Source organism: Tamandua tetradactyla, chromosome 12, assembly GCF_023851605.1.
Source record: "Tamandua tetradactyla isolate mTamTet1 chromosome 12, mTamTet1.pri, whole genome shotgun sequence".
NCBI lineage: Eukaryota > Metazoa > Chordata > Mammalia > Pilosa > Myrmecophagidae > Tamandua > Tamandua tetradactyla.
The window spans coordinates 24,996,865-25,068,713 of record NC_135338.1 but is presented as its reverse complement, the minus strand read 5'-3'; the positions used below and the strand labels follow the sequence as shown (position 1 = coordinate 25,068,713).

Here is a 71,849-nt window from a genome sequence, read left to right as displayed (position 1 = left end):
AATAGTGGCAACTTTACCAGATACATCTGAGAGAAGGCCAGTCGTTACTTCAGTCATTACTTGAGGGATAGGCATCAAGTAATGGCCGAGCCAAGCCTCAAACCCTGATCTGCCCTGACTCCAAATACCATCATTTTAACTACTGCATTATTGGAGCTTGCCTCTGCTTTAGGTATTCCTGCATTTCCCGGCAGGGTGTCTTCCAATCCAAGTGGTGGTGGTAAGAATGAGCAGACAAGTACCTCAGAATTCACAGGGAAGGGGAAGAAGTGAGAAAAATGAAGAGAACAGGAGGGCATAGCTGGGCAGCTCCCCCGGGGGTTTAGTGTGAAACCAATAGGTCTGTTAGCTCCTTCACTGTCTGGTGCTTCCCAGTCATCCTGCTGGGGGATGGCAGGGCTTACCCCCGATTGGAAGCTCTCTTTGCTGGCTCGTATTCGTGTCACAACGGAACCGCCCTCTGAGAGTCCCGGGGCTGACCCTGCCATAGGTGGGAGGTTGTAGCTGAGCGCCATCTAGTGCTTGTTTGTTTTCTTGAACTTCCCTGAGTTCAGGGTTCCCACTCCCAGCCACACCACAGGCCAAGTTCCTTCCCTCTGAGCCTTCAGCTGCAGGCTTCGGTCACCTTGATAATGTGGTGGTTAATGGAACTTCAAACTCTGCATAAAGTGAAAACTTTTAGGTTCTGCATACTTTGTTCCTGTTCAGTTTTGCATCGTTTCAGGCAAGGTAACTGGAAAACTTAGTGGTAGTAAAAGACTGGTTTGAGCCCACAACTATTAAATAGAAGAGCTGGGTTCAAAATCTCATCTGTAGGATTTCAATATTCGTTCTCTTGGTCATGGCTTTGTGTTGACTCCATCCCCTCATTTCACAGATAGGAAGACAGAGGTCTCACAAGGGGAACCAATTCAGTGGATTGGACCCAACAGCCATGAAACAGGTATCCTGACCCCAAACCCAGTTTCTATGCTGTCTTCCAACAGGGACGAATGCTGAGAAAAGTGTGAAAGCCAAGGTCATAAGGCTTCTACATACCCCAGTCAGAATGGCAAAGTGGGAAGCTTCAGGACTCTCTCTCCCCACACAAACTTTGAACAACCAGCAAGAACTGGCAGAAGCATCTTTCTCAAAACCCCAGAAAATAGGTAGAGGATTACAGTAAAGGGGCAAGTGCCTAATTAAGAAAAAGGGATCTTAAAGGCAGTGGGATCATGAGAAGCCCTGGCTGTCCCTTCCCCCATGTCCTCACCAGCCATGAGAAGCCCTGGCTGTCCCTTCCCCCATGTCCTCACCAGCCATGAGAAGCCCTGGCTGTCCCTTCCCCCATGTATACAAATGGGCTCCCACCAGCCCATTGCAGAACTGGTTGATGTTCCCAGTGCAGGTCCTTGGTCCTGATTCCAGACGGAGCGTGGGTGTCTGGCTCAGTCTTTCTGGTGGTGGCTTAAGGTCTAAAACAGGATACTCATGACAGGCTTGTCATCCCAGAACTTGCCTTGCATGTAGAAGGCAGATGAGAGAGGGGACATTTCTATACATGAAAATGGGGGAATTCCTAGCATCATATGCACCTACCCAAGAAAAGATGCATGTATAGAAAGGATCAGGGAGGCCCCTATGTTTTGGCCTGGACCTATTCTCTAAACTCAGCATATGGATAAGCCCTAAAGGAGAGCATTTGCATAAATCAATACTCAAAGACTGGGATGAGTGTTTTCATTTTTTCCTTCTCTCTCTCTCTCTCTCTCTCTCCCTTTTTTTTCCCCTTGATATTCAAGGAAAGCTGTCACAACACTAGCTGGGTACAAGCTTAAGGGACAGATCTTCAAAGTCTACATTACAACAATACGTTAAAATATCAAAATGTCCAGGTTTGGTCAAAAGATTACAAAACATACAGAAAAACAGGAAGCAGTGGACCAGGTGAAGGAGAAGATTCAAGCATTAGAAACTATCTATGAGGTGGACTGGACCTGTAAAACAACAGACAAAGACTTTTAAAAGTGATCCTAAATATGCTCAAAGAGCTAAAGGAAAACATGGACAAAGAACCAAAGGAAATAAGGGAAACAATAGATGAACACAAAGAGAATATCAGTAGAGAGATGAAAATTATGAAAAATAACCACACAGAGCTGAAGACCATAGTAACCGAAATGAAAATTCCCTAGATGGGTTCAGTAGTAGATTGGAGGTGACAGAAAAAAGAATCAGTGAACTTGAAGATAAGACAATTGAAACCATCCAGGAACAATTCAACAAGAAGACATAACAATCATAAATATTTATGCACCAAACCAGAATGCTCCAAAATACATGAGGCAAACACTGAAAACACTGAAAAGAGAAATAGACAGTCTACCATAATAGTTGGAGACTTCAATTCCCCATTCTCATCAATGGACAGAACATGTAGACAGAAGATCAATAAAGAAACAGAGAATCTAAATAATACAATGAATGAGCTAGACTTAACAGACATTTATAGAACATTACACCCCACAACAGCAGGATATACCTTTTTCTCAAGTGCTCATGGATCATTCTCAAGGATAGACCATATGCTGGGTCACAAAGCAAGTCTCAATAAATTTTAAAAGGTTCAAATCATATATATATACAGAGAGAGACTAAAGTGAAGTAGGAAAAGATGGAGAGAATGTTCTTTGCCTTATACCTGGCTCCAGGCAATGTGGACCTCCTCCTTGGCGTAGGATGTCAGGCAGCTGGGCCACAGCATCACCTTGGTGCTCATTCTGGGCATCTTACCTAGCTGTATTACCTGGAGAGAGGACAGAAACAGACTTCTCTACACAAAGTTCAAGTTGCGGAGCAAGGAGCATCTTTGCTTTCCACAGATGAAATGATGGGACATGGAGCCAGAACCAGACTGCTTGGCTTGCAGCACGAAAAGAATCCATGTATTGGGAGCTTTGCTCATGTCTAAGTGAGTTTTGGAGTTATCACAGAGGTGATATGAGCAAGGAAACTTTCCAAAAAGCAATTTGTGCATATCCTGATTCTGCACTTCTTGGTCTAAGCCCAGAATAACAGTCTGTTTTCCTTTACAACATAGGCTCAAAAGTTTGAAGACTTGAATTGGTCCCATCCAAAGGAAAAAATGATAGATAGGACTCAGACTTAAGAAGGGAGGTCAGCAAAGGGGCAAAGCAGGTAGATCCTGGGATTAGAAATCAACAGGCATTGCTCTGGGGGTGAGGCATGACCGCTGCTCCTTCCAAACACTGCATGCTGTCCCATTGACCATTGGGGAAACTTTCATATGGCTTTTGGAGTAGCCTGATCCTGAGAGCAGGAATTTCTTGGGAATAGGCAATTGTGTTTGTACAAGAACAAAAGATATTCTTGGGAAGAACATGGTTCTTTTGGGAAACAAAATTTTCGCATTAAAAATAAATCCATTAGAATATTAAGGATAAGAAGTTTCCCTTAATAGTGTACATTATGTTGGAAGTTATTACATATGTGGTGATCACTAAAAACTTTCTCACAACACCTCTTAGGAAAAGGACTGCATTGTGACATCCAGGGATAAAAGTGTTCCTGGTAGCATGAGAGATGACTCCCAGGGATGAGTCTGGCCCTGGCACCGTGGGATCAACAATGCCATCCTGGCCAAAAGGGGAAATAGAAGCGTAAGAAAAATAAGGCATCAGTGGCTAAGTGAGTTCAAATAGAGTTGAGAAGCTACTCTGGAGGTCACTTTTACTCAAGCTTCAGTTAGACATTGCTACCTATCATAACTTGCCAAACCCCAACCAAACTATTCCCGCCAATCCTAAAGAATACCTAAGGTATTACATAAGATGCTACAGAAGTTCCATGCACTAGAGTTACTTTCCAGAAGCCTACAACCTCCAGATGGGTTATTATTGACAGCCCTTTTCAACATGAAAAAGCTAGAATCTGTTCTACAACTAATTATTGCAATGTAATTTGAAATTTATTGCTTTCTTGTATGTATATTATTTTTTACAAAAAAGAGGAGGAGTATAACAGAGAAGATAGGATTTAACAAATGAGTATGGCTGCTGAATTATTATTTTGATATTTCTTTTGGTCTCCAGTGTCTTGAAGCAGCTAGAAGAAAAAAATGAAAAAATCGTGGAACTGCAACCCGTAACAAACTTAAAAGCTGTTCTATAACTACTTGTTAAAATGTACTTGGAAGTTTATTTTTGTATATATGTTATATTTCACAATTTTAAAAAGTTTAAAAAAGAGAGAGAGGGAAAAAAATGATGCAGGTGGAGATTTACACTATTATAGATATTTTTTTATTTTGCAGGGGGGAAGTGCATGTACCAGGAATTGAACCCAGGTCTCCCACATGGCAGGTGAGAATTCTACCACTGAACTACCCTTGCACCCCTATAGATGTACTTTTATGTGTGTTGGTTCTACTTCAATAAAAACTTTCCTAAAATATTAAGAAATAAAAAATTATGTGGCAAAAAAGAACCGTATTGCTCAATTATGTTATATTGAGCAATAGTTATATTAGCAATAATATAATAGTTATATTAGCAATAATATAATAGTTATATTAGCAATAATACCAAAATAAAGGGTAAAGAAGGATACAATCTAAATGTCCATCATTTGGGAATCAGTAAATAAATCATGATTATAATTTTGATTCCTCTAGAAAATAAAACACTAGGAAGTTATTAAAATGTATGATGAAGAATTATATTTATTAACAGGGAGAAATGTTCATTACTTAATATTGAGTGAAACAACCTCCAGAACAGTATATATAATATGATATATTTTATATAAAACCGTATATATATAACTGTATGGATATATCTCTATATAAAGATATGTAGAATATTTTCCCCAAACATTGACAGTGATTATATTTGGGTGTAGAAATTTGGTGTAATGTTTTTAGTTTCTGCTGTGTTGTTTTCTACAGTATGTGAACATTTTACAATGAGTATGAATCATTTTTCTAATAAAGCTATTTAAATGTTTTAAAGTATTGATCTCATCAATACAGTAGAAAGCTAAAATTCAGGGAAGTGACAACTAAATAAAACCACAACCTGCCAATCAAAGGGCCAGGGTTTGCTCTCATAACCTCCCATCCCGCATAACGTCCCTCAAGGTGAATGTCAATGCCTTTGAGTCACTGCCTTCAACTGGCCAATACTGGGGCGAGATACACTGACAAGTAGGGGTCTTGAGGGGGCAGAGTTGGGGATCAATGCTCAAATCAGAGGAGACTTACATGCTTTTGATAGTTCCTGGATCCCTGTTACCTCTTCAAAGCAATTGAGCTATGACCACAACAGCACTACTGGATTTCTATTATGCAGCTTGTTCTTTCCTGTGGTCTGGCAGCTGTCCAGGTCTTGAGGGAGCAACATAAGTCTGGGGGTAGAGTTAAGTTGTGCCTACTTCTAATCCAAGTCTGTTGTGGGTTGAATTGTGTTCCCCCAAAAGATATGTTGAAATCCTAATCCCCATTACCTGTAAATGTGACCTTATTTGGAAAGAAGGTCTTTGCAGATGGAATCAAATTAATATATGATCATCTTGGATTCGGGTGGACCCTAAATCCAATGACTAGTGTCTTTATAAGAGAAGGAGAGGGAGATTTGGTCACGGAGACACACAGGGAATAAGGCCATGTAACAACGGAGCAGGGAGTAGAGTGATGCAGCTCTAAAACAAGGAACATCAAAGACTGCCAAGAACCACCAGAAGCTAAGAAGAGGCAGGGAAGGGTTGCTCTCTAGAGCCTTCATAGGGATCATGGCCCTGTGGACTTCTACCCTTCAGAATTGTGACAGAATAAATTTATGTGGTTTTAAGCCACTACATTTGTGATATTTTATTACAGCAGCCCTAGGAAACTAATGCAAAGCCCATTTCATATCTTGCAAGGAAAATGATGTATTCAGCCATTTTCCACACTTGAGGAAAGAAGGAATTTGAAGCTAGTTGGATGCAGTCCAGAGGCCTCACTCCATGAGTTTCCAGGGAGGAGCAGTACAGCAAATGATTTCGAGGATGAAGTTCTGAGTCTCTTCCTTCCCTCTACCCCTCCGCGCTACTCTACACGCACCCATGTTGGTCTGTACCCCTTGACTTCAGAAGCAGAGCCCCACAAACCTGTACATTCTTAGATCTCCAGGGCATCATTCAACTCTATTCAGCCAGGTGAAAAAATAGCAGTCAGGACAGGTTCCATTGTCTTCCTAGAAGAAGACTTTGGATTTAAATGACAAAAGCTCACGGATATGATATAGGAGTAATCTCCCATCACACAATTACAGGGCACTTAGAGGGTGTACTGGTTTGAATCTGTTATGTACCCCAGAAAAGCCATGTTCTTTTAATTCAATCTTGTGGGTGCAGACATAGTGTTGGGACCTTTTGATTAGATTATTTTCACGGAGATGTGAACCACCCAATTCAAAATGGGTCTTACTTATTTCCTGAGCCCTTTATGAGAGAGAGCCAGAAACTTTAAAAGAGAGGGAAACAACTGAGGAGAAGCCAGAAAGAACCACAGGAGCTGAGAGAGCCATTTTGAAACCAATCCAGAAGAGAAGGACCAGCAGATGTTGCCATGTGCCTTCCCATGTGACAGAGAAACCCCAAACATGACTGGCCTTCCTTGAGTGAAGTCTTAGTTTGGACATTTTCATGGCCTTGGAAGTGTAAATTTGTAACCTAATAAGTCCCCTTTGTAAAAGCCAATCGATTTCTGGTGTATTGCATTCTGGCACCATTAGCAAATGGAACAGGGTCAAGAAGAGGCCTCTTCTGGCATATGTGAAAAACTCATAGCCAGCATCATATTCAATGGTGAGAGACTGAAAGTTTTCTCCTTAAGACTGGAAACGAGACAAGGATGCCCTCTATCACCACTGTTATTCAACGCTATTGAATATAGAAGCTCTATAGCTAGAGCTCTAGTACAGGCAGGAAGAAGAAATAAAATGCATCTGAATTGGAAAGGAAGAATTAAAACTTTCATTATTTGCAGTTGACCTGGCACTACATTTGGAAAATCCTGAGAAATCTCCAACAAAGCTACTTGAGCTAATAAACAAATTCAGCAAGGTGGTGGGATATAAAATTAATGAACAAAAAATCAGTAATGTTTTTATACACAAGCAATGACCTAACTGAGGAGTCAACTAAGGAAAAAATATCATTCAAAATAACATCTAAAAAAATCAAGTATCTAAGAATGAACTTAACCAGGGATGTAAAGGACCTGCACGTAGAAAATTACATAACATTGCTAAAAGAAATCAAAGAAGATATAAATAGGTGGAAAAACATTCCCTGCTTATGGATAGGAAGGTTAAATGTAGTTAAGATGTCAGGTCTACCCAAACTAATCTACAGATTCAATGCAGTATCAACCAAAAGTCCAACAACCTACTTTGAAGACTTGGAAATACCAAATTCATCTGGTCAGAACACAGGGGTAAGGAAGATATTGTCTATATTTTAGAACCACACCTACTCTTTTAGAACAAAGGAAGAAAGGTTTATTTTGTCTAGAACCTAAATTTTATGTAGCACATAATCTAACTCAACCTCTCTGGATAGCTCATTTGAACAATTGAAACACAGGGAGCCCAGAATAAGAATGAGGGCCTTTAATCCTGTATAGCTTAATGTATTGCCTGGGTACATCCTAGAATATATTAAGCAGATAATCAGAAAATATTGGCAAAGTCCCTTGAGGGATCGGAGAAAAAATATGGACCTATTAACTTTACCATCAGGGAAATCCTTAAAATTGTCAAACATTAGGAACACCCAAATTAATAGGCAAAGCCCTTTTTTGAGCCTTACTCTTGTGAAGCTTATCTACGCAGCAGAGAAGCTTAGCCTACCTGTAGGTATGCCTAAAAGTGACTTCCAGAGGACCTCTTTTGTTGCTCAAATGTGGCCTCACTCTCTCTAAGCCCAAGTCTGCAAGTGAAACCATTACCCTCCCCATTACGTGGGACATGACCTCCAGGGTTGAAAGTCTCCCAGGAGGCATGGGAGATGACTCCTAGGAATGAGTACGGCCCTAGCATTGTGGGATCAACCAGGCCATCCTGACCAAAAGGGGGAAAAGAAATGTAACTAATACAGCATCAGTGGCTGAGAGAGTTCAAATAGAGTCGAGAGGCTACTCTGGAGGTCACTCTTATGCCAGCTGTAGTTAGACATTGCTACCTATCATAACTTGCCAAACCCCAACCAAAACCATTCCAGCCAATCCTAAGAACATCTAGGGCAATATATAAGATTCTACAAAGGTTCCATGCACTAGGGTAACTTTCCAGAAAACTGCAACCTCCACATGGGTCCCTGGACCAGATAAGTCCTAAAATGCAGAGGGCCCAGCCTCTCCAGAACATAAGCTAGTTCCTTCTCCCTATCCCATATTATTGACAGTCCCTTCCGACATGAAAAAATTAGAATGGCCAGAGCCCAAATACCCCTAAAGAGTAGGATAGAAAGATCAAAGGTGATGGTGGAGTTATACAGAGAAGGTAGGGTTTAATAAATGAATATGATTGCTGAATCATTAAATTGTGTTTCTTTTAGTCTCCAGTATCTTGGAGCAGCTAGAAGTAAAAACCTAAATTGTGGAATTGCAATCCATACTAAGCTCTGAAATCTGCTCTACAACTAATTGTTTTACTGTGCTTTGAAATTCATTGCTTTTTTGTTTATATGTTATTTTTCACAAAAAAGAAAAAATGTCTTTTGTGATGATAAATGCACAGCTATATGATGCTATTGTGAATCATTGATTGTATAGTTTGGATGATTACAGGCTATGTGAATATATAATATATATCAATAAAAAATATTTTTAAATTAAAAAAGAAAAAAAAGAAGAAGCCCCTTCTGAGCCACTCTGAACACAGACATATTACTTCCAGAGCTAAGACCTCATCTCCTCTCTGTTCTTCATTGAAAAGCCCACTCTTCTTTCCTGCCTGACCCTAGATCCCTCCACTGTATTTCCTGAGGACATCACAGTGCAATAGGCCTGACCTTGCTGTCCATGCTAGGGAAAAATTCCACTGAATATGGCATTCCCAAATCTGAATCTTTGCTAAAGGATGTAAGAGAAAGCAGACCTGGACCTAAGCCGTTGTTAAGGAAAAGGGGCAAAGAACTTTGACAGAAAGAAATCTGTAAAATTGCAAATGCTGGTCAATTTGGAGGCAAAGCCACAGTTTACTTGACAAATTAAAGAGTGGTAGAGATAAAACCTGCCCTTGGAAACAGCCTGTTCTAGTTTGCTAGCTGCCAGAATGCAATATACCAGAAATGGAATGGCTTTTAAAAAAAGGGAATTTAACAAGTTGCTAGTTTACAGTTCTAAGGCCGAGAAAATGTCCCAATTACAAGTCTATAGAAATGTCCAATCAAAGGCCTCCAGGGAAAGACACCTTATTTCAAGAAAGCTGATGAAGTTCAGGGTTTCTCTCTCAAGTGAGAAGGCACATGGCTAACACGGTCAGGGTTTCTCTCTCGTCTGGAAGGGCACATGGCTAACATGGCGTCATCTGCTAGCTTTCTCTCCTGGCTTCCTGTTTCATGAACCTCCCCAGGATTCTTTCCTTCTTCATCTCCAAAGGTCACTGGCCTGTGTGCCCTCTGCTCCTCATGGCTATGTCGTTCTTCTCTGCTCTCTCTGAATCTCTCTCATTCTCCAAAATGTTTCCTGTTTTATAGGATTCCAGGAAACTAATCAAGACCTACCCAAATGGATGGAGACATATCTCCCCTAATCCAGTTTAACAACCACTCTTGATTGAGTTACATCTCCAGGGAAATGACCTAATTACATACAGTATTGAATAGGGATTATTCTGCCTCTACAAAATGGGATTTTGATGAAAACATGACTTTTCTAGGGTCCATACATCCTTTCAAACCAGCACACACTCCTATGGTAGAACACAAATAATCACAGCCCTTATATCATGCAGGAGGTGGAAATATAAAGCAGTCACCTGGAGCACAGGGTAATGCTTTGCCTTGGACCATCTTCTATCGTTTGCATATCTTATGAGATATGCATAGTCTCAACTCATTGTCACCTCTATGACCCTAATCTTTAGCATGGTATAGTAATAGTTGCTGAATTGAATAACAGGTTCCTTGAAGTCAGGACCCTAGTCCCCAAAACAGCACAGTGGCAGACAAGAGAGACACTGAACATATATTTATTAATTAATTAGCATCTGAGACTAGGAGGTCCTCCTTAATTGAACTAATTCCCCAGACAAGATAAGGGTCCCTGGAATCAGCAATTCCTCTGCCTTAAGCAGTCTTTCCTGAAGGTGGCAGAGTTCTCCTCCAAGGTCAAGACTAAGGAGGGTAAAGAGTAGAGAGAGATTTTATCCTGCCTCCTGTGATGCAATCCTGGACCTAAGCTATAGGCAAGGAAAAGGGTCTTCTCTACCCTGTCCCCAAACTGGCTGCCTCTCACCCAGTTGCCATGGGAGAAACTTTTTGACTCTGAGACTGTATCTACAGAAAGCTTTCCCCACTCCAACTCATCCTACAACCTAGTAAGGCCAAGCGATAGGATTTGGATGAGATGTTGAGATACAAATTCTTAACTTATTGGTGTTGTCAAGTCCCAGGATATAGTTTCTGCAGTCACCGCATCTGGTGGAAACTTCTCTTTGAACTGACATGGTGAGATGGGGACAGGCACATTGCATCCCCCAGGGTGGAATGGCTTAGATAGCAGCATAAAAGCTTTTAGTTGCAAAGCCTTCTTAGAACCAGCCTTGCATTAACAATACCCTTTTGTCTGTCTTCAGACCAAACTCCTTGCATACTGACGAAGGGGAGGTGGCCAGATTGGAGTTTAGTTTCTAATCTCCAGGACAGAAATTCTTTTAAATTTGCCAAGAACCTGGGCTGATGGCTGAGCCGGAAATTAGAGCAGACAGGGCAGGGAGAGGGGGGTGGGAGTGTCGCCTCTAGACTCCCAAGTTTTATAATCATCTCTGACCCTCAAAAGATTCACAGATAACCCCATCCTAAGAAGTATGAAATGAGTACTTTCAATTTGTGCTGATATTTTCACTTTGATTTCTTTTAGCATTGGCTCCCCGCCCCCCACCTTAATTTACTGCTAGTCTTATGAACCAGCACTAATTTTCAGAGCTGTCTTAATGTACACACGTAAATGTCTTAATGCCTTATGGATGAAGCCACATTATCATAGAATCTTGACTTTTTCATTTTCAGGCTCAAGGTGTTCATAAGTACTGCATAGCCCTTATCCATTACATTTTCTTTTTGGTGGTTGCAAAAAAAAGAGAGAGGACATGATTTTTAAATATCCCAAAAGCGGGAAGACACGCATTATTCTGAGAGCTCTGTGAAAATACATATCCCTTTCCCACATGGACATAGGATAACAAGCCTGACAAACTTGTAGTCAACTTGACAGTTTCCTGGAGCCAAGCGCCTCTCCCTCATTTAATACCCCTTTCCACCCAGCTGCGGCATATTATAAACACCCAGGGACATCTTTAATAATTTTTGCATTTGTTTCCCCATCACAATTCACCCCTTCCTAAGTATAGCTCATAGCCCAGCAAAGTCCACAAAAAGTCCTGCAGTCTCCAGCTGTGTACCTTCCTTATTCAGAGAAATGATATTATTTAGCAATCTATATCTCCTTGACCCAGTACCTCCTGCTGCTTTCTGAAGGCTTACCTCTTTCTCTCTTCACCTTTTCTCATAGGCTAAAAATTTATAGGGACACTGAGTCAAATATAAATTCCCTGTGCTGTTTGCTTACTCAATGCAATAGACATTTGCTGTTTGGGGCCTGCTTAGCAGCCTTCCCCTTCCTTTTGGTACCAGCACCTTGGTCTCCCTCTGCCTGTTCCCCCCTCACCTGTGATCAGTGGTACTGGTATGGCTGTGCATCAGGGAGTCCTGCCAGACCCTTTCCTGGTCAAAGGGTGGGTGCATGGCTCAACTCGGCAAATCTGACTTTTATACTTGAGCAGAAGTGATAGAAAGATTGAAGTTATGTTGTTCTGGGAGCAGAGTCCCAAGGAAACTTTCAATTACTTCCCATTACCTGGCTTCCCACCGTGCTGCTTCTAGCTTCTTCAAGCCTGTTTTGCCAGCATTCTCTTAAAATATGTAAGCCACCTGATCATATACCCGCCCAATGATTCCTTTTAGATTTAAGATAGCTAAAGTCAGTTTCTGTTGCTTGCAACCAAAGAATCCTAATGATACAGATTTATACCCCTTTCCTTGACCTCTTTATGCTCCTTTCCTTCTTATTTAAAAAGAGAGTCATTAGAAGGACTCCCCCGTTTTCAAACTCCAGCATATTACCTCGACCTTCTCTCTGACTGCCAAGACCACACACATGCACCCCTACCCCTTTCGCCCAGTTCTTTCCACCCAGCTTGTTTTCCTGTAAAGTAGGTCCAAATAATTCCAAACTCAATATTGCATTTGATTTCAATGTCTCCTCTGTTTCCACCTCACTTCTTTCTTTCTTATCACAGTGTCCGAGACAGACTGCACTATCCGTGGCCTCCAATGCCCATGCTGCGTCTCCCTCCTGGAGCCTTCCTGATCTGGCTAAGGGCCAAGTCCCCCCACTGAAATCACCCTCTTCTGCCACATCTTTCCCGACTTGTGGTCAGAGGGCAATCCCCAGTGCAGCAATCCTCTCTAACAAGCATAAAGAAATCTTTCTGATTCCTTTTAAAAGTCATCAAGAAAATTATTTATGGTGGTCAAAAGCAATCCTTTCATGGATGGTTTGTCTCGGAGGAAGGGCAGAAAAGTTCTTCCTTATCTTTCAAAAAAATATATACAGGATTTTAACATGTGCGATGCACTTCAGATACTAAAAAGATATTTGAAAGCGTCTCCTTTTCATTGCCTGGTGGTAGAAGGGAGATGTAAAGAGAACTAACATTAACTTTCGACTGTGTCAGGGACTTGACGTGACAGTGCTGAACTGCTGCCAGTTGTTCACTATTTCCTACATACCTGGCATTATGCTAAGCACTTTACATGCAGCATCTCATTTATTCTTTTTTTTTTTAACATGGGCAGGCACCAGGAAACGAACCCAGGTCGTCTGGCATGGCAGGCAAGCATTCTTGCCTGCTGAGCCACCGTGGACCGCCCTCATTTATTCTTATATCAACCTTGGGGGGTAGGTATTATTGCCCTTTCCATTTTGCAGATGAGGAAATAGGCTCAGAAAGCTTAAGCAAACGGCTTGAAGAAATCAGGTAAGATGTGGAGATTGAACTCAAACCTAGGTCTGCTTGTGGGTTGCTCTATCTGCTTTGATAAGACAAGAAGGCAAGGCAAGAGCTGGAATCCTTTGGTGTGCATCGGAGCAGTGTTTTATCCCACAGCGTCTCCAACTGGAATCTGTACTTGAAACACTAGAACCACTGTTACCGTGGCTACCTTCATGCAGGGTCACCCTCCTCACCCATTCTCACAGCATCACGAGCATGTCTCGGTGTTCTTTGGAGGAAAAGCCTGGGGACCCACTCATTGCTGCAGATGCTATTTTTAGGTCTGCATCTGCAGCAGACTGCTTTGCCCTGTGTACACCTGATCTTTTTGACATCTTGTTGATGCAGATGGAAAGGCCCCTGGATGGAATGCCAGAAGACCTGAATTTGAACTTCATTTTGCCTTTACTAGCAAAATAATCATGACTAAACAATACAATGTCTCTGAGCTTTGATTTCCTCATTTACAAAAAGGGGTAAAAATAGCTGCCTTGCCCAGAGAGAAAAGGTATGCTAACTGTAAGGCACTACATAAATCCTAAAAATATTTTTATTAGAGCAGTTGTAGATTTATGAAACATCATGCAGGAAGTACAAAGACTATATACATTTTTGTTAGGACAAATTTAATTTAAGAATGAATAAAACCAGGCTCCCAGACCATGAAGTTAAAGTCTATAGGAGAGCTGGATAAAATAGGACCTGTTGATGTCAACCTTGTGTCTTAATTCCTAATTCTTCCTTCTTTCTAGGTCTGCTCCTGGCAACTTGGCTTCAATATTACAGCTCACAGCTTCCCTTCTTCCCTAGTAGGATTTTGATTTATGACCATATAGGCCAGAATCCTCAAATTGGGTTTGAGGATTGTGTACCCAGAGATCTTTGTTCTTGATCTATGACTATTGCCTTGATTCATCCTTAAGGGGCAAAGTTTCCATAGTAGGGCTGCTGCCCTGCTGCTGGCCTGGGGACCATGAAACTCTCAAGGGCACAGTTCTGTCACCACAGAACTAGCAGCTGCAAATGATGCAGGCCACCTTACTCAGTGTACAGTTGAGGAAAATGAGATGGGGGTGGGGGTGGCAGAGCTGGGTTGAGAATTTAGCCAGGGTTGCATTATAATTTTCCACTTATGCCTTGGTGGATCCCTTCCTCCATTAAAAACAAACAAACAAATATGATACTTTACTACTCTGTTGGTATAAGGACAGATATATTAATAGTATACATGGAAACATTTTCCCAAAGTTTATTTTTTCCTCTCTGACTTTAAGAGAAATTAAAACATTTTTGGCGGGCCCATAATAGTATCGTGGGTCCGAAGTGGAAAAGTCGGCCCTGAGTTCAGCTCTCCTGCTTTCTGAGTCGTTATGCTCTCCTCTGCGCAATGCTGCCTCCTACAGCCAAGTCAACTGCCAGCCACAGATGGAGAAAGAAAGCAGAACTGAGCCCCTGTAGCAAGGGGAGCAGGGAACGTCCGTCTTCCTCAGGTGGGCTTTGCTGCAGGCTAGCTGAAGCCACTTCTCACCAAAGTGTCCCTGAGAGGGGTTTGTCGGCTGGCTCTCTGACAGCATCCTAGGGACAGCCCATTGCCTGCTGCTTGCAGCCTTTTCCTCCTCCCTTCCCCAGCTCTCCCTGCCACCTACCCCTACCCCACCCACTTCGGCTTAGCAGAAAAGTTTCCTGTTATTGAAAGCCTACTGTGTACTGGGTACGTTAGATGCATTATGTCGTTGGGTCTTCACATTATACGTGTAAGTAGGTGATATTATCTCCATTTCACAGGGGAGGAAATGGAAACTCAAGGAAGGCCAAGGGCTCCTGCTCCTGACACCACATGGCTGTGTACTTCCTCTATCTCAGAGGAACCCAGCGTCACTCCCTCTGCTCCGGTCTGAACCCCAGAACTCTTCTTCTGAGAAGAATGGCTTGACCATGCAGATGGGCTGAGGAACTCCTTGTTTTCATTTTTCACCCCCAGTTTGGGATGCATCTTTGCTGATCTTTGAATATTCTTTCCAGGGACACAGGAGGTTGGTGGGAAGACCTGTGCCCCCATCAGGCAATTAGAGGAAGATGGAGTGTTCAGATTGAATTCAGGCAGTAGGAGAGCAACCCTGCTTATCTCTGAGTGGGGTGAGGTCAGCTGGATGAACCTCAGGTTCCTTTTCTTAGGAGGCCCCATGCTGCTTTGGACCTCTGAAAACTTAGTCATGTGATGTGTTATAAAATGGGGAGAGGGCTGCAGTCTTTCTTGTTGTCTCTCATCCTACCTTTCCCTCTCTCTTCAGGTTGGAAACAGCGATCTGATCCCTCAGACCAGGACCAGGCACACCTAGAGTCTGTGGCTGTTAGAAAAGGGTGTCCCCTCCAGATAGATTATTTACAAAAGGACTCACTCAGGGGGCCTATAAATTAAAAAGATGTCCTTTCCTCTTGACTGAGGCACTGGGTATGGAGGCTGGATTTCACTCCCACTCGGTGCTCAGCCTTTGCACTGGGCCTGGAGGAACAGCCGTCTCAAGCGAGGGGCTCTCTGCCAACAGCTCACCATATTCCATATCCCAGAATCTTCAGGCTTTCTGGATGACACCCATTATTTAACACCGCCCGATAGAAAGATCTAGATTGACCTCGAAAAGAAGGTCTTTTGTTTAATCTTTGCGTTCTAAACCGAGATGGTGGGGCTTGGAAGGTCAGGCCTTGCCTCAGGCAAATTTCCTAACTCCCCTAGGCCTCAGTTTCTCTAAGATCTCTAGGATATGGGGACAATTAGAAACGCCTTTGCGTGCCCGCTTCAATAAATGGACTGTACAGCCGCAATGCTGGCACATAGTGGGTCTTCAACACCATGCGGCCCCTGGCTCTGAGGAAGCCCATGCCTCTAGGATCACCACAGCGGGTGTTGTACACGCGGTTCCCACAACGCCTACAAACTAGAGAGGTGGCTGTCGGGGCTAGTCCTCTCCGCCTGGCTCTTGCGGACACTTCAAACGCAGGCGGGAAGCGGGCGGGGGCAGGCGGAGAGGGCCGAGGGGTCCAGCACCTGCGTCGCGGCCGCAGCCGGAGGCGCGCTTCCAGGAGCCGCAGGCGCGCTTCCAGGAGCCGGGGGCGGGGCCGACCCCCGGGCTGCGGGAGGCGGCGGGACAGCGGGCCGGATGAGCTAGCGGGCGAGCAAGGAGTTAAGCCGGGCCAGGGCCAGAGCGCCTGTCAGACGCGAGCATGTGCAGTTTGCACCGCATCCGTACTATGGGTGAGTGCCGCCGCCGCCGCCGCGGGGGGCTCGGTTCCGCCCGGGCAGCGGCGGCTGCAGCCCCCAGGCCGCCCGGCCGCCGCCACTCAATGCGGGACTAGGCGCGGCGCGGGAAGGCCAGGCGGCGCGGGGGAGGCCCGGCCGGCAACTCCGGGCGGGGGGAGCCCGAGCGCCGGGGCGTGGGGGCGGGGAGCAGGCGGCGCAGGAGAGCGCCCGGAGTCCCCGCGCAGGAGGAGGAGCGGGAGCGAGCCGAGGAGGCTCCTGGCGGCACCTGCGCCGGGCTGGTGGCCGGCCCTGCCCTTGCCCCTGCCCGCGGCTCCGGCCCCGCACGGGTAGGTGCCTCAGATGCCGGTAGAAAGGCCTTTCCGCCATCTGGAGAGGTGGCCGTGCGGGGCGGGCAGGACCAAGCGCGGGGGAGCGGGCGATGGAGGAGGGGATGGGGGACGGAGAGACCGGGCTGTGGGCTCTGCCTGATCCCGCTCCCTCTTTGCTTTCGGTTTCGAAGCGGCGCCCCGGCTCTCCGGCGAGCCGCAGATAAGGTTGTGCTCCCTGACTCGGATTCCCTACGGGGGATGGGCGCACAGGGGGGCGTGTTGGGGAAGGGGTGCACGTTGGCAACTTTCCCCGCCTGAAACAAAGGGGCGTCGGGAGAGGCGAGGGAAGGGACCCGCCGGAGGTTTCGGGCAGCGGAAGGTTGACACCCCCTTCTTCCTTCCTCCGGGCGGAGAGCACCCAGGAGGCCGCCCCAAGAGGGCAGAAGGGGGCGTTAGTCCGGGAGTCAGGGCTTGGCCGTGAGAACCACGGCCCCTCCTGAGTTTGAGGTTGAGGACTTTCCTGCAGGGGAGGGAACGGTGCCAAAACGACCCCTGCTGCCTCCTCCCCAGAGGGCACGGGAAAACTGAGTGATGATGGACGGTACACCTAGGTGTCCTCCTGTCCCCGGGTTGATGCTCCGGGGCCCAGCCTAATTTCCTGGCCGCCGGCTCTTTATCTGCTTTCCCTGAGCTCTGGTCCTCTGTGGGAGATGCAGAGCTGGATGAGGACCGTTACAGCTCAGTGCTTGGCAAGGGCAGGGAGACGCTGGCCTCTTTCCCAGATATCTTCCCTTCCCTCTTTCTAAACCCAGTCAGAAATTGACCCCCTATCATTCTTTCCCTCTCTTTCCTGAACTGTCTCCTTTCTTTATCTAGGATTTCCTTGGGGGCATGTTTGGTTGCCTCAGGTATGGAGCTTGGGGTGACAGGTTGTTCTGAAGCAGCTTGGGGCCCTCCCAGGAGGAAAAGAGCAGGACCCCAGGGAGTTAGGATGCCAGTGTAACCTTGGGGGCTCTGTTCACCAGTTTTCACGTGTTCACAGCTCCCTAGTAACGAATGGACTGTGACTCTGGCCTTCAGACATGGGTCATCGGAACACCTGGATTTCTCTTTGCTATTCCAGGAAGAAAAGTCAACTGGAGGGCTGAGTGGTCTGCCCTGGGGGTGGTACAGTGCCCTTCTCTCTAGAAAACAGGTGCCCGGACCTTGTATCTCCCGGAGTAAGTTGTCTCCAGCACGGAGCTAGGGGCATGTGACCACCAGCTCTCATCCTGGGACAGGACTGCCCCTTTGCCCTTCTTCCTCTTAGGACAGCCCTTTCAGGAGCTCTTGTTTTTTTTCCCCCTGACTACAAGGCAGAGCTACATCTGCTTGCCTGTGAAGACAGAAGACACTGGGCCACTGCTGACTCTCCTTCCTGTTCCTGTGAATGAACTAATGATGTGAGTGGCTGGGCTAGGGGGCAGGCCTGCTAGGTCTCCTTGCTTGAGACATGGGGGAGGGAGGGTGGGTTGAGATGAAGCTTGGTATTTGGGAGACAGAGATTGGCTAGTGGGGGAGACAACTGGGCCAGGACCAACTTTTCGGCAGAGGGAAATGACAAGCTGAATTCAGCATTGACTTTGGTCACTTAAGGTACAGGAGTAGGAGAGGTTCCAGGACCAGAAAGAGGAAGCAGGAAGTCTCCTGAGCTCTAAATCTGTGGCCTTAGAACTTGTGGCTGAAGTCAGATGTAGGACCAGACAGGAGACACCACCCGACCATCTCCTAGAGCACTTTCCCATCTAAATGGGCCACGTTGATTATCGTACAATCCCCCATTGGGTTTATCCCAAGCGATTTATTCAGAGCTGAGGATAATGATGTGAAGGCCTGACGTCGGCCTGGCGTCCCAGTGGTGAGAGAACAGGCTTTTCCATGGACTGGCCTCAAATGTACTGACTGTAAGATAGGAAGATGATACTCCCCTGACTCCCTCTTTTAAAATGATGAGGCATGAAGTTTTACATTTATAAAGTGATTTAAGAGTCTTGGGTCCTGGATAAAAGATGTTAAGTAAGTTAGGGAGCATTATACTGTGTTTATTTCGGTTGTGTCATATTTACATATTGCTTCTAAAGGGATCGGTATCATTTTACAGGAAAGGGCCGAATTACAGCTTTTGCGATAGGAAACTTCAGTGTTGGTTTTAAAAGTGTAGTTTTTATCAGAAAAGCGCTTGCTGCAGCACATGGGCACCAAGCCTCTGCTCTTTGGGCGTCTTGGAGCTCCCTCCCTGGAAGGATGTTTCCTGGTAGTTGGTGGCCAGCTATGGACATTGGTGACAGTCACCCTCTCCAAGCTCTAGCGAGGGTCTCTGATGATCTTGGGGACTCTGATGTCACAGATCTAGACCTGGGTACAAGCAGTAAAGTGAATGGCCTGGTCTTAGCAGCGACCGTATCAGATCTGGCTGTCCTTGGGAAATCTAACCCTCCCTCAGCCTGGCTGTTTTCAAATTTGTATCCCTTTACTCTCCTCCGTTCTCTCTGAGAATTTACATACAAGGTGGTTTGGGTTTAATTTTTTTCTTGTAGGAATATTCCTTTTAAGGCACGGGTAGTTTCTGAGTTGGCAGACTTTCAGTTCCTGTTGTGGCAACACCTGGCTAAGGAGGAATACAGGAAGGGATTCTGATATTGTAGGCAGGAAGAAATTCAGCCTTTCTGGTCAGGTCTTCTGCTTACTCCATTACTGCTGTTCAAAATCCAAGGCTTTGTATTTGGAAAGTAAAGATAATTTCTGGGGAAGAGGTAGGAAGATAACACTTTGATTATGGTTTCATCCGAAGGAAAATGAGTCACATTGAGAGGACATTGACTGTGGTATACATGAATGTGTGTTTTGGGGAAGTTCTTTTTCTGGGATTTAAAAGTGTTGAGAATATGCTCTGATAGAACTTAGGTATCCACGTGAAGAGACCAGAGCGTGTGTTTGGTTCAAGGGCTCCGTGGCCTCATGCTTTGAGCTGTGGGGTACTCCATGCTGCTGTGATTCAAGGAAAAGGAAATGGTTTTAAACCCTGGCACACACGTTCCCAGACAGAATTGAGACTAAGTGTATAACTCATCACATCACCAGGGTGAAAAGGAGGGCCTGTTCCCTTCACTCTGCATATGTCCATCGGGCTGCAGGTGTGGACTTCTGCTCTCCTTCTCTTTAAGACTGTATGTACTCAATATTCATTTTAGCACTGATGCCTCTATGTATAAATTTAGTGTGGCCGAGTTCTCAGCTTGATTTCAGCTCCATGCTCCTTCAAAGGATGGTTCTGAATGGTAACTTTCCATCTTGCTCCTATGTTCTAGCTTCTACCTCTGGATTGAGTCCACTTTCCAAACCAGCAATTTGAGGAGGATCCAAAGTCATCGCCAATTCCAGTTTCTCAATACCCAGCTCCCCACAATCCTTTACCCAGATATAAAAGCAGTTTGATATCCTTTCAGGGCTCTTGGCTCTCAGTGTGGCTGGTATTGCAGAAAGGGCAGCATCCTTGAAATTAGTGCAGACAGTCTGTATGGGCAGGACCTGGGTCCTTAGGTTACTCCTTCCTGCTGCTCCATCCTCTAGAAACACAGCAGTTAAAAAAAAAAAAAAAAAGACTTGCCCATCCAATCCTAACTTAATGACACATGATTTAATAGCTATGAAGGCATAATTAGAGAGAGCCCTTTTTGCTGCTCCTTTCCTCTTCTGAAGCCCAGCATTAAGGACATACTTTCACAGTTGGACTCCAATGCCTTCTAGTGCCTCCATTCATTCATTGTTTTAGTTTTTATGAGGCACCCCATCACATGAGTTTCAAGAATGGTCCCTTTCCATTAGAAAGGTCATTCATCCTGAGTTTTAGTAAGGCCTTGACACCAGCCCCGAAGCTAGGGAGTGCAGCCAAGAAGGAGATTGACGGGCCACAAAGAAAGGATTCTTTTCTTCACTTCTGAGGGGTAATTCATACTTCAAGATGAAATATGCTTCCTGGGAGTCCATGGTTTTGTCGCTTATACAGTCTGTGCAGGGGATAGGCCCTCTTGTAGCAAGGAAGCCCACCTTGCAGACCAGTAACTGGCGTTCCTTGGGACACTGATGGGGGCCTGTTTTTAGCCCTCTTGCCATCCCATCTCCTTTTACTCAGTGGTCCTTGGCCAGCCATTCTGGTCCCTAGACCTGCCCTCTACCTCAATCAAAAAGCCTTTCTAAAGCCAGGGAGAAGGTGGGCAGGCATTGGCCTTATTTTATGGTATCTTGTTAAAACGAATATGGACAAGAAATATTGTCACTCACTGGGCAGTACAAGCAGCACTTCCAGATTTTTGCCAGTGGCAATGAAATGATCTTCTCTTCACCTATAAATGGCCTTAAAGCGAACTTTCATATAGCCTGCCTGGTTTCTAACACATGATGAGTGCTTATTAATCATCATTTGTGGTACTTGGATGTGATCAGATACCCAGATTTCTAGGTCTTCAAACAATAATAGTGTTCGTGTGGGAGCCGATAGTTGGCAGAAGCTTTAGGAATCAGGAATTCTTGGATCCCTTCCTGACAAACTCACTTATGTGACCTCGCACGGTCCGTTTTAGTCCTCCGAGGCTTAATGCCACAGATGGAGCTTCAGCTGGCTTCAGTGATAATAGCAATAACAATGGTAGCCACCTTCTATTGAATACTTACTATATACCAGGCATTGGTCCAAGCGCTTTACATATGTTCTCTTTCTCTTGCAGCAATGAGATATTTACTGTTAATTATCCCTATTTTACAGTTGGGAAAACTGAGGGTCTGAAAAAAAGTCACGTAACTTGTGTCAACTGAAATTTGAACTCATTTCTGTCTGATTCTCTTGTGTTCTATAGCCTAGGATCTGGTGATGGAACCGGTGTTGGGGAGAGGGTAAAAGTGGAGGTAGTGTTACAGTTAAGACGTGAGGAGTGTTGATGTGGATTTAATATAGCCAGTTATAAGGAGATGGAAGTACTCAATCTTACTTGAAAAACAGCATCCTGATAAATGTTCTGAAAGGTGGGAGAAGTCTCTACGCTGTAGGGGAAAAGCAGACCTGGGAATTTCTGTAAGGCGAATAATTTTTATGCTTGGCATAGGAGTGTATCTCATAAACCCATTTCATTTTTATGCCAATATATTCATCTCTTTTGATAGGCTCTCTGGACAGCATTTTCCTTTCTCCCATCCCACTGCCCCTAGTTATAGCAGTTTATCTTTGCAGATTACTGATTCCAATACTCGTCCTCCAACCTCTTTCATAGTTTCTGGTTTGTGCCCTGCTTGTTGTTATAGTCCAGCTATGGATTGCTGACTGTGACTCTTGGGTCTCAGATAAATTCTGCAAACCGGACCAGCTAGTTTCATTAAGATGATTCTCATCTCTTTCATCCTCATTTGTTCCAGGCAAGTTAACCCTAACTCCTCTTCTACAATTTTGAGGTATTTGTGGAGGAGGAATGAGGGTTGAAGTTGTGGCTTGGAAGAAGTTAGCTGACCCTTTGTTGAGAGTTAGCATGATGCTGTTTAGTGGAATTTTGGACAAGGGGCCAGGAGACTTGGGGTCTTGTTTCAGCTTAGTGACTCTGGGCCAATGACAAATTCTTTTGCCTTCAGTTTCCTTATCTGTAAAATAATAATGTTGGGAGAGCTAGTCTAACATCTCTTCCAGTGTAATGTTGGATGACTCTGAGGTATTTCCTTTCTCAGGGAATAATTCAACTGCTCTAGAATTCTAGGATGTCAGAGCTGGGAGAGCAGTGATGTTGTTGAAGGAGAAAGAAGCCCAGTTGTAAATTCAAGGGCAAAGTCTGAGCTGAAATAAGCCCTTGTTGTGAAGAGGGACTGGGTCAGGCCATCCCTTCTTTGCCTGTGTAAATGAGGCAACTGAGAGGTAGCACCTGTTTACTCTTGTCCTGACCATTTCATAAGCTGTAAGAAGCATCTCTTGCATCTTGTCCTAGAACTTCAACTTCAACCCACCCCTTGTACCCCGCCCCCATCCTCTGGCAGTTCTGAGAAGGAGCCCTTAAGTGAAGAATACCATGAAATTGTGTATTTGGTGTATGTTTCACAATCTGCACTTGGATTTGGCAAACTCCAGGGCCTCGTTCAGCCCAAGATCCCAATCCGGTCTCCGAGGCCTGGGGACTTTGGTTGATGCCTTCCAACTGGGTGAGTCATTGCTAGTAAGAACAGGCCTTCTTCCTGCACTCTAGCACTACACGAAAGAGCAAAAAAGAAACCATAAACTCAGCCTTGGAACTTAGGGTGGTCACACCACCTTTGCTCGTTGTGGAATTGGGTCAGCTTGATTTCCCTTTGAACAAAGCCATTTGTCCAAGGCCCTTGGGTACTCCAGTCCATAGGTACATCTGTTTTCATTGCAGCATGTTCAGAGTTGAAGAGCAGATGAGTTCTCACTGTACCCACCAGTGTATACTCACATCTTTTCCTCCCTATCTTAGTTTTCTAGGAATGCCACAAATTGGATGGTTTGAAACAACAGACTTTAGGGCCTCACAGTTTTGGAAACTAGAAGTCCAGAATTAATATGTCAGCAGGACCATGCTTCCTTTGACGCCTGTAGGGTTCTGGCAGTTGTTTTGCCTGAAATCCATGTCATAACTCAGTCTCTGCCTCTGTCACATGGCCGTCTTCTAACTGATCTCTTTCCTATTGACTATGTCCAAACTCTTAAGGACAGCAGTCATACTGGATTACGGCCCATCCTAATTTGGGTTGGCCTCATTTTCACTAATAACATCTTCAAAGATCCTATTTGGAAATGGGACCGGGGTTAGGCCTTGGAACATACCTTTTTGGAGAGCACAAGTCAATCCATAAGATACCTGTCTTACACTTTTCCCACAGATCCTTGTCGTCCTGTACCATTTATTTCCGATGATGAGTACCATACTACTAAAGGATGATTTGGGGCAACACAAGGACAAACATTTCTTTTTCTTTTACCAACAGATGAATTTTTTTTTAATCTTACAGTTTTACTTTATTTTTTTAGCTGTGCATTTGTCATCCCAATCCACTTTTTTTCTTCTTTTTCTGTGACAAATAACATATATACAAAAAAGCAATAAATTTCAAAGCACATTGCAACATTTAGTTATAGAACAGATTTCAGAGTTTGGTATGGGTTACAATTCCACAATTCTAGGTTTTTACTTCTAGCTGCTCTAAGATACTGGAGACAAAAAGAAATATCAGTATAATGATTCAGCAATCATACTCGTTTGTTAAACCCTACCTTCTCTGTATAATTCCACTGTCACCTTTGATATTTCTTCCACTCCTTAAGGGTACTTGGGCTATGCCCATTCCAACTTTTTCATGTTGGAAGGGGCTGTCAATAAAATGGGATAGGGGGATGGAACTAGTTGATGTTCTGGAGAGGCTGGACTCTCTGCATTTCAGGACTTAACTGGTCCAGAGACCCAGTAGATGAATTTCCTTGCAACTTAAAAATATCCCAAATAGATCTGTCATCTTGTTGTTCCCATAGCTGGACAACTCTTATCTTATTCATCAGCTTGCTGAACTGTTCCTTTTTCAGAGGCATAGATACCATCCCAAACTTTTCAGATATCCTTGTTTTAAATTGCTGTGGCTTGCTGAATCAAAGCTGCTGAATTTGATACAAGTTCCATGTCATTTCCTTCAAGAATTAACTCATCTTTCTGAGCTTGAATAACTGAACAAGCAATACCCGGCCTCATCTGAACCCTAAAGATTTATTTCTCACCCGAGAAATTTCAGATTTCAACAAGAGACCCACTTTCTTGAAGAATAACATTGATGGGGAAGTGAGCATACCTGGAAACCCAGCATAACCCTCTTGATCACGTTCTGTACGTGACTAGATGTAGTGCAGACTGTAGCCAGTTCCTCTTCAGTTTCCCACCATTTGTCAACCTGTAGCCTCTTCTTTTCCTTTCCAAGGAAACTGACTTCTACGTTGATGTGATTGACGTCCTCTGCAGGGTTCCTCGGGCCCTTCACAATAACATGCATCCCTTCAGCAAGATGTAGACATTTTCTAGACATTCTTTTCCTGGACATTTTCTGGGTCTTCATTCTTGCAATAGATGTGGCAAAAAAGAGCAACATTTCATTTTAGTAGCTATGTTTCTAATAAATGTAAAGAACTATGATGTAGTTTGGTGGGACTAGTTCTTCTCCTGGCTTGGGATGAAAGCTCAATTATGCCTCAAACTTTTCTGGTCAATCTTAGGCAGAGGAAGGTCCTGTGGTCATGTTAAGTCACAAGCATGGTCCCAGTTTAGTACTTACTACCTTCAGTCCTTTGTAATTGGATTAGAGGGGCAGAGACGTGCTCACTTGGCCAGGTGGGTATTTATTGCTGAGTCTGTTTTATGGGCATGTTCATGGGTTTCTCAGAAACACTCTACCCACCCCCCCCAACCTCCCCTACCTTCCTCTCCCGCGAGTTGCCATGATCTCTCACTTCTGGTTGTCTTGAAAAGAGCAAATTATTCTGTATTCTAGATTATTGCTTGGGGCTCCTCTCTCAGCCCCTAAAATCCAGTGATGCTCCTTTAGCTTCTTTCAGGTAAGGTCTAGTAGGCCATTCGAATGGCCCTCTTGGACAAGACCTCTAACCTCATGCCAGCCCTCTTGTGCATGTGGGCCACCTTAGTCCAAGGAAACAGTCATACATCTGTGGCCCAGTGTGCCCCGGGAATGCAGGCCCACCCCAACTTCGGCAGTCTTCCCTTGGCTCCTCTGACACAGATAGCCAGCTTGTGTCTCCTCCCTCTTGGATGTCTTAGGTGATGCTCAGATGCCAGTCTGCAGCTCCCAGTTGCAGGAGGCACAAATACCAGGTTTCCTGAGTGGTCTTGTTGCAGCACCTCTCACCTGCTTAGGGACATGAGCCCCTGTGCAGGTAGGACGGGATCACAACACACCAAAGTGCTCTCAGAATTCCTCTCCAATGAGTCCCCTTCAAGCTCTACCCATTCTGACCTGTTTATACCCTCAGTGTGAGGGAGCATTGCCTCTCTATTTTGAAAATGTGCTTTCTTATCTGGTATTACACTTGGGAATGTCATGCCTGTTGTGTCTTGGTGCCTTGATTAAGACTTGATTTAACATCTTTTTATATGTACGTCATTCTAAAACCATACCTATCACAATAAGCCCCTGATTTTATGGGTATTATTGCTTAGGATTAGGCTGCAGGGCATATATAAGGCTTAAAACTGGGTTTAAATAAAAGGTTAATTACAGCCAAGCTAATGTTTATGGAATATTTATAATGCCGGGTCCTGTTTTCAGTGCAGTAAACATGCTCTCTCACTTAATTCTCAGAGTCTCTTCTGAGGGAGCTCCTTGTATTATCTCTGTTTTACAAATGAATAAACTGAGGCAAAGAGGGGCTAAGCAACATGTCCAAGGTTACACAGGTGGGGTCAGAGCTGGGATTGGCATGGAAGGAATCTGGCTCCACAGTTTGCACGTCTAAACCACTGCACTTTATGACTTCTCAAAAGGGTAGTGGGCAGCCCAAAGGTGGGAAGAAAGTGACTGGGAAGCACAGCCTTAGGAGATAATCATGGGTTCTTCCTGGTATTCAAGCTCTGTAAGGTAGCCTTTACTTGCTTTTCCAGCCCCTCCCCCCAAACTGCCCCTGTGTCCTTTACCAGACTAGCCCTCATCTACCTTGCTGCTTACCCAAATCATAGTCCTTTTTAAAGTCAGAGCCCATCTTTCCTGCAAAGGTGTACTTTTCTGCTGGGATGTTTCAACACCTCCTGTAATTTCATCACAAAGTTGGCAAATATTATGTACTTTTATGTAAAGAGCCTGTGCAAAGACTGTTATGAGATACAGATTCTGATCTCTCCCTGCCCTTAATTGCCTATTGCTAACTTAGGCGAGGTCCTTGACTTCTCTGAACCTTGGTTTCATGATGTTTAAAATGTGGATGTGAATTACATCCCTGCATTTGTTCAGTATTCTGTGATTTTATGTTTACCTTCTTGTCCCCACTAAATTTTAAGCTCCTGGAGGTTGAAACTTTGTCTTTGTCCATCTTGGTATAGCTCACGACTCTTTGTGTAAGGTTTTATGTGTAGCAGGCATCTAATAACATGAATTGATTGTTTTTTACAAATCACCTTGTTATGGGTGATCGCCAGAGGTAGCTTTGCCATTTTTCTCTTTTCAGCATACGTTTATAACAAAAATTTTGGGTCCAAAATACTGCCTTTTTCCTTTACCAGGTCTACTGTAATGTGATTAATGCCCATAATCCTTTATATGCAATTTTTTTTCTTTATATATATTAGGCAGAACCCCTTCCCCCATGACGTGACCAACCCCTAGCAAATATTCCAAGAAGCTTCCCCCACCCATGATTCCCAGGAAACCCGCAAGCCCACCCCAGGGCAGCTGTCATCTTGAGATAAGCTCCCATTAACCCTGCATGACTACGGCAACATTTAAAATTTAAGCCCCACCAATGAAGAGTTGCCAACTCCTAACTTAGCCCCCTGCTTCCAAAACCAACTCATGGAGACCTGCCAACGTCCCGCTCCCAAACTAAAGAAAGGAAACCCACCGCTTCCCTTCCACTACTTCCTGCCAATCATCCTATATAAGCTGTACCCCTTTCCCTGCTCGGTGCTGTTACCGTCTTAAGCATCAGCCCACCTGCGTGTGGCCTCATGCTAAAGCTCCTTCATCGAGTTCTGGTTGAGTTTTGGTTTCCTCTCCTTCTTCCTGGTCGAGAAACCTATCAATATGCAATTTTGAAATCCAAACCGCTCTAAAACCCGAAAGCTTTTCCTGAACTCATGAAATGACAAAACCTGACCTCAACTGATAATGGGGCAATATTATTTATGCCACTGTGTGTAAATATTCGTAGATTTTATTGCAGAAATATTAACGTGCTTCCCCTGACCCTGCTGCAGAAATTATGTAATTTATGAAATGTGCTCTGCATTAGTTTGTTAAAATCAAAAAAATTCTAGATCCCAGGATTTTCGGATAAGGGATTGTGGTACTGCATGGTGTTTCTCCACCGAGGTGCTATTGGCACTGGCGGGTGGGACAGGTCTTTATGGGGGACTGTTCTAACATCACACCTCCCTGGTTGCCACCCCCTAAATGGTATTGTGACAGCCAAACTCTTTCCCCTCATTTCCAGATGTCCCCTAAAGAGGAAGTGTTACCCTCCTTTGAAATTAGAGAGAATTAGACCTGGTATTCTGTTGACATCTTTAAAGGACAGTTCGGTGGCAGCCTTTTGGAAGTTCTGCCCAGAGGCTTCTCAGTGTAGCAATTTGCCAGGGACGAGGGATTGGTGAACAAAGTACTTGCTACTAGTGCAAAATTTAAGGGCACCAAAGAAACTCAGTAATCACTATAAATAATCTTTTTTATATCTACTTTTCTTTAATTAGAAAAGTTTTAAGTTAACAGGAAAATCATGCAGAAAATAGAATTTCCAAATACCATCCATCACTTCCAGTTTTCCTTATTAATACCTTGCGTTAGTGTGGTACCTTTGTCACAATAGTTGAAGGAATATTATTATAACTGTATTATTAATATTAACTGCAGTCTATAGTTTACATTAGGGTTCACTAGATGTTTTACAACCCTATGGTGTTTGCTTGTTTGTTTTTAAATTTTTATTCTAGTAATATATATGCAACCTAAATTTCCCCTTTTGATCATAATATTTAGCCTTCCAATCCATGATCATGGAGTGTCTTTCCCTTTATTTAGGTTTTCTTTAGTTTCTTTCAGCAATGTTCTGTAGCTTTCCATGTATAAGCCCTTTACATCCTTGGCTACATTTATTCTTAGATATGTGGTTCTCCTGGTTGCTATTACAAATGAATTTTTTTTCTTGATTTTGCTTTCAAATTGTTCATTACAACGTATAGATACACCACTGGTTTTTGACTCTTGATCTGTTACCGGCAAAGGCAGTGGATTCTTTCGCCTGTGCACTCCAACGACCATCTCTCAGTCATTGGAGTTTCAAAGAGAAAAAAGTTCATTACTTTTTTTGTGCATAGTAGGATATCAGATGACCGAACTGCAGTAATTCTGATAGTTTATAGCATTAAAAGATGGGCAGGGTTTAGGATATGAGCACAGTGGCCCTAGGTGATCGAATTATTGAGCACACGCAGATCAATTACGTGCTTAGTCACAGAATATATCTAAGAAAATGGCGGCCTTAATATGATGATGGACTTGATTTTTTATTTTATAATGAGGTATAGATGACTTATGGGTTAGAGTCTAAGCTACTGCACATGTCAGTTGGGCCCATTTTGGTTAGATCCAGTTTCAGTTATCTAAGATAACTTTAGACTTGGGGTGGGTTATTTCTGGGCTGACCCAAGACCCTTCATTAATAAACATTAGGGGCTGTCTTTAGTGAGTATAAGACTCTAAAGTTAAAAAACTGGATAACTGGGTACAAGTGAAGGTTAGTCACAAGGTTTTTACAATCACAAGGGCACAAGATAGAGGCTATACAATCATTATCAGAGATCAAGGCAGCTGGATTACAACTCAAAGATTTCAGGTATTTCCCTCTGTCTACTCTAAGATACCAGAAAGCAAAAAGGAATATCTATATAATAATACATGATCATCCCTTAAATCCTAATTTCTTAGTTACAGATCTTGTACCCTGCCACTTCGCTGAATTCGTCTATTAGTTCTAGTAGCTTTGTTATGGATTTTTGAGAATTTTCTATGTATTAAATCATGTCATCTGCAAATAGAGAAAGTTTTACTTTTTCCTTTCTATTTGGATGCCTTTTATTTTCTTTTACTTGCCTAACTGCTCTAGTTAGAACTTCCAATACAATGGTGACAGCGGGCATCCTTGTTTTGTCTCTAATCTTATAGGGAAAGCTTTCAGTCTTTCACCATTGAATATGTTGTTAGCTGTGGGTTTTTCAGATGTGCCCCTTTTCATGTTGAGAAAGTTTTCTTCTATTCCTAGTTTTCTGAGTGTTTTTGTCAAGATGGGGTGCTGGATTTTGTCAAATGTTTTTTCTGCCTCAGTTGAGATGATCGTATGTACCCCAGGCCCCTGCTTCATTCTGTTAATGTGGTATATTACATTAATTGACTTTTATGTTGATCAACCTTTGCATTCCTGGGTTAAATCCTGCTTGCTCATGAGGTATACTTCCTTTAATGTGCTGTTGAATTAGGTTTGCTAGTAGTTTGTTGGGGATTTTCGCATCTATATTCATAAGAGATATTGGTCAGTCTTTCAGGCTGCCCCCTGATAGATTGGCACCGAGATACAGGCACCCCAGATTGCACATAGGGGTTGCTTTGTCCTCCTCGGGAACAACACTGGGGACTCACAGTGGAAGTATAGGCTGGTTTCACACCATGCAGAGGAGAGGCGCCTGCCATTTTTAAAACTGAGTTTTCTTGATTTGGCACTTGTCCAGTTATTGCACCCCTTTATCTTTTCTGGTGTTTTGAGGAAGGTGGCTCCGCCAGTTTTGCTAGTTGTTCAAGAATTCTGTGGGGAAATGGCACCCTGGAGTGTCCTACGCTACCATCTTGGTTGAACAAAACTCAATTTAAATAATATTTTAATGCAATATTTTAAAATCTCAAAATGAGTGCAGAAACATCCACGTGGAACAAAACGTCAAAATTTAAAATAAAGACAGAATCTAATCCTGCACTTGCACAACTGCCTCACTGGTTTTACCCTAATCCCGACCCTGGTTTCAATATAACTGTCCCATCTGCACCCATAGTTTGCAGATTTGCTTTTTTTTTTTTTTTAACGTTGCATTTCAATATTATTTATCTCGACTACTAAGTTTTTTGGCACCCCCTTAAATTTTGTGCCTGAGTTGAGTGCCTCATTCGTCTCACCCTGGTCCTAACCCTGTCTGGCCCATGGACTAATTCCTGTGTATGACCCGTAAACTAAGAAGGCTTTTTCTCCTCCCAGAGCCATCGCTGTTCCTGGGCCTTTGCATTTCAGTTTCACTTGGATGGAGAGTGAGCTGCTGCAGAGAGGCTTGTACACTTGTTCATGGAGGCATTTCCTCTATCTGGATGTTTCTTTGGAACCTAAAAGAGCTTTTTTCCTCTGCTTCCACCTGGGAAGTGATGCAGCTACTAGTTTGAGAGTCAGCTTGCTCATTAATTCCTGCCGTTTTTCCTTATTTGCTTTTTTTTTTTGCATCCTCGCTCCATATTTGCTTTTTAAATTTAAAATATATGTAAATACTCTTGGAAAAACATGAGAACAATACAGAAATGTGCAATGGTGAAATCTAAAGTGGTCTGTTGTGTTTTATTCATTTTTGATTTGTGTCTTTTTTAATGAGCAAACTGAAAGAAGAGGTGACTCAGAGTTGCATTATTAGAAAAACAAGGCAAAGAATGTCAAAGCCTTACGTTTTTCCACTTGCTATCAGTGCCCCATGTTTTTTCTTCCTTTCTCCCCAGGACCTCAATCCCCAAGTGTCCTCAGATTGTGGACAGCACATCTATCAGTTATCTAGTCCCTTTTGGCTGAAGGGCACATCTTTCTCTTTTTTTTTTCTTTCCACCCCATTGTCATGAGTACCTTATTTGGCATTGATGACCATGCCTGTGGGAATTTAGGTGGCCTCCCCCATTATTAAATAACAGCCCCTTTCAGAGTGCTGAACCGTAAGTATTTCTGGCCCTGCCTTTTTAACCTATTGGAGGTCCTCTGGGATCATTTTTCAATCCCCATTCCTGTCCACAGTTCCTCTTGATATAGCATTTTCCATAAATATACTTAAGCATCCTCTTACATGCTGTTTACTCATCTTCTCGTCCATTAAGGAAGATATTCCCCAGATCAGGCCTGGCACCTATTTCCTTGACTTCTCTAAACACATCTTTGACTCCAGACATTGAACCGTTTGTCATTGCCCTGGCCCTCCTGATGCCTTGTGGTCTTTTACCTGTTGTCGTTATGCTGGAAGATGCTGAGATATAGTATACTTTGAATTAATCAGCGAAATAAAATCTCCCAAAGGTGCCCATTGCGTCCTTTTCTTAAACCCTATAGAATGACCACATTGTCTGTGGACCCATCGTCCAGGAGCTTCGTGTTGGTATCAGTAAAAGACAATTGACAATGTTCCGTGGGCTTGATTGTTTCATTCGTTCACCTCTTCCTCCCTCGCTTCTAGGGACACACAACGTGGAATGTCGCGTCTCCAGCGCCCCTCTTTAGTTTAACAAATATTTGTAATGCCTCTTAATTACCCTGAATCAAATTCATAGATAATATAACCTACCCATATAATTTTAAAAAATTATGTGTGATGGATAATTTTCATGTGTATTCATGGTGATGAATGTACAACTGTGTGATGATATTGTGAGCTATTGATTATATGCCGAGAACGGAATGATCATATGGTAAGGATGTTCGTGTTTGAATGTTATGTTTAAAAAAAAAATTAGAAATTGGGCCACGGTGGCTCAGCAGGCAAGACTGCTTACCTGCCAGGCCAGAGGACCTGGGTTCGGTTCCTGGTGCCTGCCCATGTAAAAAAAAAAAAAAAAATTAAAAATTAAACAGAAAATCAATATAATGCCTTAACTGTAATATAAAGGAGAAATAAAGGCAAAGTTAGTTATAATCATTAGCATATAGTATAATATGTAAATGCTTGGACATGACCACACAGAAGACAGAAAGAAGTCAGATGCCTGGACCTGTCCATAGAATCACCGAGAATGTAACATCTACAAATACCCACAGATACAGGTGTATTCTGTGGATGACTCAAATGCCTGGAGAAGTGCAGCTGGGGTTGACATGATTTTCCAAAATTTGGTGAACAGCTCTTGGGAAAGTTCCAAAGAACAAAAAGCACAGTATCGCTGCAGTTTATACTCTGATGGCATTCCTGGGAAAATTCAGTATACATGAAAACCAGGCAAAAATCCTCTTTGTTTACTTCAGAAAGGGCGTTAGGTTTGTTAAAAGAAAAAAAGGTCACCACCATATTCAAAGCTGCTGTTTCACTGAAGGAGAAACTGCTGGAGCAGGGAAATCTCAAACTGGGGGAGCTGGAGTGAGAGTCCCAATAGCTATCTGATTGCAGCTGCTTATGAAGGCATTTAGGACATTTCTAAGTGGGGGGTTACAATGGCTACCTAGCATTGAAGGTTGTTACTATGGGGGGGGGGTCTAACAAAGCAGGGAACCGATATAAATTGATTAGTATGACATACTTGTCCATTCTGTTAAGCTATTTCTACTGGACTGAAACTGGCTTATCACCAGGTGTTGCTTATCTGCTATTCTGTAGGGTGCTTTCCATTGCTCCATTATCATGGAAAGTCCCTGCTGGTCTATTGTTTTTGTTTTCTGGAAAATCCTCTCTCTAAAGGGGTCCCTCCTGGCAGCACCCAAAACAGATGGCTATTTTATTTAATTTTACAGGTTCTAGAGGCAGATTATTATAAATGGACTTTTCATTTCCGTGAATATGTCCGATAGAGTGTTCTAAAGTCATGTGGGAAAATTCTTCCTTCGGTAAGCCCTTGTGAGAATTGCAAGACCTCCAGCATTGTAGGCCCCCACCCATTAATTGCCAGAACACCCCACCCTTGTGCTGACAGAGCCCCACTCCCACCCCCTAAGGGGTGGCCCCACTGAGAACTGCTGGTCTGTTAGAGGTGCCCAAGACTCTAGAAACCAGGAGACCTGTATTCTGACTTGGCCCACAGTGCTGGATATTGTATGATCTTAGGTAGGTCACATTTAGTCCCGTCTTTGTAAAGGGGATTTTTTTTTTTAACTTTCTTTATTGTATGGTATTATATGTATACAAAGCAAAGAAAGAAAAAAGCAATAGTTTTCAAAGCACTCTTCAACAAGCAATTAGAGGACAGATCCCAGAGTTTTTCATGGGCTACCATACCATCCTCTCAAATTTTTCCTTTTAGCTGCTCCAGAATATAGGAAGCTAGAAGGATTAAATATTTTTTTATCATCACTTTTTCCTTTTCTATGAAAAAATAACATATATACCAAAAAGCAATAAATTTCAAAGCACAGCGCAACAATTAGTTGTAGATTCAGAATTTGGTATGGACTACCATTCCACAATTTTAGATTTTTACTTCTTGCTGCACTAAGATACTGGAGACTAAAAGAAATATCAATTTAATGATTCAGCAATCATATTTGTTTGTTAAACCCTACCTTCTTTGTATAACTCCATCATCACCTTTGATCTTTAGGGGTGTTTGGGCTATGCCCATTCTAACTTTTTCATGTTGAAAGGGGCTGTCACTAATATGGGATAGGGAGAAGGAACTATCTGATGTTCTGGAGAGGTTAGGCCCTTAGGTTTCAGGACTTATCTGGTCCAGAGACCCATTTGGAGGTTGTAGGTTTCTGGAAAGTTACCCTAGTGCATGGGACTCTTGAGGAATCTTATATATTGCCCTAGGTGTTCTTTAGGATTGGCTGGAATGGCCCGATGATTAGGGTTTGGCAGTTAATGATAGGGAGCAAGGGCTAACTGCAGCTGGCGTTAAAGCAACCTCCAGAGTAGCCTCTTCACTCATTTGAGCTCCCTTAGCCATGGATACTTTGTTACACTTCTTTCCCCACTTTTGGTTAGGATGGCATTGTTGATCCCTCCGTTCCAGGGCTGGACTCACCCCTGGGGGTCATCTCCCACACTGCCAGGGAGACTTTCACCCCATAAAGGGGATTTTAATGACCCACATGTCCTGCTTGCCTACAGGTTCACTCTGATACCCTCCTGTGACCTCGGGACAACCCTGGGCATCCGTGGGTTCCCCATAGCATGTGCCCATCCCATCCATAAGTTCTCCCTTGCTGTTTTTTTCTTAGTGTTTAAACATCCTTAGCTTCCTCTAACCTTAAAAAAAAAAGAGGAAGGAGGAAAGATACCCCCTTCATCTCTATTTCTCCAGCAGCTTCTCTCCTTTCCTTCACAAGCAGATTTCTCAGAAGCATCATCTGTGCACATGGTCTTCGTTAATTCCCATCGCTGGCATTCTCCATTCTTACACGGTCACCAGTGACCGCTGTGCAGCTAGCAATTTTCAGTCCCTGCCTGGCTTGCCACGCTGCTGCGGACCATGGCCTCTGTCACTCCCTGTCTCCCCTTCCTGCCAGCCTTCTTCCCCAGGTTCCTCCTGCTTTCCTGGGACTTCCTCAGCCCCTCACAGTGCCCCCACCTCTGTCAGTCCCCAGGTCACCCCTGCGGTTTCCACCCAGCGCTCTCCCCTGCTGTGCTCCCACTGGGGTCCCAAACCTGCCTCCAGCCTCCAGCCGGCACCTCAAACTTAGGGCATCCCAAGGGCAGATTTGTATCTCCTTTATCTTTTCAGGGAATGACCAACATGAAGTCTGGAGGTCATCTTCCTGGACTCCTCCCTCTTTCTCTCGGCTCTCCTTTTACCCCCCCACCCCCGCCCACCACCGCCACTGTAAATCAGCCACTGTTTTCTCAGTCCTGCTTTCTTACTTGTTTATTTATTTTTTGTTTGCTGTACGGCGAGGTCACATTTCATTATTTTTCCATGTGAGTATCCCATTATTGCAGCACCATTTGCTGAATTTTTGTTTGTTTGTTTTGCTTGCTTGTTTGTTTGTTTTTGGGGAAGTGCATGGACCGGGAATCGAACCCGGGTCTCCGTGGTAGGCGAATATTCTACCACTGAACCACCCTTGTACCCCCTGTTTGTTTATTTATTACAGCAGCTGTAGGATCACAGAAAAATCACACGGAAAGTACAGAGTTCCCACATGCCTTTCCATCCCACTACACGTAATCCCTAACACACTTTGGCATTAGTGTGGTTCGTTTGTTTCAATTGATGAACCGATATTATCATAATTATGTTATTAACTAAAGTCCATGGTATATATTAGGGTTCACTCTTTATGTTGTACAGTTCTATCAATTTGTGTGTGTGTAAGAACATAGATCCAACATAAAATTTCCCATTTTAGCCACTTTCAAGTCTACAATTCATTGGCATAAATTACATTCACAGGTTCTACTACCCTCACCGGCATCCATTACTCAAACTTCTCCATAGCTCCCAACAGAAATGCTGTACCCATTAAGCATTAACTCCCTGCTCCCCAAGTCAGATTAGAGTCCCATATGTAATTAAAAACAAACATAATTCTAAATTATAATTTTTAAAATTGTGTTTTTAGAAACAACAAATTTTACATACGTGCTGAAGCCAAAATAGCTTCTTTTTTATTCTCTCCTCTTTGGAGGAATTTTTTTTTCAGCCCCTGGGTTGCCAGTGAGCTACCCATGAGTTCAGAGTTCCAGTTGTACAATCTAGAGCCGTCTATAATGGCAGCTTCTTGTGGTCTGGGCCACAGGAATACCTGGGGTATTACACATACCTTGTGGTGCAAAATAGGTGCTGTGTTAATGTTTTAATGAGTGTGAATGAATGCATAAATAATGAGATGAACTTGAAAGGGCACATTTAAGTAAAGAACACCATAAGAATGTAAGCTATTATTATTAATAGTTTTCTGGTGTTTGATGTTATAGTAGAATTTCCAAGATTTTGTATGTCTATGTTTTAAAAACAACCAGCCCCGCTATCATGCTTTGGCTTTCATTTTCCAGCCTACTTCTCATTCAGCAGTCTGCACATACAAGAAGCACATAAGGCCTTCTGAATTTGAAAATAAATGAATTTGCACAATATGATGGTTTGCTGGAATCCCTTTAGCTCTCAGAGAACCTCGCCCTGCCATGTGGCTGCACGCTGTCTAAAGTGAGAGGCAGGCGTGGACCCGGGGAGGGAGGCTGTGCCCTGTCCAGGAAGCTTACTTTGGAGTTAGGTGAAGTATCTTGGAAAGGGGACACCCACCCTAGAAAGTGGGTGTGAGGTTTCAGAAGGGAGGAGCGTGCCAGACAGGTTGAGAGGTCTAGCAACAAAAGTTTTTTAGAAATGAAATACCTAAATAATATTCAAGCCAAAAGACCGTGGCTTAACAAGTATAACCGGACTCATCACTGTGGAACTGTGGACAAAACAAGTGTCAAAACATCTCCAGGAAATATTAACTACATTTAGAAATAGACCCAAAAGCCTCATCCTGTCCTCTTGCACCAATATGGAGGTCTTCTAGAAATAAAGAAAGAGGAGGTGAGGGGCAACTAGAAGGGGAATTGCGTCCATGAGGACAATTTTAGCAGACAGAAGTCCCAGAACTAGGACTTCTGTGGCCAGTGGAGACATCTAATGACATGTGGTTCTCTCTGAACTCACTCTCCATATCTGTTCCGCCCCGACCCCACGCCCTGTCCTGATGGGAGGATCCCCCTGCTGTTTTTTCTCAAAACCTTTTATTTGGAAATAATTTCAGACTTACAGAAAAATTGCGAGGATAATTTAAAGAGCACCCAGATAGCTAGCCTCTATCCAGATTCACCTATATTTAACATTGAGCCCCATTTGCTTTATCATTTATGTTCTCTCTTTGTCTCTCTAAAATTTTTTTCTGAACCATTTCAGAGTAAGTTGATGTTATTGTGGCTCTTTATCCCTAAATATTTCAGTATGGTTTCCTAAGGACATTCTTTTACACAACCTTCAGTAAATTAAACATTGATACCATACTTTATCTAATCTTCTAGTTGTATTCCAGTTTTGTTAATTGTCCCAGTAATTGTCCTTGATAGCATTTTTCTTCCCCTCTCCAGATTGGGATCAGTCTAGGAGCACATATTGCATTCAATTGTTGGGTCTCTTTAGTTTCCTTTAATCTGCAGTTCCTCAGCCATTGTCTTTTACGACATCAACATTTTTAAGGAATACATGCTCTGCTTCCTTCTTTTTTTTTTTTTAAATAGAATGTTCTTCCATTTGGATTTGTTTTATTCGGTTCACCCCTGTCCTTTGGCTGTGGTTTAGACTCTGGTTTATGCCTTCCTGGCAGAAAGAGACATGAGTGATGGTGCATCCTTCTCAGTATTTCACATCCAGAGGCACTTGATGTCCACTGCCCCTTATGTGTGATGTTATGTTTGATCACCCAGTCAGATTGTTCTCCAGTTTCTTCACCCTATATTTACTATTTTCGCCTTGCTACTAAGAAGCAATCTGTTGGGAGATGCTTTAAGACCACATAAACATCCTAAAACTCTCAACAAAATTTTCCTCTAGATCTACCAGCCATTCCTCTGGGTTTGCAGGTGTTCTGGATTCTAGCCCAAGGGGTAGAAGTTCAAAGCCCTCCAGGACCAGATAGCATTTGGAGTATTTCCCATATGGGAGGGCCTAGCTGTGTGGGCCCCACCCTGTTGAGTAACCACTTATCAACAATCATTTGCCTCTTCCCACTCCTACCAGGAACAGAAGCCCATTTGTCATTCACTCAGTTGACCTAGAAATGTTATTACGAAAGCTACTACTCAACTTTATTTGGATACAGTGGGGTATAAAAAGAAGTCTGGTGCCCTCTCTGTGTGTTTAAGAGCTTGTGATCAAGTTGGACAGACAAGAGTTGGACTCACCGAAAGGTAAAGGTCATATAAGTTGTCAGTACTGTGAGGGCACAGGACAGCTTAATAGCCTATGGTCCTGGAGGATTAGATGCCCTAAGGAGTTGGGGAGGACAAAAAAGAGATTACTCTTCATCAACAAGGGTAATCTTTTGAGTGGCCATTGATAGATGGACCAACGTGGGTAGACAGAAAGGAGAAGGTAAGGGCGTTCTAGGGGCAGGTGGAGCGGGCAGAGAGATTGTGAGCAGACTCAGAGGTGGGAGCCCGTGTGGCTGACTGGGGGACAGTGAGATGTGGACCAGTCTGAGTAATGCAAGAGACAGGATCCTCTATTTCCTTTTTTTTTGCAAAGTTCATTCAGCAAAATTTTATTAAGCACCTACATTCTGTGAGGCATTTTAAAAAATAACTTTTCCGACTCTAAAAGTAATGTATGTTCACTACAGGAAGTTCAAAAAAATAGAAATATGTAAAAAAATATATAAAGAAAAGTTTGATAATGTCATTCTTTCATCCAGAGATAGCCATTGTTAAACATGGTATATTTATTTCTTAGATCTTTAGCTTTTTTTTGTTTTATGGATGCAGTAGCCCAACCCATCCCTCCAAAGATATTTTATCATACTTTTAAAAACATCTCATTCTGTTGGCGCGATTAATTTTGTTTTCAAGCTAGAACTTCTGTTTTAAATTTGATGCTTCCTTCATGGCATTGGTTTTTCCCCAATGTCTGGTGTGTCTTTTGGTTGGTGTGCCTCTTCGTATTTTCATGTTCTCCAGCCACCTCTCTGTGAATGCTGATTCTATGCGCCTGCGCCAGCTTCCCCTGGTTGTAGACAGGAAGGGGGTGAACCTGATGGAGACTGGTGGGAGCCGGGCTGGTGTCTGTCACCGGTCACCTGGGCCTCTGCCTTGGCTTTCTACCCCCGTGTCCCCATTCATGGTCTGGCGTGCAGACCCATTGCTTGGAAAGATGGGGAGGAGTCAACTTGCCTGGTTATTCCGAATCCAATAACCAAGCACTCAGACCTCCTCCTGGGCCTTGTCTCTGGAACCCCCAGAGACGTTCTTCTGACAGCATAGAACCTCTAGCCACATTGCTTGGGCTCAGTTCCTAGCCTTTGCATTTATTTACACTGTGACTTTGGGGAACCTATATAACCTCTTAGGGTCTTATTTATAAAGTATGGATAATGGTCTCTTCTCAATGGATAATGGTCTCTTCTCAATGGATTATGAGGGTTAAATGAGATAATATATACCAAAGTGTCTGGTACACAGTGTCTGGCGCATAATATGTGTTGTATGAGTGTTAGCTAGTAGTAGGAGTAATATTTTATGGTTTTATTATTTTTAGTTGTAGCTTCATCATTTTATTTTCATCTGCCTTCTATCTTCGGGAAGTATCTATAATTGCTGGACCATCGATGGTATTTCTTCCTGTTTTGGTTTTTTTTTTTTTTGTACTTTAATGGATTTATTCTTTGTAGAAAATGTCTTTTCTATCATTTCTGGTTTGTGGGGAAGGCAGGTATATGTCCTTGGCCTGCCATCTTGTTAGAATCTTCCATTTCCTTCAAGTTCTTTTTGTGTGCATCTGTACGTGTGCTTTTCTCTGTTTATTATCTGTAATAAATAATATATACATGCATACATATGTTGTTGTGGTATGTATCAGCTCACCTGCCAGCCTGGCCCAGAGCAAGGTTTGCCACGCAACCTGAGTCACCGGATGCTGTCTCATCGCTTGGTAGGACTGGGAGGTGATGAGCTCTCTTCCTGTCCGTCCTAGGGCTGATTTGAGGCTGTCCTATTGAACGTAATGTAGCCTCTGTTTTCTTTGTCAAAAGGAATGTTAATTATTTTCAGCAGTCTAATTAAGGGGCTAATGAGAGGCTGACCGAGATAACATTCCCTTTAATTACTCTTGCAGAAGTGCTGTTTAGGGCCATATTTTGAGCTGATTGCGAGGCTCTGTGCTTTTCCTGAAGCTGGCACTGTCCACCAAGAGGCAGAGGGAGAGGAGGGGGCAGGATTGCTGGCACTAAAGGCTCTTGGGGCAGGTGGCTTGGGTGGCTGGGGTCAGTGCCCAGCCAAGTTCACGCGGCCTCTCCTCTTGGCCATTGCTTGAAATAAAAGGACAGACCAGGTTGGGTCAGTTCTGAGCAGAGGGCAAATGCCGCAGCTCCTCCAAACCACTCTCATTCTGCAGTCTTCTCCCCAGTTCAACTGCCCCTTCAGGGTCCTCCAGGCTGGGACCTTCACTCTTGGAAGACCGGTACCCTGCCTTTTCCCCATTAAATAAATGGGTATTGAGTCCCTGCTGTATGCTAAGTATTATCCAAGTCATGGGGATGCAAAAATAAAAAACTCAAGAGCCAGATAGTTTTCTAAAACAAAATTTTGACCATTGGCCTCTCCCTCTTTGCCAGAAAAAACTGCCACATGTCTGCATTCTGACTCCAACCACCTTACCAGGTTTATCTTCTGTGCCATGGCCTTCATGTGATTCTGACGTGGTATCTTTCAAGCACTGGGCCTTGCTGAGCAGGTTCTGGGAAGGCGGCCTCCTCAGGTCACTTGGTGGATTTGAGTAGGTTCTAAGGGGTGACTCACATGAGAGTCTCTGCCATAAAAAGCTATTTTCAACTGTAAGTGGCCCATTGCTTAAATCAAGTGTCCTTCGTTCCTGTACTCATGTCCCCATCTCGTGAGTGGTGTAAGGGAAATGAAGCACTGGTAAGACCTTGACCCCCTCATTTCCTAGATGTGGTCTTAGGCAAGGTGCTTAACCTCTTTGAACTTCACTTGTGTCCTGAGTAAACTGGGGTTAATGCCTGCCTCATGGGCTTGAGGAGGAGACAACCCATGTGAAAGCTGCTTGGCACATAGAACGTGCTCAATAAATGGTTTAGAGTTTGTAGACATTCTAAGCAGCACTGCTAATCTAAGTTATAGCTAGAGACTCAAGGGCTGGCCTCATTCCCCAATAGCCAGGGACCTCTCCTGGCCTCTTGGATCTAAGTCACTCTTCAGAAAGTCAGTAGTGCCTTTCATGGAAGAAAGATTAAGATTCTCCATATTTCACAGTGGCAGCCTTGAGCCTGAGGGAGAGAGGAGAGCAGAGGTATCTGTTCAGAAAGCATTTGCAAGAGCATGGAAGGAGAGCTCAGTGCTGTACTTCCAGTAGAGTAGTCTGTACTTGGTAGCCTTCTGGTCACTCCTTGATAAGTTCTAGAGTGGTGCTATCCGATAGAACTTTCTGTGATGATTTGCACTGTTCAGAATTGTGTACACTAGCCACCTGTAGCTGTCGAGCACTTAAAATGTACCTAGGGCAACTGAGGGACTAATTTTTTTTTTTCATGGGCAGGCACCGGGAATCGAACCCAGGTCTCCAGCATGGCAGGCAAGAATTCTGCCACTGAGCCACCATTGCACCGCCCTAAAGTTTTAATTTGATTCATTTTTAGTTTTAAATTTAAATAGCCACATGTGGCTGGTGGCATTCAAATTGGGTAGCATAAGTTCTGGAGTTTTTAGAAAAAAATAATCTATTTGAGCACTACCTGTTCTTTTTTATTATTAATTATTTTTTAAAATTAGAGTTGTTGTAGGTTTACATAAAAACCATGCATAACATACAGGGTTCCCCTCTGCCACCCTATTATTAACCCCTTATGTTAGTGTGGAACTTGTGTTACAATTGATGGTAGCACATTTTATCATTGTACTATTAACAATAGTCCTTGGTTTGTCTTGTGCCTTGTCTCCGGGCCTCTGTCCTCATGCATCCTGTTTGCAAAAGATAATCAAGGTTATTTGCTTGTTGACAAGGTTCAGGCCAGTCATCCCTTGCCATTCATTCCCTGTACCTGTCAGAGGGAAAGGACAAAGTCTGGCGGTAACTAGAAGGGCGATTTGGTGCCCTGGGGCTACAGCCATCCTGCTGTGCTTGATCCACCTTGCTAGGCATCTCACCATTTTTATTCTCAGTTCTTCTCTTTCTTTCCTGCAAAGGGCAGAGCCATTGGTTTTTACAGCAACAGAGGTGGGCAGGAGATGCTCAGGTGTGTGACTCTGGTGCCGCCCAGGTGTGTTCCCGGTGGGGGGTGATCACCTGTGTCACTCAGGCTTTTCTGATATGCACGTGACAGAAAACCCAACAAATGAGCAAAATGAGATTATTACTTGCTCATGAAACTGAAAAGGCTTGTTTAGAGATAATATACTGGGATAAGATAAAATTTCTCACATTCTTTTGTTCCCAGGCAGATGGAAATTCCAGGCTGTCAGTCAAAGGATTTCACTTTCTCTTCATTCATTAACAAACGCAGTGCCAAACAACAGCTGACTAGGACTCGCCCAGTTTTTAGACCTTCCTGTAGGGGAGGGGTCGTCAGCTGACTCACCACGTTCACTCGGCACCTGGGGGCTTTGCCCTGGCTGACCTGTCACTGTAGGGGCTACTGGGTGCCTTTTATAAGGGGGGGGGGGTGGTGCCTGAACTTTAATTACTCTCCCTGGGACAGAAACCTGGGCTCTGTGGTAATATCCAATTATCACTTTCCTGGACTTGTTTGGGGTGCAAAGGGACACATCTCTCCCTATTCTAATTATAGAGACACTCATTAAAGGAACAAGCAAGCAGGATTCCTAGACAAAACGTACTGCATGTGTTCCTTCCTCACTGCAGGTGTGTGTGATCTCTTTATGGAAGTAGGTTGGCAGTACCTTGATTGAAAATAGCAGCCAGCAGTTCCAGGGCATGAATGCCATTTGCTTCCCCTTAGAGGGAAAATGCATTTCTTGGCAGTGTCAGGGGCCTTCAAGCCCCATTAAGGGGATTTTCCAAGGAATGTCCCTTACAGCTCGATCCAGGGGTCAATAGATGCTACTGGGACCTGGCATCTCTCTCTTTCAGACTACTTCCCTTCTCAGCCTATCAGCGCAGGCTTACATCCCTGCAGCTTCAAGTCCTGTGAGAAGAGAGCACCTCGTTTCTGGTCGCTATAACCAAAGTCCCAGGATTGACTCTGATTGGAGCATGCGCCCACCTGTGAACCAATCACTGAGTCCGGGGAATGCCAGGCTGCGATTGGCCAGGCCTGGATCCTGTGTTCACCGCCCTGGGCAGGGCATCATCTGCGTCCCACCCATCTTGAGTCCGGCTACTCTGGCTTGCTGTTTCGCAAACTTAAGTTTGTTTCTACTCCAATAAGCTTAATGCATTTTCACATACTGTTGCTTTTGCCTGGAATGCCTTTCCCAAAGCGATTTGCGTGGCTTCTTCTCATGCTACCTCTCTAGAGAAGACTCACTCTCCAGAGCCTGGTTTCTTCCCATCCTCCATCATGCCTTCCCTTCATGGCACAATATCAGAAATTGGAGTGTGTTGGCTTGCTTACTTATTGTCTGTCTCCCCCACCAGCCTGTGAGCTCTGTGGGGGCAGGAGCAGTGACTCGTTTGCACCTCGTACGGTGTCTGGCCTTCAGTGGATACTCACTATCTGCTGGAATACAACCTCTCACATAAACAGGCCAGCTAGTACAGGACTTCTTGGCTCCCTGGAGCGGTTTGACTGCCGAAGGCTGCGGAAAGCAGGGCCTCGGGGTCAGGCTGTTGAGGCGTTCCAGGCTCGTCCTCTGAAAGACCCACTGGGCTTTTTTCTGCTCCGATTGGTGCAGCCACTAAGGGGAGGTGTCCCTGTTGCTCCTGAAGGTGTGGTGAGGTGGGGTAACCCATGGGTCACGCGAAGGACATGGGCAACCATGGGGAAAACTGAATGAATTCCTAGTCACCCTGTTGATGAGGCTCTGAGGCCATTCCTGCCCATTTCCAGCTGACGGGAGGAGACTCACTGGTGTCACATGATGAGGATTCCATGGCCCCTCGGCTGCGGTCTGATGGGCTCTGCATCGGGGATTATTGATGGGGACGGGGGGAGGCAGTTCTTTACAGTAACACATGCCTCGCTCTGGGATGGCAGCCAGGCAGCTAATTAGGGAGCCTAGCAGCTGTCTAGCCTTTCAGACCGCAAGCAGCAGCAACTCAGTGCCAGGGGTTGGGATGGGAGGGAGAGGAAGGGGGCACGGGGTGACAGACCACCCTCCGAGGAGAAGGGGCTGTTCAGAGTGGGATGTTGGGAAGGATGTACAAGGTAGAGTGGGCTAGATGGGCAGGAGGAAGGTTGGAGAGAAAGATGACAGGGCAAGGTAACCTCCAGGTGAAGGAGAAAAAGGGGTGGCGAGATGTCCTGCAGGTAGGACAATCCAGATTCTAAGTCCAGGGTGAGGCTGGCACAGAGCTGAATGACAAGGCCATGTAAGTGGAGCAGCAGCATCCTGTTTTCCATCTCTACCCTCGCCTCTGCCCATCTTACCTGTGTTAGGCCTCTCCAGGCAGGGCTTCCTCCTTGCTTCTCAGGGGAGCTAACCAGACACAGCCTCTCAGCTGGGAAAGTGTGGATTGCACTTATAGCCGAACATAGCAGCGCTTTGATTTGGGAAGTGACCAAGTCCACTTGTGTTCAGAGCTGGTCTTACTACAGGATAAGCAAAGGCAGTTTGTTCTGGGTCATATGGGAAGAAAACTGGGGAACTTTGAGTAATGAGGGAGTCCCCCAGTGAGTCTTTGGAGCATCTTCTCTCTATTTTGTGGACACCAGGGGCAGAACTGATCTGGGGAGAGTTAAGGAAGAGAAGAGAGGAAGAGAAAAGGCGAATAATTGCCTGTACCCTTCCTGACTCCAGCCTTAGGTTTTGGAGCCATGGAAATGGAGGGCTGAGGAGATTTGGTTTTTAGGTTTTGGACAGAGATGTCGAGACTCAATACTGCAAGCCAAGCTTACTCTAAAGAGGTATAGGAGAGGAGAGAGAATGATGCAGAGGGAATTTCTTGCCAAGCAGTTGCTGGCTCAACCTCTTTGGAAAATGAATCCTACGTGCATGAAACTGGATGTGCCTTTTGAAAGTGCAAACACATTGTAGAAATAACAGAATAGCTCTTCTCTGACCTGAACCCAAAGTTGGCCCCTTGCCTGCTGTGCGTCAGGGATGCTGGGATGCTGCATCCCTGTCCCAGTCCTCCCCGCGTAATATTGGACATGTCTTCTGTAGCATCCAGACTCAAACCACCCAATCGTTCATTCACATTTCCACCTCTCAGTCCACATGATGGCTCTTGGAGGTGGGAGAAGGATAGAGAGTGCTCTCCTTTCTTCTCTCATCTATAGGGAAATCGCTGACCATGGTAAACCAACATTTATGGTGCTTTGTGGGAGAGCCTTTCCTGGATGGTGGCCTAAAAATTAGAGAATTCCAAACTTTATTGTTTTGGGTTAACAACAGTGGATGGTGCAGTCACCCAAGAATTTAACTGGACCGTTCTCCCCCTTGTCCATCCATGTCCTCAGAAATCCCATGGCCTCAACGAAGTCATAGTGTGGTGGGAGGAACCGCCACAGACACATAAGAAATAATTTTAACATGGGACCACGTGTTCGAGTAGAAGGATGTTCCGAGTCCTGTGGGACCATCTGTCATGGACCCACTGGGAAGATGTCACAGAGGAGTGAGGGTCCAGGAGGAGGAGTGGGAGTGGGTGGGCTGCAGAGGAGGGAAGGGGAAGGAAGTGCTTTTCGGTTAGAGGATGAGGCTTGAAACTGCACCTGTTCCGTGGCTCCCAGGAGCATGCCAGGCATGGTGACAGAGAAGCTAGCTGGACAAACAGCTCTATGTTTACAAAATAAGCAGTTTACATAATGGACTAAGTAGATTACTTTGAGGGGAAGACATGTGCAGGCGGACGTGGGTCTTAAGAAGGAGATTAGCAGCAGTGCGGAGGCGTGCTGCCGGGGAGTGGTGACCTGGGCGACCAGAATTGGAATCTGTGCAGATTTGACCCAATCTCTTAACGCCCTGAGCCCCAGTGTTTATCTCTAAAACAGGGATGATAAGTCCTGCCGTCCACCTCTCAAGATTGCTGGGAGAAGCATGAGAGAGGATATACCTGATAAAGTGTCAGTCCTTTCCACATGCTACTTGTTATTAGGGTTCCTCACACGCTCATCTGCCCCTAGAACTTCTGTCCCGTTTCGGGTCTGCAAAGTCTGCAAAGGAGCCTCGTGTTTCCTGTTCCGACGACCTGCTCTTGGGAGCTGGCGCATGTCTGAGAAGGCTTGTCCTTGGAGGCAGAGGTGGATGTGGGCTGTCGTTGGGGGAAGCGGCCGTGTCCAGGAGAGGCCTGCCCAGGAGAGGTCCTGTGCTGATGCTGCGGCTTTGTCTGCTAGGATGGCGCTTCAGTCTCCAATGGGCTTCCGAGGCCAACTGCAGCCACCGGCGGGCCGTGCTGGCAGGATGTGGTCTTTGAGTTCTGTTTCTGTTTTGGTTTTGACTGGTGCTATTGAAATGGCCTGCTTAGGGCCCAGGCAAGAGGAAGCACCCGTGGGTGAGAGTTCACCTCCTTGGCCCTGGGTCATGATGGTGCTGCGGCTGCTGCTGCTGCTGCTGGTGGGTGGCGCCAGGCAGGCCCCGTTAAGGCCCTTTCCTCCAGCTGATGGGTACATACTAGAGTGTCCCCTGTATATCACCAGGCTGCGGGACCGAGGCAGGGCTATCCCCTGATCCCGGTGGGGCGGGCAGTGTGGAGATGCGAGGAGGATGGACAGGTTGCAGGGCGGGGTGGGGGCGTGGTTCCTGTTTGTGGAGGAGCTGCAGAGGGGCTCACTGCACCGCACACCCTCCGCCCTTTACTCCTTCCAGGGCAGAGGCCCTGAGGAGACCCTGGGACGGGCACCCAACTCACAGAGCCATGGCACCCCCTACCTCTCACAAGGTTTGGCTCCCCCAACCCGGCCTTTTCACCTCTCCTGGGCACCCCCCCTGCTGCCTCACTAGCTGTCAGCCTTAGGGACCAATAGCCCGAGTCACCCCTGCTCAGAGCACCCGGGGCAGGGCGAGGCGGTGGCAGTATACATTAGCACAGGTGTGACTCTGCCTTCCACCCGACTGGACCGGCTGGGCGTGGAGCTGAGTTGCAAAGCCCCACCCCCAGCCACACACTGCCCTCAGTTTGGGGGTAATTCGTCTGTCCTTCTACAGAGCCCTGAGCTCTGTCTTTGCCCATGTGCAAGGTGCTATATCCAAGGGCTTTGCGGGGAGGCTTCAGCACCTTCATTGAAAACAAACAAAAAATGTTGGGATTCCCATCAGATGGTAAAGTCTTACAGATATTAGGAAAAATATGTAGGTGGCAAAGGGCAAAGTAAGACTTGTATCAGCTTGTAGTCAGTCAGCCGTGTTAATGGGAAGGACCTCAACAATATTTATAGAAATCAGAAAATAAAATGAGTAAGTATTAGGCTGGTGGGATGGGGGTGGAGGGTTCTAGCACGCATCTTGTTTGCATGCTTTGCTTTGCTGTATGTGGTTGCGCTTGACTCCCCAAAGGGTAAATCAGATGTCATGTGTTCTCTCTTGTCCACAAGATTCTTGGCTGCCCTTGATCACAGATGTACACACTGTAGGGTAACAGTGAGGGTGCACTTTGAGAATGGTGCTGGATTTGGAAATAATACCCTCTCAGATTTACAAGTGTGCACAAGTTCATTTGTGGCCCAAGACCCCTCCTTGTGAAACACCCAGGACCCATCACCACTGGGTTAACCAGACCGCAAACAGGACAGCGGACAGGAAGGGGCAGGAAAAGCGTCCTGGGTGGCCTGGGGGATGCATGTGGAGTGCTGAGCCTGGGACCTGGCTGGGTTTTTCTTGGTTCTGTCTCTCCTGTGGGCCTGATGGCTCTGAGCTGGGGGCAGTTTAGGGTCACGAAGGCTTCCTCTTTTATTCCCAGGGACGCATGGAAGCTGCCGGCCCACCTGCCGAGGATCAGCTGAGCCCCGGGGCTGATGTTTGCCCACGCTGTTAAGAATGACACAGAGGCCCAGTCTAGCACCACAACAAAGGTTAACCCAGGACACTCCTGGACAGTGATCCTGATGTCTTTTCTGAGCCGTTCACTCAAGGGTGTGATAAGTGAGTATGGTCACGTCACCAGGGGATCACTGGCCCCTCTTGCCTACCCTGTGGCCAGCGTGGACACGAGTCTGGAGGCTCTAGTTCTGAGCCTGCTTCCAGTCCATAGGGCACGTGGGGACAGTCCTGGGTTGGAGGGGGGTGTCCAGTAATCTTAGGCCATGTCGCATGTTGGAACCACGTTACAGCCAACACGACCTCCCAGGACAGGGCTGGCCCCGGGCTGGCTGACACGAGTGAAGTGAGATACCCGACATATAAGAGATGACATCATCCCATTTCTTATCTGTAGGCTCACAAATACCTTGGGCCTCAGCTTTACATCCCTGTAGTGCGATGTACCTCATGGGGATTCTGGACTCTGCCCAGACCCCATGAGGGGTTCCGGTGGTGGTGCTAGCCCAGAATGCCTTGGGTGGAGCACCCGGGTCACAGGGCAGAGCCTCAGCTACCGGGAAAATGGCCATCAGGGGCCCGGGAGGAGCACGTCCTCTGCTGCTTTCACCGCATTTCAGCAGTGTCTCCTCAGGGGTGACGGCGAGAGGCCTTGGTGGTGGGAAACTCTCCTGTCCTCACATGGCCTTTCCCGCCAGCCTCAGCCTCCAGTGTTTCCTTGATGATGCTTTATTAAAAAATGACTGTTGGCTGCTTTCCCAAGCCCCAGAGGCCTGTCGGACCTGAGGGTTTTTATGTCTGCACAGGGGCAGACAGTCCAGCTTTGGGATTAGGAATCAGCAGGAAGGGGTTTCTCCTGGAAGGCAGGGCGGGAGGGTCTGGGGCTTTTGCAGCCCCAACTGGACCACCCCAATAGGAGTCCTGGGCCTTAGACCCCACACAGGAGTTTGCAGGGAGGGGACACATGGGAGCCAAGTAGTTCTCAGCTTTAGGGAGCTCTCGACTCCTCTTCTAGTTGAGGGTCTAAAACTATCAGCCAGACTCTGTTTTCCACTCAGCCTGAGCTTGCAAAATCACTTGTCATTGGAGGGTCTTTCAGTAAGTGCATTCTTGAGTGGCCTGGGTGGTACGAGCGAGCCTGGACGGTGGGGCTGGAGCAGGGGATGGAGAGATGTCCTTGGAGGCCACGCAGGAATGTGGTGACTCATGCAGGACACCTCTTCCCCACATCACACCAAGCTCCCCCGAGTAGTATACATCAGCCATAAAACAGTTGTTACCTTTGATCCAGTGCTCCACTTCTAGAATTAGTCACTAGGAGATTGTTCATTAGGAAATAGTCTCAAAGAAGAAAAAGGCTCAATTCTTTTGTTGCAGGCATAGAAGATGTTTCTAGTTGTGTCATGTGTAAGAGCAAAATGGGAAACAATTATTCTTCCTTTGTTGAATATCTAGGTTAAGTAAATTAGAGTTTTTTACTCAATGGAATATTACACAGCCATTAAGATAATGAGCATTTGGAAAATGGCCGTGAATATAATAAGTGAAAATGTCAGGTTACAGAATAAGTACGTTAAGACAACTTGCAAAGTAGCCGTAGGAGAAAAGATTACAAGGGGGGAAAAGATAATAGTTGTTGGTCTGGTGGAGTTACAAACACTTTTTCTTTCCATGATACATGGATTTGCTCCTTCTAAAATTAAATGTAATCTGGATAAATATACAATACACCATTAATGGTGATTTGCTCCAAAATACGGGATTATGGGGACTTTTGCTTTCTAAATCACCTCTTTCTGTAATGTTTAAATTTCAGCTGTGGGCAACTGTTACTTTTTGTAATCAGAAAAATATATATTTTTAAATGCTAAAATTAAAAATATAAAAAGGCAATACTTCCCAAGAAAGAGTTGAGGAGGAAGGCTGAGGCAGCTAGCTGCTTCTACCCGTTCTCTTCCGTGTCTGAGGGCCCAGGCCTCTTTGCACCCGCCCTTCCTTCCCTTCCTTCTTCTTAGGTGTTATTACCAGTCAATGAATATGTAGTAAAATGTCAGATAGTGATAAGTGCTATGAAGAAAATAAAATGGGATTATGTGAATGCATGGGAGGCTCTTTTGGATTGTGGGATCAGAGAAAGTCTCTGAGAGGTGGCAACTGACCTGGGTCCTCAATGGAGAACTTTCTAGTTTTTGTACAGGAAGCCCAGGCTGTGGGCTGCACCTCCAGGAATCCCAGGCTTCAGGCTGCACCTCCAGGGTGCCTTTGCTTCCTGTGCCTTGGTGGCCCTCTGTTCCAGGACTGATTCCATTCTCCAAACCCACTGGCCCAGCTGGGCTTTGCCTAATGTCTGAGACCCCTCAAAATCCTCCCCCACCTGCTGCTGGCCAGGGAATGATTGCTGCTGAACTCTGGCTGCTGCTGCTATGCTATGCTGGCACGCTGGGCACGGCTCTAAGCTGGCATTTCCATGGCAGGGCTGGGGCATCTGAGATCCCCAGCAGCCTGGGAGGGGGGCTGGGAGTCAGGAAGGCTCTGGGTAAAATGTGTCCTGGAGGGGGAGGCCTTAGAATGGTACATTGAGGCCAGGTGGGGCAGCTGCTGCAATGCCCCCTTAAGGGTCAGCTCTGACCCTGGAGGACTTTCATGAGGATCCTGCCTAAGCTTGGCCTGGGGGATAGGCTGGGAAGCTTCAGTAGCTCTGACACCCAGTTCTAATCGTCCACCTGGAAACTCATGTCCCTCTCCACCTGGAAGCAGAAACTCAGAAAACACAGGGGCACTGTAGTGTGCTGGTTAGGAGAAGTAAAGGTTCTGGAGCCGGAACTGCCAGGTTTGAATCCCAGCATTGTCTTTTATTTTTTTAGCAATAAGAACTTAGGTTAATTATTTAGCCTCTCTCTGCCTCTCTTTGCCCAGCCATAAAATGGGCCCAATAATCATAGTATATCCTTCTAAGTTGGTTGTGAGTGTTATCTGAATTAATTCACGTAAAGTACTGAGAAAAGTGCCTGGTTATTATTACTGTGACTTGGGAGGTAGAGGGAAGACTCTATCAGGGTTGGCAGCATCACTGATTCCAGGGGGTTTTTCTGGGGGATGCCACAGCAAATGGGGGTGGGACTCTATGGCACAGATGTTTCCCTCCACCTGCTTCCTTTCTGACCCTGAAACAAGCCCATGTTTTCTTCTCCCTACTTTAATGACCACAGGGATGCTCAGGATGGTTTCAGACCTTGCGTTTTGCACCGAGATGTAAGAGCAACTGCCCTTCCACTGTTGCCTTCACTCCCTTCCAGCACAGAGCCCAGCAGGGGACTTTGAAAGTCTTCACTGCCTTGTCCTCAGGGGCCTCCTCCTAGAAGGGCTGTGTGTCTTCCCAGGGCATGGAACTGTAGTGATTTTAGTGGCTGGGGGTGAGGAATAAAACATGGAGGTGAATGGGATAAAAAAGCATTGCCTGTCCAGCCTGGCTGCATGGAAGGGGAATCCCAAGTTTCTAGCAAGATGTTCATCAGTTTGGACAAAAATTTCCAGAGTCCTTATGTTTTAACACCCTTTCCTGAAACAAGATGGGAGTTTTTGACAAAACCAAGGGCAATCATTGCATCTGATTTTACCTCCAGCTGGTCTTGGACTTTTATGATCATCTCTTTATCCTCTCAATGGCTCCCTCTGCCTTTTGCCATGCTGAGGGAGGAGCTCTGTGGACTTGGAGAGCATCAAGTGAGATAGAGACCCCTGGGGAAGGAAGGCTCTGAAACGCAGCTGCCCTCTCCCCACCACCTGTCCCCTATAGAGCAACAGTTCTGCCCTGGCAGGACACCTTGAGCGCTGGCCTTCTGCCGAGACTCATGTGCTCCTAGGCTCTTTCATCAAAGCTGAGGGTTCTTGCAATTGAATGTTGTAATCCCAAATCCTGCATGTGAAGCCACCCACTCTCCAGACCCTGTTCTTCTGCTTTCAGTCTTGCCTGCGCGCTCGTTCTCTTTACCCTACCCTGAGTTTTCTTTCCTGGGTTGTCTCCTCTTTGTGTCACTGTCCTCAGGATGGTTGTGTTTGTCACCAGGAGAAAGACGTCAGTGTCTGGCGGCTGCTGGTTCTTCCTGGTGCAGGCCTTCCTGGGACCCGGATTCCAGGGCTGAGCACGGAGGAACCAGAAGGGATCTGGGGTTGAGGGGGCCAGATTGGGGAAGGCCAGGGCAAGGAACGGGATTCTTTCAGACCCAGAAGAGGGTGGGTGAGCTGGTTCTAGCTCTTAAGTTTAAACACGGCTCCTATCATGATTAGAAATGGGTTTGGAGAATGGAGTTCTAAAAATCCATCCGAGCCAATGTTCTGCCTCTAATCTTAGCGTCTCTCCCATCGAAGCTGAGCTTCATTCCAGCTGATGACTATTCCTTTCCCCTTTGTCATCCCCACCCTCTTCCCCCAGCCAGGCCTTTCAGTTTTTCTATTCAACTTGCCTGGACCAGCCCTGTCCTCCTGGTGCAGCCCCTCAGGCACGGTCTGACCTTGTCCAGGTATGCTTCCCCTCCACCTCCCAGAGTTCATCCTGCTGCTCAGAAAGGGGATCTGTTCTCTCTCTCCACCCATCCCTCTTCTCTTCAGTAGCTTTTCCTCTTTTGTCATAGGCTCTTCTCTACCTTTGAGAGCTACTCCTTTAATCTCTTTTGCTCATAGAGTTTTGGGCTCCAGCTCTTCCAAGTGACCTGCTCCAAGGGACTGGGGCCTCTGAGTTCTTATCATCTGGGAAGCCATTTATGGCCACCCCAGAAAGAGGAGATCAGAAGCAAGTCAAGTGGGATGTTTAAATGAGCAGCAAGGTAGGGATCTGACCTGAGTGATGAAATCCACTCCAGAAGTCAGGCTGCTGCAAATCAGTACCTCTGGACGGGAAGCTCCTTCCCTCAGATTCTGTGGATTGGGAGAAGCTGAGGGTGAAGGTGCAGATGGGGCTGGTGCCTGGGTGGGTTCCCCCCTTTCCTCGGTGGGTTACGAACCTGTTGGGGGTTCAGGATAAAATGAGGGTGGGAGAGGCTGTGCCAGAAATGCTCCTACCCTTTCATCCCACCCTTCTCTTCAAGCCTCGTCCTCAGAGAACTGGTTCTAAGACCACTCCCATTTAATAAAACTTCCCTTAACCACGCGGAAGTTTTGGAAGCTCACGTTCACTCTTCATGGCTGAGTTTCATTTCTCCCACAGGCTGTAGGGGGGATTATTGTTTTCACAGGGCTTCCTGGTAATCTGGATTGCTATTCTAGGCGGGTGAAAACCTAACCTGCTTGGCAGGAAGGGCTTCTCCGCAGTTCACTAGGGCAGGGTAGATGAACCTTCCTTGGGTAGGAGGTGGCACTAAAAATGGGAGGAGCTATCCAGGAAGCCTTGCTCCATGCCAAAACAATTGCTACCATTTCTTGAGCACTTCTGTATTCTAAGTAGCTTTTATATATATATATACTTATTGATTCATCTCACAACAACCCTCTGAGGCAGTTTCTCTTACTATCCTCACTGCCGTATAAGGAAGCCGAGACACAGAAAGGTTAGCTAACTTGCCCTAGATCCCACAGGTGAAGAGTAGCAGCCAGGACTCAAACCCACATAGTGTCTAAAGCCCCTCAATTTTTTGTTCACCCTATTATTTATTTTTTTTCTTATTAATTAAAAAAATTAACAACAAACAGACAAAACAATAAGATATCATTCCATTCTACATATATAATCAGTAATTCTTAATATCATCACATAGCTGCATATTCATCATTTCTTAGAACATTTGCATCAATTTAGAAAAAAATAAAAAGACAACAGAAAAAGAAATAAAATGATAACAGAGAAAAAAAAGTTATATATACCATACCCCTTACCCCTCACTTTCATTTACCACTAGCACTTCAAACTAAATTTATTTTAATGTTTGTTTCCCCTATTATTTATTTTTATTCCATATGTTCTACTCTTTTGTTGATATGGTAGATAAAAGGAGCATCAGACACAAGGTTTTCACATTCACAGAGTCTCATTGTGACAGCTATATCATTGTTCAATCATCATCAAGAAGCATGGCTACTCGAACACAGCTCTACATTTTCAGGCAGTTCCCTCCAGCCTCTCCATTACATCTTGGATAACAAGGTGATATCTACTTAACGCATAAGAATAACCTCCAGGATAACCTCTCGACTCTGTTTGGAATCTCTCAGCCATTGACACTTTGTCTCATTTCACTCTTCCCCCTTTTGCTCAAGAAGGTTTTCTCAATCCCTTGATGTTAATTCTCAGCTCATTCTAGGGATTTTCTCAGTCCCTTGATGCTGAGTTCAGCTCATTCCAGGATCTCTGTCCCACGATGCCAGGAAGGTCCACACCCCTGGGAGTCATGTCCCACGCAGAGAGGGGGAGGGTGGTGAGACTGCTCGTCATATTGGCTGGAGGGAGAGGCCACATCTGAGCAACAAAAGAGGTAGAGCCCCTAAATTTAACCAACAAACCATATTAGAACCTGTGAGATTTGACTTATTGTTGGGAATGACTCAGAAGGGAGGAAGCTGCATTAATTTTACATGACTTCACGTTTCCTTATTGAGCGTCTTCTATACACAAGGTAAAAAGGTGATCAATACATATTCATTCAACAAACTTTTTAAAGATAAAATTGTTATACATGTTTGTGAGAAAAGATATATACTGAAAAGTATAAAGAAAGAAACAAACGTCACTCATGACATCACCATCCAGAGATGATTATTGCTTATTTCTATATATTTGCATATATGTACATGCTTGCAAAATCAAAATCATATTATATACTCAGTTTTGAATGCTCCTTTTTTTCTCTTATTGTATTAAATAAGCATTCATCAAATGGCTATTAGTGTAGGTCTTCAGATGAATCATGGCAAAGCAGAGTGCTGTCATCAGATAGGAGTGAATAAGGGACAAGATGGCAGAAGGCTCTGGATTTGGGGGTGTTCTGGGATGTCTTCTTAGAGGAGGAGGCATGAGCTGGATCTTGAAGGAGCATTGTGGGTTCAGAGGAGAGTGGTAGCAGCTGGGAAGGGTATGCCAGGAAGCAAAAGCAGCAAAGTAAAGCTCTAGGAGATAGGATCTGAGGGGAAAGTGGGTCGTGAAGGGCTTTGCCGGCCATCCCCAGAGGTTCTACTCTGCAGATGTGGTAGGTGTACTAAAGGTTTCTAAGTGGGGAAAGGCATCAGATTTGCTTTTTTAAATGACAGCTCTTTCTGCATGCTCTTTTGTAGTATGATGAATTAATTGATCGGGGTAGGGCTGGGCAAGGCAGGGAGACCTGCTAGGAAACTTATCCAGGAGAGAGATGATAAGGGCTTGAACCAGCACAGTAGTAATGGGAAGAGAGGACTGAAGAAGAAATGAATTTCAAAGATATTTAAGAGATAGAAAGGATAGGGTCAGTTAGGTGCTTTGCCATGTGACTTGTTTTGGCCACCAGGATGCTAGTGGGTGTGGCTTAACCAGGGTCATAAAAAAGCTCATGTGCAGTTGGGCTTGCTCATTCTCGTGCCTCTGCCTTGCCAGGAAGAATGAGCATGGGCTAGTCCAGTGGTCCCAGGAAAAAGATGAGGGACAGTTGAAGCAGAGCCAAACTGCCAATCAAGCGTAGACCAAAATCTACAGATGACCTGCAGTTCCCTGATCAAGGCCAACCAAGATCTGCCGACCCCAGCCAACCTACAGACATGCGAGCTGTCATAGTAAATGACATTGATTTAAGCTGCTGGATCTGGGGATGATTTGTTATATAGCAATCGGTATCTGATTAAGAAATGTCTTGGGCATGCCACAGTGGCTCAGCAGGCAGAGTTCTCACCTGCCATGCCAGAGACCCGGGTTCAATTCCCAGTCCCTGCCCATGCAAAAAAAAGAAAAAAGGAAATGTCCTGATTCTTGTATTGAACGCTTACTGTGTGCCGGGCACTATTCCAGGCACTGGGATACTGGGATACGGTGCTGAACCAGGCAGACAAAGATCCTTACTCTCTAGGAGCTCCTGTTAGAATGGAGATATAGTACAGGAAGCAGGAATGACACCAGGGCCTCTGGCTTCCGACTGGGTGTGTGGTGGTGCTGTTAACCAGAATGGGGACAGAGGAGAGAAACAGTTTTGGGAAAAAAGATAATGAGTTTGATTTTGGAAAAACTTTGAGGTGCCTGTGTAATATTTAGGTGGAGGAGTCCAGAAAGAAGTAGGATATATAGGAGAAAAATATAAAAAAGAGGCCTGTCTAGACACTGAAAGTGATAAACATGATGTAACAGAAAATAATCTGTACCAAAGAGAAACAGAGTAAGTGCTGTGGACATTCAGAGGAGGGAAAGAAGACTTGTGGTTAGGGAGATGAAAAAAGATTTTGTTCTGAAGATAGCCTGTAAGTTAGATTTGTGCATGTAGAGGTGAGAGAAGGTCATACTAAACAGAACGAATAGGAGCAATGAAGGCATGAAGGTCAGACAGGAAAAGCTGATTGACAGTAAGGCGGAAATGAAAAAGTAGATTGGCATGAGACCATGAAAAATCTTGCATGGCAGACCAGTTATATCGTAGTTTTTCATGAAGAAACGGGGAGCCACTGAATGTTTTGAGCAGGGGAGTGACATTAGGTGTGTATGTACAGGAGATAGGCAATATTATGCAGTAGAATGAGCTTTGAAGTAGAAATTAAGGGATATGAGTACTAGTCTCAGCTCTCCCATTTTATAAGCCCTGGGTTGGGGGCAAGTGATTTCCCCTTTATAAGCCTCATTTGAAAAACTGGAGTTATGCTATCTGCCTCTAACGGGAATCTTATTTATGTAAGAACCAGTCACATGTGAGTCACTCACAATGGAAATGTGAGTGCTTGGAAGACCACAGAACAATACACAAGGTTGAATTGTTCAGACCAGGCCTATTTTAGCAGTCTGGTGAGGGTGAGATGCTCAGACAGGTGGGCACACTGCAGACTTCAGCTTGTTAACTTCTGTGGGGCTTGGCAGAGATGTTTGCTGTCAGCTAGCGAATCATGTCCTCCTGCCTTGACTTCCTGTTCTTGGTACAACCCTGAACTCTCACCCCATCCTCTACCTAAATAGTACGTGTCATTTATAGAATACCTGCTCAGTAGAGGCCTCATGCTAAGGCTTCAGAACAGAAGATTATAAAGCACCCCTGCCCTCAAGGAGTTCATAGGCTAGTTGCACCACGAAGGCATGTCCCTCAAAATAGTAAAGAGGGTGGCATTTGATAAAGGGGTACATGTGTGGTCCAGATAGTCCCGGTGGAGGGCTAGGAGAAAGCAGAGCCTGTGGGCCAGGCTATTCTTTGGGGGTGTACAATGGGAGCTAGACTTTGAGGGGGGGGAAGGGAATAAGAATTAGAAGGGAGGGCTCTCTCATCTGCCAGTCTACTAATTTCTTCTCAACATTAAAACTAAACGCACAAACCCCATTTAATGTAACAGTTAAAGATAGATGTTGCTTACAAAGATCTCAGAAATACAGTGGGGTGGAACTACTTGAGAAGAAGTGGGGGAAGAGATGGGGTCCCCAGTGGCTAAGAATGAGCTAATAGCCCAAAGCTGGGAATGACCCGTGGCCTAGGCCAGCCAGCTCTTCAGCTGATTATGCATAATCCAAAAAAGTTATTGTAGGGCATGTAACGTTTGAGCTGCTCAGAAGAAGCCAGTGAGATTGTCTGTTATCTTCCTTTTATTCCTCATGCCTGCCTGGCTAAGGTATAAATGAAATACTTTATTTATAGAATAAAGCACGAACATGGAATAAGGTAAAGAGGATGGTTGGCAATCAGAGAAAAAGGGGAAAAGGTAGAGACGGCCAGTTTGAAATCCTCTCCAGCCTAGTTATACCAGGGATCTGAGCCGGGTGGTGGGAAGGCAGCGATGGGGCGTCCCTGGGTCCATCATCTGTCTCCTCTGTGTCCCCAGCAGCCAGCCCCGGTAGGCGCCATGGCTTCTGCCGAGCCCCTGACGGCGCTGTCCCGCTGGTACCTGTACGCCATCCACGGCTACTTCTGCGAGGTGATGTTCACAGCAGCCTGGGAGTTCGTGTTGAACTTTAACTGGAAGTTCCCGGGGGTCACGAGCGTGTGGGCCCTCTTCATCTACGGCACCTCCATCCTCATCGTGGAGCGCATGTACCTGCGCCTGCGGGGACGCTGCCCCCTGCTGGTGCGCTGCCTCATCTACACGCTCTGGACCTACCTGTGGGAGTTCACCACCGGCCTCATCCTGCGCCAGTTCAACGCCTGCCCTTGGGACTATTCCCAGTTCGACTTTGACTTCATGGGCCTCATCACCCTGGAGTACGCTGTGCCCTGGTTCTGCGGGGCGCTCATCATGGAGCAGTTCATCATCCGCAACACCCTCCGCCTCCGCTTTGACAAGAACGCCGAGCCCGGGGAGCCCGGCGGCCCCCTCGCCCTGGCCAATGGCCACGTCAGGACTGATTGAGTGGGGTGGGGGGCGGGAGTCTCTCAAGGAGCCCACGGTCAAAGACCACGCCCCCTCTGGACAGCCAAGCCCCCTCTGGACAGCCAAGCCCCACCTCCAGCCCCAGCCAGGTGGAGCGCACACAGCCGTGGTGCCCTACACCGCAGGGGAGGTGGAGGCAGCAGAGGGACACTGGGCAGGGTCATGGATCTTGGCCCAGCCCAAGGATGGCGGCCTGTGACTGGGCAGCGACTGGACTACATGGTTGACTTTGGAAGCAGCGGGCCCTGTCCTGGTTAAGGGACGTTGAGAATGGGGGAGAAGGTGAGAGGCAAGGCCTGAAGAGGCTTTGGGCTGCGGTGGTGGCCACCTCCCTCTGGCTTGGGTTAAGCTGGGCTTTGGCTGGTTCCATTAGGCAATATTCAGGTGCTTGCTTGCAACCAATACCTCCCCCGGGGCCTGCTGAGCTGTGTGGCCTAAGGAGAAACTGGGAGGCAGTGCTGGTCTGCAAGGGCTGGGAGGCATTCCCTTGGCTCCTCTCCCCTCCCCCAGGGCCCCACACTGCTCCTTTGGCCTTCTGGGGCCCTCCCGCTGGTGCTGGATTCCCACCAACCTTGGGCTTTTGCAGGTTTCAATCCCCGTTGTGTTCGGTGGCGTTTCCCCTTTTCTCTCTTATGTTCAAGGCCTTTATCACCAAGCAGCCCTTCTGTTCTTGTCTGTCACCCTCCCACCCCGCCCCCAGGCCCACCCTAACTCCCTAGCCAACACAGCAGCTGCCAGAGTTAGACCCTGAGACAGTCCCCTCCCCTGCCCTCCTCTCTCAGCCTCCCTTCCACTGTTCCGCTGGCGCGATGCCTGGGAACTTCCCACTCTGTGTCTTCCCCACACCGGGTCTGGTGGGCTCTGCCATTGCCCCTGATGCTCTTCTCCACACCCTCTCCCCACCGTGGCCCAGAAAGTTCTGCAGACTCATAACGGGGGCCTAGAAGCAAATCTGTGCGGCGGGGATAAAGGCAGCATTCCCCGTCTTCTCTGCCCTGGTTGGTTTATTTGGAAACCAGTCAGGAACAATCAAGCTTTCTAGGGGGTGGAGGAGCAGGTTCCCAGCATTGGAGACCCCTGGAGCATTAAATGAGGAGGAAAGTGGGGGGAGGGCCTTTCAACCTTGGAAGAGTCTTCAGAGCATCCTTAGTGGGAAGGGATCAGTTTTGATTCTGCCATATCTCCAGCCCTATAGCCAGACCGCGGGGGCTGCCCCCTTTCCCCGACTCCCTCCCAGCAAGGCTGCCCCTTTGTGCTTACTCCTCAAACAGTGTTAGCCCTGCCACACTGCGGGCGTCACCATCTTGGTCGCTCCCCTCCCTCGTGACAGGTCCATTGCTGGCAGTGGACAGGTGAAGCCCTTACTCCAGCCCGCTTCCGGCTCTGCCCCCCGCCACGCCCAAGAACCCAGTCTGTCCCTGCTACATGGTCCCTTGACCACACTAGGAGTCTCTTAGGTAGAAATTAATATTTCCCTTTTTACAGATCATTAAAGAGTTAATGACATGATAATACACCTGTGGAGAGAATCTCCTGTTGATTGCTGTGCGGCTAGAGCTTGCAGACAGCACAGGCCCAGGGACGGGAGTGGTGGCCTGGGTTGGGAGAAAGGCTGGAGAGCCTGACTCGGGCAGGACTGTTTCCTGCAGTTGATCCTGCCCAGGCCAGGATAAAGGGCGTTTCCCAGCCTCTCTTTCCTCAAATCGAGGGATTAACTCCATTCTGTAGGGGCCGGCCTTTGAATTTATTGTGGCCCCATTTCCAGGGCCTTAGGGGTTACAAGGTGGGGTAGCTTGCTTTCCTTCTATAGGGAGAGGAGATTTCAGAGAATATTGTCTGGCTTCCCTGTTCCCTCTGGATCCCTCCCCCTGCTCCATATTATCTCCATCTCCTGGTCCCCAGCACCCGTCCAGGCCCCCATGTGGGCCCCGAGAGCACACTACCCACCTTCTCCCCCACCCTTCTGTGACTGAATCTGGTGGTCCACTTGCTGCTGCCTCTCAGCTTAGGGCCTCCGTGATTCTCAGCTGGAGCAAGACTTTGGATGCCCCAAGGGGTTTTGCCACTCCAGCTGCAGCCCTGTGGGCATTCCCTGGCATCGCTTCTCTCTGGACCCTAGAAGGTCCCACGTGCACGAGGTCCTGCCGCCAACCTGTCTGCCGGGAAGCATACAGAGCAGCGTGTTTCTGCTTCATCTAGGGGCCCCACTGCTCCTGCTGCCCCTCACAGGGCACTGAGCCCCCATCGGAGGGAGGCACCCACCCACGTCTTGACCACGGGATCTGTACGTTCAGATCTCATCAGGGGTAGCCCACACTTCAATTCTTGCTTTTTTTTTTTTTTGCTTGTTTGTTTTTTATTTATTATTATTTTTTGGTATCTGCAGGGCCTCAATCTTTTAGTACCCAGGGACTCAAAGTGTGAGGCAACCCCAGCTCTGCCAAAGCCAACAGGGGTGGTGGTGGGGTGTCTGCTCACTGTTTATGGACCTTTGGGCCTCTCCGCTGGACGTGGCAGCATCTCTGCCTTACAGACAGCGACGTGCTGCCCTGCATGGTAGCACTGTTTCTGATGCCCACTAGGCACCCAGCCCCTTCCCCATCCCGGACCCTGTCCCCTCTTTGATGCCAGTGAGTCACAATGGCCTATGCTTATTCACAGCAATAATACCCAGGGAGTGCCCATGACGCCCTGTTGTCCCTCGCTCTGCATGGGTCCCCTGGGGAAGCAGCCGCTGATTGGGTCTGTTCATGAAAACCTATATTTATGAAGCTCTGGGCTGTGCCACCACCGTCAGGGGATGCAGAAAGAAGAGAGGCTCCGAGCCTTGAGAAACCCGTGACTAAGGCTGAGAGAGTGCCTTCCACCCTGAGGCCACCCACACCTGGAGAAGCTGCAAATGGGCCTTGGAAGTGGGTGGGACTGTCTTCGGGCAGCGCTTCAGAAGGACGCGTGGCTGGTTTGTGCGCCCATTGCCTGCTCTGTGTCTTCCTCCGTTGGTCTGTCTCTTCCTTTTCACATCCGTGCACATAAAATATATTGGTGTTTGTGTTCCAGGGCTGGCTGCGACCTCTCTGTTTCTCCTATTTTGGAGCCCCCTCATCAGTGGCTGCTGGAGGCGGGGCCCTTCACACCCCGGCATCAATGGGGTCCTGCACCCAGACAGCGGTCAGTAGGGTCCCCTTGTGGGGAAGACAGGTGGCACTCCCTGGCAGTCCCTCTCACTTTCTCTGCTCTGACCCTCCCTGTAACCTGAGTCAGCCCCGAGGAGGTATAATCTGATCCAGGCCTTCGCCCCGACTGCCTGGCAGATGGGGAGGGGCTGGGCAGGATCCAGGCTGGCTACATTTGTCCATGACATGTGCTTCTCTTTGGTACCTTGGCCATGGGGTCTGAGGGAGGAGGTCTGAGATTACCCCCAAAGAGCTGGAAGGCTAGAGCCCCTATTTTGCATTAATTTGAAAGTTGTGCCTTGATAAAAATTGAGCTCTGTACTCCCCTGGGAATGGTCCCTACTTTGTGTCTCCATGCTGTATCCAGCGTCCCTTCCCACCATGCTCCTTCTAGGAAGAGGATGGAAGACTCAGAAGTTGCTCTGTTGAGCTGAACCCAAACCGTCTGGACCCCTGCTCCAGTTGGGCAGTAGAACACCTACCAGCTTCCTGATGGAGGAGGCAATATGGTTTCTGAATCATGGAAAAGACCCACTGTCTCCCCCGCTGACTTGGAAATATTCACTGCTTTGACTGAAAGCTTTTCCCTTTGTAAAAATGAGCTACCCTAAAGCCCCAGCAGTCATTTACATGTTAGTATAAACAAATCTATTAGACTGTCCTCAGAGCAGCTTTTTATAGAAGGAAAGTGGCAAGCATAATGAAATAGCATCTGCCTTATGGAGCTTCAGAACTCTGGGCAGGGCCCAGTGCAAGAAGGCTGAGACCTAAAACCCTTCTCAAACTAGCTGGCACCTTTTAAGCTCTGCACAATGGATTCCTTCCCTTTTTTGATGCTTTTCCTTTCTCATTCCCCTGCCCCACCCTCAGGTTATCCAAAGGAACCTTCTAATCAGATTGTATTGAGATGAAATGCCCTAGGAGAAATGGCCCCTAGTTCTGAAGTCTGCCCTGCCTTGATAAACTCTTATGCTTAATTAATAACCTGTCTTCCTGGGGTACTATCTCAGAAGGGAGCATTGTCCACACTGCCCTCAGGGGCAACCAAGAGACAGGTGGACTGCCTTCCTTTGGATGGCACCCAAACCAGCACAGGAAATCCAGGAGCTCAGGTCTTAGGCATTTTAAAAGTGACTGCTGTTGTGACCTCTACCAGCCTATGGGCAGGTGTCAGGTGCTGAGTGTTTTACATGCATTCTCTCATTTTCTCCCATTTGACATGGGTACCTCTATTTCCCTATATTACAGAGAAGGTCTGTTGGCAACTGGAACCTGGGATTTATCATATTTCTCTGCAAATCATTTTTTGCTTCAATATAAACAAAAGACCCTTAGTACACCCAAATCAATAAGCCCAGCCGTTAATCTTGGGACTTACTTTCGTGAAGTTTATGTAGGTAGCAGAGAAGCTTAGACCACCTATAGGCAGGCCTAAGAGTTACTTCCAGAGAACCTCTTATGTTGCTCAGATGTGACCTCACTCACTTTAAACCCACATCTGCAAGGGAAATCATTGCCCTCCCCACTATGTGGGATATGAATAAAGTATCAGTGGCCAAGATAGAGTCAAGAGGCTGCTCTGGAGGTCACTCTTACGCAAGCTTCTGTTAGGCATTGCTACCATTATGACTTGTCAAAACCCCACCAGAACCATTCCAACCAATCCTAAAGAACACCTAGGGTGTTACATATGATTCTACAAAGGTTTCACTTACTTTCCAGAAACCTACAACCTCCAGATGGGTCCCTGGACCAGATGAGTCCTGAAACGTAGAGGGCCCAGCCTCTCCAGAACATTAGCTAGTTCCATCTCCCTATCCCATATTATTGACAGCCCCTTCCAACGTGAAAAAGTTAGAATGACCATAGCCCAAATACTCCTAAAGAATGGGCTAGAAAGATCAAAAGTGATGGTGGAGTTATACAGAGAAGGTAGGGTATAACAAATGAATATGATTGCTGAATCATTAAATTGATATTTCTTTTATTCTCCAGTATCTAGAGCAGCTAGAAGTAAAAACCTAAAATTGTGTAACTGTAACCCATAGCAAACTCTGAAATCTGTTCTACAACTAATTATTGTTCTGCACCTTGAAATTTATTGCTTTTTTTGTATATATGTTATTTTTCACACACAGACACACACCAAGTCAATGGTGATGATTTTTAAAAAAAGATTTTTTAGAGGAGGATTTGTGATGAGGCAGGTGCCCCTTTGTATTATGATGAGTTTCTAGAACCTTGGGAGTCCAGCCTGTGAGAATTCTCTTCATAGAGCCTGTCTTTGTGGGAACAGTTAGGTCTTGGAATCAAAGAGAAATGAAAATGTTTGGGAGTGGGTGGCGGGGAGGAGAGATGGAGTTATAAGGTAGGAGGTATGGAATGCTGTTTTAGCCAAGACAAAATGAATGGAGCAAGGATCCCTCCCAGTTTATGAAACTTTGGCCTCTGGCAATCCTGGGTTTAGCATTGTCACCCCTGTCCCCTTATTCCCCTCCCACATACAGCCTTGTTTTTGCTTGTCTTTTTTATTCTGCTCCTCCTCTTGAGATTATGCCTTGGGCCCCTGGCTGTAGGTGTTCTCAAAAGATTTGAAATTCCATACCCCTCATCAAATAAAGCATTTTTCCTCATAGCAAGATAAGAACCTCTGCCAGGTACTTTCTGAAAGCCCAGCTGGGCCTGAGAATTGACCTGCTTAATTTGTCAACTCCTTAGACACCTACAGAGAGCCAGGGACCTGGCTAATTCGTTATACTGCGTGGGGTTTATAGTCAGGATAGTCAGGGAGAGAGACATTGAAGGGATACTCATGTGGTGAGTTAGAGAATTACACTATCAATCAGTCCTCCAAAGGACGCTTACACAGACCTGAAGACTGACTACCTATGCTTTCAGAGATGGACTAGATTCTCACTGTCTAGAAAGCATTTTCTGTGCCCTGGGAGATGCCTTGAAAGTGCAGCACAGAACGAAGTCAGCACACATCACGGGTTAAAGAACCCGTGATAAATGAAATCTTACAACATGCCAACCCAGTGATCCCCCCGCCAAAGGCCAGGCTGAGTGGTTTCAGAACATCATTGGTTTCTTTGGAAATTCGGAGCTGGGAATCCTGTTTAGAGAACAACCATCTCTGCCACATCTGTGCCACCACACGACAGCAACTCGCTGTCCTACTCCATCTTTCCAAAACATTGGTTCTTCTTGAGACTTGCCAGTATCACTTCCCACTCCAAGACTTTGGGGCTTGGCAAAAGACCTAGCTCCACTGATGTGTCCATTCTTTCGTTCTGGTGACCGCTTTCTCGATTTGAAAGGCCACAAAGGTGGCCTGTTAGTGTCAAACAGTACAGAGAAGAGGAAGCTACTGATGGTCTGGTCCAGCACCTTGTCTCTCTCACAGCCACACCTTCCCCACCAAAGAGGAAGTTTTCTGGTTTATAAGGGTCCACCAGATGGTGAAGAATCCTGAGGCTGTCTCTATTCTTAGAGTATGAGATTGGGGATTGAGGGAGGAGATACCAGTACCATTGCACCCTGTACGCATTTAGGAATTTCATTAAGAGTAAGAGCTGAAAGTCCAATGGTGGGGCCATCCAGGAGATAACCCAATTATTGAGGTAAAGGATGGAGTGTTCCATCCCAAGCAGCTGGGTGTAGCTGCTGTGCTTTTTCTGTTTAGAGGCAGATTTGACCATCTCACTTGGTACTTAAAACTCTAATATTTTCCCACTACTGCTAGGCTCAAGCTCACTAACTTAGCACCTTAGTGAGGCCTCATTTCTCACCTCCCCTTTAGCCTTGCACCCTCAAGGGACACTGACTTATGGGTTCCCCTTTGGCTCCCACCCCTTTCCTCTGGGCTTTCACCCTTTGTGTTCCCCGTCCCTATTTAAAGCCAGTAACATTGGCCTCTGTTTACTTCCATTTCTCCCTAGCTCCAGCCTTCAGTTTACTTCAGGAGAGGTCAGGATGGGAGCTGTATCCCTGGTGACTCTTGATGTGACAATCACCAACAGGAGTAGCTAAGTTCTCCCAGGGCTGTCCCCGCACGACTTTGGTGTGTCTGCTCATTTACTGTGTGCCAAGCCCGGCAACGAACACGACAGACTCAGTGTCTGCCATCGCTATGCACACACTCACGTGGGAGAGGTGATCCCCTGAGTTATGGAGCGCTAAGAACTCTGGTGGGTTGACCTTCATGGAAGAGGAATTAACCCAGAGCTGAGGGGCTCAGGAAGTATTTCTATGTCCAATTTAGCCAGGGGTGAAATGGGTGGTGAAGAGCAGGCACTCCAGGTAGAAAGAACAGCATGTCAAAAGCCAGGAATTCAGAGCCAAGAGGTTCATTTGTGGGACTACAGCAGCTTCGAGCGGTGAATGATGGAGCCGTGGGAAGCCTGGCCCAGATCATGGACTCTTTGGCAAAGCAAGTCAATGAGCGACAGATGATGAGAAACAAGAAAATAGCAGATCATAATACATTAAAACAGGAGATGTGCAATAAGGTTCTCCTTTATATTGGGCAGCCCCCAAATAGGGCTGAGGGAAGAGATCTTTAATGTCAAACCTAGATAGTGAAGACAGTCAGCCAAGTGAAGATGGGAGAAGAGCATTTCATACAGGAGAAATAGCTGGTACCAAAACCTGAACATGGGAATGAACTTGGAAAGTTTGAGAAACAGAATAAAAGGCCGGTGAGGCTGGAGGTTAGCAAGAAATGGGGGACTTCCGGGAAGATGGAGTGCGGTGATTGGAAGCCACCCCTGCTCTGTGGGACAATAAAGAAGATGGATAGAAAATGAGGAGGATTGGGTCCCGGGGGGTGGGGGTGGGGTGGTGACTGATTGAGGAGGGTCTTCAGGGTGTTTTGGGGAGGAGAGAGGCGGTGGGATCAGGACGGGGAGAGTGGTGTGGGTCGCACTGGCAGGGACCCCACCAGTGGGCGGGGGCTGGCGAGGGAGGGGCGCTCTGACCCCGGGGGCAGTCTGCCGCAAACGGCCGCGCCCGGGTCTGGGAGCGGTCACCCTGCTGGACGCCGCAAATAGCCGTCCCATCTCGCGCACTGCTAAGGGCAGGTTGCCTTTCCCCACCCTGGGCACTGATCGGCTGCCCCGCCCCGCATGCCGGCACCAGCCATCCCACCGCCGGGGCCATTCCCCAACCCCCGCCTGCATGCTCTCTCTGCAGGTTCCTGCAGGCGCAGGCCTGAGGGAAGGGCCCGGTAGCACCACCAGAGGAACGCGGCAAATGCAGGCAGGCAGACTCCCTATCTCCTACCTAGGTTTTTCTTTTTCTTTTCTCTTTTCTGCCTTTTATTTTCTCAAATCTTTTCTGTGTATGTATTCTTTATTCGTAGCACTATTGTTACTTTATTTTTATTTATATGGTTAGTTTTATTGATTTTTTATTTTTATTATTCTGTTTTATTGTATTGTAATTATTTGCCTTTTCTTTAATTTCTTTTTCCTTCTGTGAGCACCCGTTTAAGTTCATCCCCAATATATCTTGCGGTGTACCCTTCTGACTTTGGGGCCTGCTACTGGTGAGGTGTAGTTTTTTTGTTTGGTATTTTTTTCATATTTTAATTATATATATATTTTATTATTACTTTTTTGGGGTGCACAGGTCAGGAATCAAGCCTGGGTCTCCCATGTGGCAGGTTGCGTTCTGCCACTGAAGTATCTATACACCCCAGCCTAGCTTTTAATAGACCCGCAACTAAAATTGTACCCCCTACATGAGATCTGGACCTTGGTTTGAGGGGAATTACTGACAAACCAAGGGCAAAAGGAAATTCTCAATGCAAAACCAAGTAAATACAGAACTTTAGACAAGTGAAGGAAACCAAATTGCAAAATAACTTTATTAAGAAAATCAAATATCCTGAACATAACAGAAAATCATGAAGTATGTGAAGATCCAAGCAGAAATGGCCCAGCCAAATGACCAAATCAAAACATCAGAGAATATGAAACAACTACTCAAGGATATTTATAAAGAAGTAAAGGCTATCAGGAAGATACTAGAAGAGCATAAAGAAGAATTAGAAAGATTAAATAGAAAAATGGCAGCTCTCACAGAGATGAAAGATATAGTAGATCAAATTAGAAATATACTAGAGATACACCATAGTAATTCAAAGAAGGAGAAGGAAGAATAAGTGAGCTAGGAGACAGAACCATTGAACTAGAATGCACAAAAGAACAAATGGCAAGAAAGATGGATAAAGTGAGACTGGGTCTTAGGAAATGGACAACGAGGTGCACAAATGTAAGAATCATTGGTGCCCCAGAAGAGAAGAGTAAAGGGCTGGGAAAGTTAGTTGAAGATATAATTGGGGAAAACTTCCCAACCCTTATAAAAGACATAAGTATGTAAATTAAAGAGACCCAAAGAACTCCAAATAGAATAAATCCAAATAAGCCTACTCCAACACACATGCTAATCAAATTGTCAAATGTTAAAGAGAAGCAGAAATTCCTCAAAGCAACATGAGAAAAACGATCTACTACATACAAGTGAAAACACATAAGACTGAGTTCAGACTACTCAAAAGACACCATGGAAGCAAGATGGCAGTGGTATGATATATTTAAGATCCTGAATGAGAATGGTTTCCAGCCAAGAATTCTTTATCCAGCTAAATTGTCCTTCAGAATTGAGGGAGAGATGAAAATATTCAAAGACAAACAAAAACCAAGAGAACTAGTCAGCAAGACACCTGCCCTGCCAGAACTACTACAGGGAGTCCTGTCCATTAAAAAAATGACAGGAGAGGAAGGTATGAAAGATGGAACAGAATTGAAGAATATCAGTAATGACAACTTAAAGGATTAAAAGAGAGAGGCTAAAATGAAAGAAGAGAAAGAGAGAGAGAAGGAAAATAATGTATAGATGTGGAAAATAAAAACTAAAGGATAAGATGGTAGACTCAATAACTGCTTTTACAGTAATAATTTTGAATGTTAATAGACTAAATTCACCAATTAGAAGATACAAATTGGCAGAATGGATCAAAAAACATCATCTATATGCTGTTTACAAAAGACGCATCTTAGACTCAAGGTCACAATTAGATTGAAAGTGAAAGGATGGAAAAAAATATTCTATGCAAGCCATAACCAAAAGGAAGCAGGACTAACTGTACTATACTAGATAAAATAGACATCAAATGTGAAAGCGTCATAAGAGACAAAGAAGGACACTACATATTAATAAAAAGGACAATTCACCAAGAGGGAATAACAATCATAAATGTTTATATTCCCAGTCAAGGAGCTCCAAAGTACACGAGGCAAACATTGGCAAAACTGAAGGAAGCTATAGATGTTTCAAAAATAATAATGGGGACTTCAATACACCACTCTCCTCTATAGATAGAACAACCAGACAAAAGATCAACAAGGAAATAGAGAACCTAAAAAATGTGATAAATGAATTAGACTTAATAGAATATATAGATCATTACACCCGAAAACACCAGGATATACATTCTTCTTCAGTGCACATGGAATGTTCTCCAGGATAGATTATATCCTGGGACAAAAACTGAGTCTTTATAAGTTTAATAGTATTTAAATTATCCAAAGCACTTTCTCTTACCACAATGGAATGAAGCTGGAAATCAATAATCACCAAAGAACCAGTGCTTTCACAAATATATGGAGATTAAACAACATGCTCTTAAATAATCAGCAGGTCGAAGAAATTGCTACAGAGATCAGTAAATACATAGAGATGAATGATGATAAGAATACATCATATCAGAACTTATGGGAAAGGTAGGAATCGAAGGAAACTTTCTCAGTATCATAAAGTGCATATATGAAAAACCCATAGCCAGCATCATACTCAATAGTGAAAGACTGAAAGTATTCCCCCTAAGACTGGGAATGTGATAAGGATGCTCATTGCCACCACTATTATTCAACATTGTACTAGAAGTCCCGGCTGGAGTGATTAGACAGAAGAAAGAAATAAAAGGCATCCAAATAGGAAAGGAAGAAGTTAAAACTTTCATTATTTGCAGATGACATGATCCTATACTTAGAAAACCCTGAGAAATCTACAACAAAGCTACTTGAGTTAATAAACAAATTCAGCAAAGTGGCAGATACAAGATTCATGTACAAAAATCAGTAGATGTCTGGGAAGGTGGCCAACTAGAGTAGCTTGAGATTAGCCTTGCTCCACGGAAAAATTAGAGAAGTGACAGGAAAGCAACTGAGGTGGCAATTCAGGAGTGCGGCCGACCTGGGGGAGAGCCTTCTGCGTCACATGTGGCAGCCCTGGTTGCAGAGGCCAAGGGACTGAGAGGCAGAAAACTGGAGCCTGGTGTGGCAGTGTGGAGCAGAGCCTGTGGGAATGCACGGACAGGAGCATGGAACTAGGAAGTAAGCCAGGCTGCGTTCCTTGGGCTCACTACCCTTATCAACGCAGCCCTGTGAACAGCGACTTATCCCACACCCCAAGCACCTGAACCCCATCACCTGCTCCCTTTCCTCATGCTCCAGGTGCCCCCCCCACCAGACCACAGCAAATGTACCTGCCCCACACCCCCACCATCAAGTGCAGCTCAAATCACCTCTCTTGAACCCCTCCCAAGCACTACTTCCTCCTCCCTGTTCCTTGCAGGCTGTTGCCAGCACATAAAGGTTGTGGGCATTAACCTCCATACTTAGGCTACCCCCGTCCCCCACCCATAGTGTTGCACAGCCTCATCCCACCCTCCCTGAGCTCAGTGATTCTGTTTATGGCACTCCCAGGCCCATGCATGGGCATGGGTCCCCAATCACATTATTCAGCTCTGGGAACTGCACTTTACAGCTGTCCTAGAACTGCACATGCACGCAGCCCTCAGCCTCTCTCAGCTCTGAGAAGGTGCCAACCTTTGCAGCAGGGTCACATCTGCCCCCAATCCACAAAGGCGTAATGCCAACCTGCGGCCACAGCTCTACACATGCATACAAAGGGCCCTGTATTAGTTAGGGTTCTCTAGAGAAACGGAATCAACAGGGAACACTCGCAAATATAAAATTTATAAAAGTGTCTCACGTGACTGCGGGAACTCAGAGTCCAAAATCCGCAGAGTAAGCTGTGAAGCCGATGATTCCGATGGAAGGTCTGGACGAACTCCACAGGAGAGGCTCACCAGCTGAAACAGGAAGATCCTGTCTTTTCTTGAATCCTCTTTATAAGACTTTCAGTGATCAGATTAAGCATCACTCATTGCAGAAGACACACCACTTTGGCTGATTACAAATGGAATCAGCTGTGGATGCAGCTGACATGATCATGATTTAATTCTATGAAATGTCCTCATTGCAACAGACAAGCCAGCACTTGCCCAACCACCACTTGGCCAAGTTGACACATGAACCTGACCATGACAGGCCCCATGCCTTAGACCAGTGCACATCAGGTTTACGCCCCCCCCCCCACACACACACCAGTGCACCTGCACAGCTACATCCTCCCTGGCTGCTGGGTGCCCACATTCACAAGCACCAGCATAACATCTCCGACCTGTGCCCATACCTGCCCTGAAACAAATCACCATGCTGAGTGTTCCCCCCTGTGCCCTGCTACCTGATGTACAACCATACCACAACCACAAGGTCTTAGACTACTGAAAGAAATCAATTCCAAAGTATATCAATCAAGATATTTACATGCCACAAAGACAGTAGAATATCACTAAGCATATCACAAAGCAGACAGATATAGCCCTGCCTAATGAC

The 71,849-nt window shown here is 45.7% G+C and overlaps 1 protein-coding gene across 20 annotated transcripts; it reads left to right on the top strand.

The window, feature by feature from the left end:
• The first annotated feature begins 16,459 nt into the window (after nucleotides 1-16,459).
• On the top strand, nucleotides 16,460-58,977 carry TMEM229B (transmembrane protein 229B). Of its 20 annotated transcripts, none has more exons than XR_013160313.1 (3): nucleotides 16,460-16,572; nucleotides 18,246-18,328; nucleotides 48,348-48,386. XR_013160313.1 is itself a non-coding variant. In XM_077122782.1 (3 exons), exon 3 carries the CDS (start codon nucleotides 58,406-58,408, stop codon nucleotides 58,907-58,909), a length of 504 nt encoding a protein of 167 aa, XP_076978897.1. In that variant the 5' UTR covers nucleotides 16,460-16,572; nucleotides 18,246-18,328; nucleotides 58,388-58,405; the 3' UTR covers nucleotides 58,910-58,977. The 20 variants fall into 20 exon arrangements, 13 of the variants coding, with proteins under 13 accessions (XP_076978897.1, XP_076978898.1, XP_076978901.1 ...); XR_013160317.1 differs by having other exon boundaries at nucleotides 18,242-18,328; XM_077122782.1 differs by lacking the exon at nucleotides 48,348-48,386 and adding an exon at nucleotides 58,388-58,977.
• Nucleotides 58,978-71,849: the final 12,872 nt, after the last annotated feature.

Coding starts and splice junctions, on each gene's coding strand:
- TMEM229B (XM_077122782.1), top strand. CDS start 58,406: ATGGCTTCTGCCGAGCCCCTGACGGCGCTGTCCCGCTGGTACCTGTAC.